The sequence below is a fragment of the Mirounga angustirostris genome, unplaced genomic scaffold (assembly GCF_029215605.1).
Source record: "Mirounga angustirostris isolate CCGP_5_RB_7025 unplaced genomic scaffold, mMirAng1.0.hap1 SCAF_17, whole genome shotgun sequence".
In the NCBI taxonomy this organism is placed as follows: domain Eukaryota; kingdom Metazoa; phylum Chordata; class Mammalia; order Carnivora; family Phocidae; genus Mirounga; species Mirounga angustirostris.
Window position 1 is genome coordinate 8,588,105 of NW_026991725.1, and position 70,947 is coordinate 8,659,051.

At 46.6% G+C, this 70,947-nt stretch overlaps 3 protein-coding genes across 4 annotated transcripts; 2 read left to right on the forward strand and 1 right to left on the reverse strand.

Annotated features, from left to right (window-relative positions):
* Nucleotides 1-3,778: 3,778 nt before the first annotated feature.
* LOC123853552 (C-C motif chemokine 8) lies at nt 3,779-5,818 on the forward strand. Its single transcript, XM_045888129.3, has 3 exons — nt 3,779-3,939; nt 4,722-4,839; nt 5,233-5,818. The coding sequence occupies exons 1-3, from the start codon at nt 3,864-3,866 to the stop codon at nt 5,336-5,338; spliced, it is 300 nt and encodes a 99-aa protein (XP_045744085.1). The 5' UTR covers nt 3,779-3,863; the 3' UTR covers nt 5,339-5,818.
* A 15,509-nt stretch (nt 5,819-21,327) lies between these two features.
* On the forward strand, nt 21,328-23,084 carry LOC123853551 (C-C motif chemokine 13-like). Its single transcript, XM_045888127.2, has 3 exons — nt 21,328-21,403; nt 21,947-22,061; nt 22,499-23,084. Exons 1-3 carry the CDS (start codon nt 21,328-21,330, stop codon nt 22,602-22,604), a joined length of 297 nt encoding a protein of 98 aa, XP_045744083.1. The 3' UTR covers nt 22,605-23,084.
* Nucleotides 23,085-24,462: 1,378 nt separating this feature from the next.
* Nucleotides 24,463-38,803, reverse strand: CCL1 (C-C motif chemokine ligand 1). Of its 2 annotated transcripts, none has more exons than XM_045888126.1 (3): nt 26,750-26,857; nt 25,454-25,565; nt 24,463-24,955 (listed from the first exon to the last, which is right to left on the reverse strand). In XM_045888126.1, the coding sequence occupies exons 1-3, from the start codon at nt 26,823-26,825 to the stop codon at nt 24,859-24,861; spliced, it is 285 nt and encodes a 94-aa protein (XP_045744082.1). In that variant the 5' UTR covers nt 26,826-26,857; the 3' UTR covers nt 24,463-24,858. The 2 variants fall into 2 exon arrangements, 1 of the variants encoding a protein (XP_045744082.1); XR_010408393.1 differs by lacking the exon at nt 26,750-26,857 and adding an exon at nt 38,383-38,803 and having other exon boundaries at nt 24,932-24,955.
* Between the last annotated feature and the right edge of the window lie 32,144 nt (nt 38,804-70,947).

A 70,947-nucleotide genomic window follows, 5' to 3' on the forward strand; every position in this document is an offset into this window, starting at 1 on the left:
TTCCACATAAGAAAAACAAAGAATAGGTGAGGAACTTAAACTATAAAGAACTTAGATTACTTGAGTCTTCTCTGACACAGATATTAGCTAGCGATCCTAGTATCCATATCCAGATTTTAACTACCATGCTACTCTGCCTCTCCTAAGACTGACGGTTGAGAACACTGCCCTGCCAGTTCCTGTCATCCTAGCCTCCCTGGTCTCTGACTGGATCCTTTGCATATAATCATAGACAAATTAAGTTACAGAAGAACTTAAGTATTATTTAACCCAGGAATAGAAATTGTGTTACATAGAAAGTATCACTTCCCATTGCTGTACGCATGGCAGACATCAGTAATCAATCATGACTTTATATTCAGTAACCCAAATTAAAGCCTTGCTGTTGGTTGGTTGGTTGGTTGGTTGGTTGGTTGGTTGGTTGGTTTTTCCAACAAACCTTACTGGTTATCCACCATAAATCTATCAAGCTAATACACTATTGAAAACTATTTCCCATCCCTGAACTTGTCAAAACCCCAGACTTTATAGATGAGGACAATGAATCTCAAAGTCAAAGTTTGTCCATGGTCACATTGAACAAGTCATTGGCTAGTTATTGGCTAAATCAGGATTAAACTCAGGATATGACACTTAATTCCCTTCATTTTATTAAACCTTTTTGATTCCCAAGAACTATGATTTTCACTACTCTTTCTGTCATCCGTGCATTGACACACTTTCCATATTAAGGCAGCTCAGAGGAGAAATCAATGAGGTCTTGAGGGTATTTTGTAAGGCAGTGACTTTATTTGCAAATGAAAAATATATGCAAACTTGACTGTTAGCCAACACAGCCCCAGAGGGTTCAGTGCTACATGGTATACCTGGCAGGGAGACTGTCCCCAAAGTGATAAAAAAGCTGCCATTCTGGAAGAACCAATGGAAAACTACAGACCAATTTCATGAACATAGATGCAAAAGCCCTCCACAAAGTACTAGCAAGTAGAATTCAATAACGTGTGAAAAGAATTATACAACACAACCAAGTGGGATTTATTCCAAGTACACAAGACTGCTTCAATATTTGAAAATCAATTTATATAATCCATATCATCAACAGACTAAGGGAGAAAAAGAGTCTTATGATGATATCAATATGATGATACCAATAGAAAGCATTTGACAAAATCCAACATCCATTCATGAAAAAACTTTCAGCAAACAAGGTAATAGAGAGGTACTTCCACAACTTGATAAAGAACATCTACAAAAGGCCTACAGCTAACATCACACTTAATGATGCTTAAACACTGAAATGATGTTCTTAATCATGAAAAAATGCTTTTCCTCTAAGACTTGGAACAAGGCAAGGATGTTCCCTTATTCAGCATCATACTAGAAGTCCTAGCTAATGTGATAAGACATGACAAGGGAATAAAAAGATATACAGATTGAGAAGAAAGAAATAAAACTGCCTTTGTTTGTAGAAAACATAATTGTCCATGTAGAAAAAGAATCACATACATACACATACACTCACACACACATACACACAACTCTCCTGCAACTAAAAAGCAATTATAGCAAGGTTTCAAGTTGCAAAGTTAATATTTAAAACTCAATTACTTCTCTATATGCCAACAATGAACAATTACAATTTGAAATTAATAATGCAATACTATTTATATAAGCACCAAAAAAATGAAGTACTTAGGATTGAATCTAAGAAAAATATGTTCAGTATCAACATGTGGAAGACCAAAACTCTAATGAAAGATTAAAGAACTAAATAAATAGAGAGATATACTTGGCCACACACTGGAAGAGAATCTTTGTGAAACACATATCCACTAAAGGGCTTGTGTCCAAAATACACAAAGAACCCTTAAAACTGGGGCACCTGGGTGGCTCAGTCATTAAGCGTCTGCCTTCGGCTCGGGTCATGGTCCCAAGGTTCTGGGATCGAGCCCCGCATTGGGCTCCTTGCTCGGAGGGAAGCCTGCTTCTCCCTCTCCTGGTCGCCCTGCTTGTATTCCCTCTCTCACTGTGTCTCTCTCTGTCAAATAAATAAAATCTTAAGAAAAAAAACCCTTAAAACTCAATAATGAGAAAACAAATAACCCGATTTTAAAATAGGTGAATGATCTCACTAGGGCATCTCCCCAAAGAAGATATGCAAATGAAAAATTAGCATATGAAAATATGTTCAACATCTTATGTCATTAAGGAATTGCAAATTAAAACACTAAGATACCAAGGCGCCTGGGTGGCTCAGTCGTTAAGCCTCTGCCTTCGTCTCAGTTCATGATCCCTGGGTCCTGGGACTGAGCCCCACATAGGGCTCCCTGCTCAGAGGGAAGCCTGCTTCTCCCTCTCCCACTCCCCCTGCTTGTGTTCCCTCTCTAACTGTCTCTCTCTCTGTGTCAAATAAATAAATAAAACCTTTAAAAAACAAAACAAAACAAAACACTAAGATACCGCTATCCACCCAGTAGAGTGGCTAAAATCCAAAATACTGAAAATAGCAAATGCTGCTGAAGATGTAGAACAATAGGAACTCTCGTTCACTGTGGATGGGAATGCACAAGGGTACAGGCACTTTGAAAGACACTTTGGCAGCCTCTTATAAAGTCTTACCATATGATCTAACAATCACACTCCCAAATGAGTTAAAAATTTATGTCAACACAAAAGGCTGCATAAAACCATTTATAGCAGCTTTATTCAGAATTGCCCCAAACTGGAAACAATCAAGATGTCCCTCAATAGATGAATGGATAAACAAACTGATATATACATACAATGGAATATTACTCAGCAGTAAAAAGAAATGAGCTACCAAACCATGAAAAGACACAAAGAACATTAAATGCATATTTCTAAGTGAAAGCAGCCAATTTGAAAGGGCTACATACTGTATGATTCCAACTACATGACATTCTGGAAGAGCAATCGTAGTAAAAAGATTTGAGGGGAGTAGCACAGGGGAGCTTCAGGGCAGTGTAATTTCTGCGTGATACTGTAACGGCAGACATGTGAGGGGAGGAGAGCACAAGAGGTCAGTGGTTTGCAAGCCTAGCTCCTTCGCTTCCCTCCCCTCCCCTGCCCACACTGTGTAAACAAAGGGAACTGAAGGCCTTTCTCAAACAGACCCATTCTACCTAAATCTGTGTGAAATATCAGGCTTCTCCATATGATGTCACCTGGAAAGAAACTTCAGCTTCTAAATAAAATATCTGGAAACCACCACCCTACAAGATCACTATGTGCTGTCCAGTTCTCACTCTCCATAACATAAGATTCCAGGGCATTAAGACTTGAAGATTCTCCTGGATTCCACCGTTCTTCCAGGGTTCCATCAGGCTACCTGTGTGGGGTTCTAAAAGAGCCTGACTAGTTTAGGATGCCAGAGACCTGAGTCTGATAGAAAGTATAGGCAAAGACTTAAGGCCCCATCCTAGGCCTCCTAGGCCCCAGAGAGGGCCAGGCCTTTGATTGTCTTCACTCCACTATGACCTCAGCTTCCGTTCTTCCTTTCCAAAAGATCATTTTCCATTTCACAGAAATCATAGACCTTATTAGTCCAGTGAGGTCACTTCCTACATTTTGCTAGGCATAACACATTCCCTTCCACCTCTGGTCCACATAGTCTAAACCAACAGTTGAAACTATTCAGCTTCCTTCTTCCAGTGTTTGGAAATCACCCCCAGGATCTGGTGCCTACTCAGCACATTCCAAGTCCAATTTCAGGGACCTGCCCATGCTCTCTGCTCTCTATAAAAGGCAGGCAGGGTGTCCAGAGGAACCAGAGGAGCAGAGAGGCTGAGACCAGCCCAGAAACTTCCAGCTCTGACAACCCAAGCTCCCCATTCCCCGCCGACATGAAGGTCTCTGCAACACTTCTGTGCTTGCTGCTCATAGCTGCCTCCTTCAGTGCCCAGGTGCTCTCCCAGCCAGGTAGGGCCCTTTCTTCCTAAGGATTACCACTGAAACTATTGTTACTATCATCCCAGCGTGAGTCATCCCATGCTTGCTGCATAGCCTACATTACAGAGATGGAGAAAGTGAAACCAACAAAGGCGATGAGAAGAGCTGTCATGGTAGTTAACCAGAGGCAGAACCAGATGCCTGGGTCGCTTAGGCCAGTCCCCATGGTCCTTCCTGACACCAGCTTGGGGAAGAGACACTGAGTGCAACCACTTACCTCAACGACCCTCACATTGTTTGGGGATGTGGGGACTGTTTCTCATTGTGGATGCGAAGGACATTTCAGGCAGTAGAGCAGAGGGGGAAAAAAACTATTGCTTAGGGTTTCAAATTTTGGATTACAGCCAGTGTACCAGTGGCCATGTAAGGAAGAAAAGGACCCAGAGTCTTCTCAGTATGTGACATGGGTTGGCTTTAGAGCCTGTGGGGACAGAAAGCTGGAAAGCGAGGTCTTAGAATTTATCTATTTGGTGTCAGAGGTTTTGGGTCAGTAGACCCTCCTAATGACACTACAAGATTCGTGTCATTTCTCCATTCCCAGTCAACAGTGAAGAGCCCCATAGTTCCACAGAGGAAATGGACTCCCAGTCACCATTTTATCTGTGGAATGTGGACTAAGGCACTGGACTTGGGAGTATTCGGTCCTAGTTGGAAATTGTGTGTTTGCTTTGTCTTTTCCTACCTTTACCTGTGCTTGCAAATGCATGCTTATGATGCTTTATAACTCTCATTCTTTGCAAAATGTTTTTCAGGTTCGGTTTCCATCCCAATTACCTGCTGCTTCAATATGGTCAAAAGGAAGGTCCCCATGCAGAAGCTGGAGAGCTACATGAGGGTCACCAACAGCCAGTGTCCCCAGGAAGCTGTGATGTAAGTGGACCCCCTACCAAAAGTTCTGAGTTCTATACAAGGGAAAGAGATCAGGATTCATGCTCAAAGGAGTCAGATAAATATACCATCTAATCTAAAGGGACCTTTACCCCATGGAGAAACTGAGCCCGCAGGAGAGATATTCATACTCCCTCCAGACTCCCCTTCTAGGAGCTTGGTCAGATCATCCAAGTTCCTTCAGCCAGCAGCCTGAGGGCCTCCCCTGGGACAGCACGAGCAGTTTCCTTTTGAGCCCTTCCTCCCATCTTTCCCCTCCCACCTATCCCCATCCAGCCTCCTTACCCAGTGAGCAAGAGGGTTGGCCCCCTCAGGTATAGGGGCCAACAGACACCCCAAGGGGTTCCATCAAACTGCCCTCTCTCCCCACAACAGCTTCAAGACCAAAGCATCCAGGGAGATCTGTGCTGACCCCAAGCAGAAGTGGGTCCAGGATAACATGAAGCACCTGGACCAAAAGTCCCAAACCCAGAAGCCTTGAAACTTCGCACCTGGACCAAGAGACAGAGCATGAGGAAAATCTTATTTATTTTCCCCCAACTCTCCCCAAGTGCAGAGTGATCTTATTTTATTACAATGTACAACAAGAGGCACTTTGTATGATAATTTAAGGCACATTTCTCAAATAATATTTAATTATATTTAAGTTATTAATGTTTTGACTTTATCTGCTATAAATCCTAGTGAATGTAAACATTCACAGTGTTTATAAACATGCACAGAATCCAGTGGCATGTTTTCCTTTCTGTGAGCTCAGTCAAGTTCATGGCAGGATGTCATTGTTCTCCCTCCAATGTGTCTATAGTATTGTGAGGTCCTTCCATGGATCATCAGAGTGAAACGTTTCTGTATTCTTATGAATCAGCGCTCCTGTATGTCAAATGTCTGCTGTGTAGTGTGGTTGAAATTAATGTTATTTAATGACTATGGAATTTTCAAAGAAAAAAATATATGTAACTATAAACTACTTGGTCTTATTTCTCATGGGGTCACATTTAGTTGGGAGGCAAAAAATGGCAGCAATGACTGGCAATTTGGGGTCTAGGGGCCATCCTCTAAGAAGTATTTTAGATGCAACTGAGGTTCAGGGTATTCCAGCCCTTTGGCTCCAGCCCCTAACATCACCTGCCCATTTTTTTCTTCTCACACCTCCCTCAGTCCAGTCTTCCTCTTGCCTCAAACTTTTCTCCATAACCCCAGTGTTATCCATCTCATTAATCCTCAAACCCAGAACCTAGATGTCTACAACCTAGAAACCCTTTTAAGGTTTTTTCTTGAAGCATCTTCAACAGGACTGGTCTTGAAGGATAGCATGCAATGGGAAATGAAAAGGTTCTTCAGAGCTGGTCCAGAAGGAGAAGCAAGAGCATGGGCAGAGGGAGGAATCCCATCTGGCTGGACTCTGGAAAAAATAAGATGCACTAAAAGTTTTGAAATAGGAGAGAAGGAAAGTGTTATGCAAGGTGCACGTGAGGAAGAATAAGCTGGTATCTAAGGACTGGATGGAGTGTGGGAGGGAGAACCTGAGGGCAGGCCGCTGTAATGGTGCAGGGGAGGTGAAGCAGGCTGGTGGTGGGCGTGATGTGGGGAGAATGGGCAAGATGGAGTGGTATGTCAAATGTTGGAGAGGGAAAGCATTTGACCTGGGACATAGACCTTCTCTTATAACCTCACAAAGCAACTATTTAGAGGGCTGGTGCCCTTGACACACAGAATGAAGTTATCTCCAGCTCCAATCCCCCAAATATGCAAGCATCTGTTTGAAGGCATGGGACTTCCTTTCCTTAATAGCCTCTTAGGGTCGAGAGTCCCTTGTACTGTATGAGCATAGCTGGCTTCATTTTCAGATATGAGGCCCACCATAGTAAGGCACAAAGACCAGACTCCTCATAGAAGGAAAGAGGACTATCTTCTTGATGACCCAGCTCTGCAGGGCCTGTCATTGGTGATCATGTGGAGAGATGCCACAATTTCAGTACACCTCAAAGCACGGCACTTAGGTTCTGGTCCCAGAACTGACCCTGATTCTGTGTCACTTAGGGCAAGTCAATGTCAATCTCTTTATCTGGCATTAAGGTGCCACATACGAAAGTGTAGGTTGTACTGTGTCACAGGCAGAAAGCGAGAGGACCTGGCAGATGACCTCACAAGCCCTCTCCAGTTCTAGGAGCCACGTCTCTTGGAAACTTGGCCGTGCCTGTTGGCTAGGGTAGAATGGGGAAGTAAAGCACCTAGATTACAATCATCGAGCCAACCAGGAGCCCAGCCTATTGGCAAACACCTGCAAGTCCGATATATCCCCTGTCTGAAGACAAGCTTTCCACTAAAGTTCAAGGTAGCATGCCTAAGTCCCAGGAGCAATAAGGCAGCTGGGCATCAGCTGGGTAAGAGGAGCACTTCAGGCCACAAAGTCTCCATCCAGTTCCAAACTCTCTTCCACAGCCTCAAGGACAAGCTGGCTAACGAGGTCTGGGGTCAGGGTTTCATCAAAGAGCTGCACCACGAATCCCCAATTCCAAAGGCATGAAGACTAAGCCTAAACTGACACCCAGACCACAAGCAAGATACAACCCATTTGTTTTCCCCGAGCTTTGCCCAGCTAGCTGCACTCCGGGATTGTGTCGCTATATTTAACTCACAAAGAACTTTGTGCACGACATTAGACATAATTATCTTAAGTGAGGTGTCATCTCATTTATGTTATTAATGCTTTACACAGCCTAACTCGAATATCAGTGCTTTGAAAATCTGCCTCCTTATATTGAGTGGTTCATATCTGTGAACTCATTTATTTCCTTGTCAACTAGGGATAAAGACTGGGAAAGTCACTTGATGGCATGCATCCTCTTGGGCACACCTCTGATTTCACCCTCGGCTCATAGCTTGCTGCAGGCTGTGATTCAGGTCACTCCCTCAACATCTGCTGCCGGTGTCCTCTTCACTTCTTGCTTTCCTCCCACAAGCTCCTCTTTAGGTTCCTTCTTAGGTCAAGAGTTGGCTCAGTCTACACAGTTGCCCAAGGCTCAGAAGTGTGTGGGAGAGGGAACACTCTGGGTGACAACCCTCCACCAACATAGGATGGAGGCAGATGTTCAAACACTTCTGCCACCCTTCTTTCCAGAGGTTGATTCTGGGAGCCATTCCATAGGCTTCTCAGGTAATCTCAGGAGAATCGATCCCCATTGCCCACTAAACTGACCTGAATTATGCATACTTGTGTTGGTTTCTCCTCCTTCTTCATCTCTGCTGCCTACTCAGTCCTGATCCCCTGGGATCATTTCCAAATGAACTATCTGCACACAGGACCTTCTCTCAGGCTCTGCTGTATTGAGTCATGGTTTCATATAGTCAATATTTGGTAATGGTTTCATATAGTTGTTCTCCTTCCCTTTGGTTAATGCTTGGATCTCAAAAGACAAGTTTACTGGGTCAGGGCCAGGACATGAGCTGGGCATTTGGTTGGTGTGTTCACCAGGGCTGGGGCTAGGACCTGATTCAGGGACTTGCCCAGTGTGTTCTTTGGGACCAGGGCTGGGGCAAGACCATGGACTCAACTAGCATATTTTGTAGGACTGGGTCCAAGAGGGTGGCCCCCAAGTCAGCGCCAACAAGATTGGGACTAAGCTAGCCACATAACTAGGAGAATGTTGACATAAGGATTTAGCAAATAAGTAAATGTATTGAAGATAATGTAAGTCAAGTCACTTACTATTGGAGAAGTTTCCATAGACAAAATATAGGAATGTCAGAAGGCTAAAAAAAAAAAACCCCAAACACATGTTGTGTTGACCTGAAATTGGAGGTATTGGTTCAAACTCAAGAATTTACAGGTAGGGGGTGGAACAAGATGGCGGAGGAGTAGGAGACCTGGATTTCGTCTGGTATCAGGAATTCAGCTGGATAGGGATCAAACCACTGTGAACACCTATGAACTCAACAGGAGATCGAAGAAAAGAATAGCAACAACTCTCTGAACAGAAAAGCGACCACTTTCTGGAAGGTAGGATGTGTGGAGAAGTGAATCCGAGGCAATATTTGGGAGGATAGATGGTGGGGAAGGGGCCTCCATCGGCCACTTCTGGCAAGTGATAGAGCCGTGGAGCACAAAATCAGAACTTTTAGAAGTCAGATCCACTGAAGGATGTCACTCCGGTGGCTAAGCGGGGGGTGGAACCCTCGTGGGACAGTGTGGTCTCAGCACCCTCGGGGTCACAGAAAGACCGGGGGTGCCTGAGTGCGGCAGAGCTCCCAGGTATCGGAGCAGGGAAGCCGGCTGCAGAGACAGAGCCCAGGCGCAGGCTCTCAGCTCGGGGTTGCCATAAACCATGATCCGCGGCACAGTCGGGCCCCTGCTCCTCCAGCAGGGACCCAACAAGCGGCAGCTCCGGGGAGACTCCCCTTCCGCCCCTGGGAGGAGCAGCGCGGGAGCACACCACAGGGATCTGCTGGGTTTGGAGACTCCGTACGGGGTCGGGTGCCAGAGATAGAAACACTTGGTCACAGGCTGTGTGAGCACGGAGTGCGGCCGGAGACCGGGGAGATGGGAGTGACTGACAGCTTTTCTCTGGGGGCTCACTGAGGACCAGGGCCCCAAGTTCTCGGCTCCTCCAGGGCGGAGATTGGGAGGCCGCCATCTTCACTCTCCGCCTCCAAAGCTGTACAGAAAGCTTGCAGGGAACAAAAGCTCCCGAGAGCAAACCCGACCAGATTACTTAGCCTGGACTCGCAAGGGCGGGGCAATTCTGCCTCGGCAAAGACATTTGGGAACCACGGCAACAGGCCCCTCCCCCAGAAGAGCAGCGAGTACAGCCAGCCAAGACCAAGTTTATCCATCAATGAGAATGGCAGAACTCCAGCGCTGGGGGAATACTGCACATAGAATCCATGGCTTTTTTACCATGATTCTTTAGTCTTTCAAAGTTAATTTTTTTTAACTGTCTTTTTTTTTTGAATTTTTCTTTTTCCCTTTTTAAACCAACATCTTATCAATCCCTTTTTTAAAAAACATTTTTATTTTTCATTTTTAGAGACATATTCTATCCCTTCATAGTAGTTACCCATATTTTTGGCATATATATATAAGTTGTTCTCTCTTTAAAATTTTGAGCTAGTTTCTTCTAACAGATCAAAATATACACTAAAGCTCTAGTGTATGGTTTTTTCCTACTCTCCTGACTGATCACAACCTCTCCCTTTTTTTTCTTTTTTTTTAAAATCTCTTCTTTCTTTTTTCAAACAACTTTGTATCAATTCCTTTTATAAAATTTTTTATAATTTTCATCTTTACAGTCATATTCCATCCCTTCATCATATCAACCCTTATTTTTGTACATATATAAGTTTTTCTTTCTTTAAAATTTTGGGAGGTACTTTCTTCTAACAGACCAAAAGACACCCAAAATCTAGTGTGTGGCACTGATGTATGTACCAGCCTGATCATATTTGATCATATTCTGTTTTTTTTGTTTGTTTTGTTCTGTTTTTGTTTGTTTTTATCTTTATCATTTTCTTTTTCTCTTTTTTCTTTTTCTTTTTTCTCTCTTTCCCCTTCATTTCCCCCTGCTTCAGGTCTTTTCTGATTTGATTAGAGTATATTTTCTGGGGACGTTGTTACCCTGTTAGCATTTTGTTCTCTCATTCATCTATTCTCCTCTGGACAAAATGACAAGACGGAAAAAATCACCTCAACAAAAAGAACAAGAGGTCATACAGACTGCCAGGGACCTACTCAATACAAATGTTAGTACGATGTCAGATCTAGAGTTCAGAATCATCACTTTAAAGATACTAGCTGGGCTTGAAAAAGCATGGAAGTTGTTAGAGAAACCCTTTCTGGAGAAATAAAAGAACTAAAATCTAACCAAGTCAAAATCAAAAAGGCTATTAATGAGGTGCAATAAAAAATGGGGATGCTAACTGCTAGGATAAATGAGGCAGAAGAGAGAATCAGTGATATAGAAGACCAAATGATGGAAAATAAAGAAGCTGAGAAAAAGAGAGATAAACAACTACTGGATCACGAGGGCAGAATTCGAGAGATAAGCGATACCATAAGATGAAACAACATTAGAATAATTGGGATCCCAGAAGAAGAAAGAGAGAGAGAGGCAGAAGGTATAATGGAGCAAATTATAGCAGAGAACTTTCCTAATTTGGGGAAGGAAACAGGCATCAAAATCCAGGAAGCACAGAGAACCCCTCTCAAAATCAATAAAAATAGGTCAACACCCTGACATCTAATAGTAAAACTTATGAGTCTCAGAGACAAAGAGAAAAACCTGAAAGCAGCTCGGGAGAAGAGATCTGTAACCTACAATGGTAGAAACATTAGATTGGCAACAGACCTATCCACAGAGACCTGGCAGGCCAGAAAGGACTGGCAGGATATATTCAGAGCACTAAATGAGAAAAATATGCAGCCAAGAATACTCTATCCAGCTAGGCTGTCATTGAAAATTGAAGGAGAGATAAAAAGCTTCCAGGACAAACAAAAACTAAAGGAATTTGCAAACATGAAACCAACCCTACAAGAAATCTTGAAAGGGGTCCTCTAAGCAAAGAGAGAGCCTAAAAGCAACATAGACCAGAAAGGAACACAGACAATATACAGTAACAGTCACCTTACAGGCAATACAATGGCACTAAATTCCTATCTTTCAATAGTTACCCTGAATGTAAATGGGCTCAATGCCCCAATCAAAAGACACAGGCTATCATATTGGATTAAAAAACAAGACCCATCAATATGCTGTCTACAAGAGACTCATTTTAGACCCAAAGACACCCCCAGATTGAAAGTGAGGGGGTGGAAAACCATTTACCATGCTAATGGACACCAAAAGAAAGCTGGGGTGGCAATCCTTATATCAGACAAATTAGATTTTAAACCAAAGACTGTAATAAGAGATGAGGAAGGACACTATATCCTACTTAAAGGGTCTATCCAACAAGAAGATCTAACAATTGTAAATATCTATGCCCCTAACAAGGGAGCAGCCAATTATATAAGGCAATTAATAACAAAAGCAAAGAAACACATCGACAACAATACAATAATAGTGGGGGACTTTAACACCTCCCTCACTGAAATGGACAGATCATCTAAGCAAAAGATCAACAAGGAAATAAAGACTTTAAATGACACACTGGACCAAATGGACTTCACAGACATATTCAGAACATTCCATCCCAAAGCAACAGAACACATTCTTCTCTAGTGCCCATGGAACATTCTCCAGAATCGATCACATCCTAGGTCATAAATCAGGTCTCAACCGGTACCAAAAGACTGGGATCATTCCCTGCCTATTTTCAGACCACAATGCTTTGAAACTAGAACTCAATCACAAGAGGAAAGTCAGAAAGAACTCAAATACATGGAGGCTAAAGAGCATCCTACTGAAGAATGAATGGGTCAACCAGGAAATTGAAGAAGAATTTAAAAAATACATGGAAACCAATAAAATGAAAACACAACTGTTCAAAATCTTTGGGATGCAGCAAAGGCAGTCCTAAGAGGAAAGTATATAGCAATACAAACCTTTCTCAAGAAACAAGAAAGGTCTCAAGTACACAACCTAACCCTACACCTAAAGGAGCTGGAGAAAGAACAGCAAATAGAGCCTAAACCCAGCAGAAGAGAAATAATAAAGATCAGAGCAGAAATCAATGAAATAGAAACTAAAAGAACAGTAGAACAGATCAATGAAACTAAGAGCTGGTTCTCTGAAAGAATTAACAAGATTGATAAACTCCTAACCAGACTTATCAAAAAGAAAAGAGAAATGACCCAAATCAACAAAAGCATGAACGAAAGAGGAGAGATCACAACCAACACCAAAGAAATACAAACAATTATAAGAACATATTATGAGCAACTCTATGCCAGCAAATTACATAACCTGGAAGAAATGGATGCATTCCTAGAGATGTATCAACTACCAAAACTGAACCACCAAGAAATAGAACACATGAACAGACCTATAACCACCAAGGAAATTGAAGCAGTCATCAAAAATCTCCCAACAAACAAAAGCCCAGGGCCAGATGGCTTCCCAGGGGAATTCTACCAAACATTTCAAGAAGAATTAATACCTATTCTTCTGAAACTGTTCCAAAAAATAGAAATGGAAGGAAAACTTCCAAACTCGTTTTATGAAGCCACCATTACCTTGATCCCAAAACCAGACAAAACCCCATCAAAAAGGAGAATTACAGACCAATATCCCTGATGAACATGGATGCAAAAATTCTCCCCAAAATACTAGCCAATAGGATCCAACAGTACATTAAAAGGATTATTCACCACGACCAAGTGGGATTTATCCCTGGGCTGTAAGGTTGGTTCAACATCCACAAATCAAACAACGTGATACAATACATTAACAAAGGAAAGAACAAGAATCATAGGATCCTCTCAATAGATGCAGAAAAAGCATTTGACAAAATACAGCATCCTTTCTTGATCAAAACTCTTCAGAGTATAGGCATAGAGGGTACATACCTCAATATCATAAAAGCCATCTATGAAAAGCCTACAGCAAATTTCATTCTCAATGGGGAAAAACTGAGAGCTTTCCTGCTAAGGTCAGGAACGTGGCAGGGATGTCCACTATCACCACTACTATTCAACAGAGTATTAGAAGTCCTAGCCACAGCAATCAGACAACAAAAAGAAAGAAAAGGCATCCAAATTGGCAAAGAAGAAGTCAAACTTTCACTCTTTGCAGATGATATGATACTTTCTGTGGAAAACCAAAAAATTTCCACCCCAAAACTGCTAGCACTCATAAAGGAATTCAGTCAAGTGGCAGGATATAAAATCAATGCACAGAAATCAGTGGCATTCCTATACACCAACAACAGGACAGAAGAAAGAGAAATTAAGGAGTCGATCCCATTTACAATTGCACCCAAAACTATAAGATACCTAGGAATAAATCTAACCAAAGAGGCAAAGGATCTGTACTCAGAAAACTATAAAATACTCATGAAAGAAATTGAGGAAGACACAAAGAAATGGAAAAACGTTCCATGCTCATGGATTGGAAGAACAAATATTGTGAAGATGTCAATGCTACCTAGAGCAATCTACACATTCAATGCAATCCCCATCAAGATACCATCCACTTTTTTCAAAGAAATGGAAGAAATAATCCTAAAATTTGTATGGAACCAGAAAACACCCTGCATAGCCAGAGGAATGTTGAAAAAGAAAAGCAAAGCTGGCGGCATCACAATTCCGGACTTCCAGCTCTATTACAAAGCTGTCATCATCAAGACAGTATGGTACTAGCACAAAAACAGGCACATCGATCAATGGAACAGAATAGAGAGCCCAGAAATGGACCCTCAATGCTATGGTCAACTCATCTTCGACAAAGCAGGAAAGAATGTCTAATGGAAAAAAGACAGTCTCTTCAACAAATGGTGTTGGGAAAATCAGACAGCCACATGCAGAAGAATGAAACTGGACCATTTCCTTACACCACACACAAAAATAGACTCATAATGGTTGAAAGTCCTAAATGTGAGACAGGAGTCTATCAAAATCCTAAAGGAGAACACAGGCAGCAACCTCTTCGACCTCAGCTGCAGCAACTTCTTCCTAGAAACATCACCAAAGGCAAGGGAAGCAAGGGCAAAAATGGACTATTGGGACTTCATCAAGATAAAAAGCTTTTGCACAGCAAAAGAAACCGTCAACAAAACCCAAAGACAACCGACAGAATGGAAGAAGATATTTGCGAATGACATATCAGATAAAGGGCTAGTATCCAAAATCTATAAAGAACTCATCAAACTCAACACCCAAAGAACAAAGAATCCAATCAAGAAATGGGCAGAAGACATGAACAGACATTTTTCCAAAGAAGACATCCAAATGGCCAACAGACACATGAAAAAGTGCTCAATATCGCTCGGCATCAGGGAAATCCAAATCAAAACCTCAATGAGATACCACCTCACACCAGTCAGAATGGCTAAAATTAACAAGTCAGGAAAGGACAGATGTTGGCGGGGATGCGGAGAAAGGGGAACCCTCCCACACTGTTGGTGGGAATGCAAGCTGGTGCAACCACTCTGGAAAACAGTATGGAGGTTCCTCAAAAAGTTGAAAATAGAGCTATCATACGATCCAGCAATTGCACTACTGGGTATTTATCCCAAAGATACAAATGTAGGGATCCGAAGGGGTACCTGCACCCCGATGTTTATAGCAGCAATGTCCACAATAGCCAAACTGTGGAAAGAGCCAAGATGTCCATCGACAGATGAATGGATAAAGAAGAAGTGGTATATATATACAATGGAATATTATGCAGCCATCAAAAGGAATGAGATCTTGCCATTTGCAACGACGTGGATGGAACTGGAGGGTATTATGCTAAGCGAAATAAGTCAAACAGAGAAAGACATATATCATATGACCTCACTGATATGAGGAATTCTTAATCTCAGGAAACAAACTGAGGGTTGCTGGAGTGGGTGGTGGGGTGGGAGGGATGGGGTGACTGGGTGATAGACACTGGGGAGGGTTTGTTCTCTGGTAAGCGCTGTGAATTGTGCAAGACTTGAATCTCAGATCTGTACCTCTGAAACAAATAATGCAATATATGTTAAGAAAAAAAAAGAAGATAGCAGGAAGGGAAGAATGAAGGCGGGGAAAGCGGAGAGGGAGACGAACCATGAGAGACGATGGACCCTGAAAAACAAACTGAGGGTTCTAGAGGGGAGGGGGTGGGAGGATGGGTTAGCCTGGTGATGGGTATTAAAGAGGGCACGTTCTGCATGGAGCACTGGGTGTTATGCACAAACAATGAATCATGGAACACTACATCTAAAACTAACGATGTAATGTATGGTGATTAACATAACAATGAAAAATTTAAAAAAAAGAATTTACAGGTAGATGATAGATAGATGATAGATGGATAGATAGATAGATAATAGATAGATAATAGATGATAGATAGATGATAGGTGGTTGGTAGAAATACACACATAGATCATAGGGTATGTATATGTTCAACCACCAAATCCTTGTTCAAATACTGCCAAATATTTTTCAAAACTATCACATCAATTTACACCCACACCCACCAGCAATGTATGAGGGCTAGAGTTTTTCCACATTTGGCATCGCAACACTTCTTTCTGTTAATTCTTTTTAAGTTAGCTATTCTGCTTATGAGTATAATTCCCCATAATCCACATAATTGTGGTTTAAATTTTCATTTTACTCATGACTAAGGAGGCTGAGCATCTATTCAATTGTTTGTTGGATATCTTCTATCATGAAGTTCTAGACCATGTCTTTTGTCCATTTTTAGATTGCTTAGATTTAGATTTTGTCCATTTGTAGTTTTTCTTTTTATCATGAATTAGTAGAAGTATTTTCTATATTCTGAATAAGAATTGTCAGGTGTGCAAATTGAAATACCTTCTCATAATCTGTGTGGTTTTCCTTTCCACTCCCTTAAAGATGCCTTTCCATGAAAACAGTCTCCTAATTTTAATATGGTCCATTTATCAGTATGTTCCTTTATGGTTTGTCCTTCGGTTTTCTATTTAAGAAAAAATTTTAAACCATCCATTTCAGAGCAAGCTTTTGTCCCCTGTGAAATCTGTGTAGGCTGGAAGCCTGCACAACCAGATACAATTTTTTTAAAGATTTTATTTATTTGTCAGAGAGAGAGTGAGTGAGCACAAGCAGGGGGAGCAGCAAGCAGAGAGAGAAGCAGGCTCCCTGCTGAGCAGGAAGCCCAACTTGGTACTCAATCCCAGGACCCCGGGATCATGACCTGAGCCAGCCACAGGCAGATGCTTAACAGACTGAGCCACCCAGGTATTCCCATGACCAGACACAATTTAAGCCAGGCCTCAAATGATTCCATGGGATACTATAAGCAAATACAGAGATAGGAGAGAAGGTGGTGTGAAGGGAGGAGTAAGGAAGCAGTCTTGCACTGTTTTGGGGAGTGGTGGAGGGACCTCCGTCCTCCAGGGCCACAAATGTGGTATTCTCTTCCTCTGTAGGCTTGCCATTCTCTGGAGAGAGCCAGCCTGGGGGGCAGAGGGGCAGAGAATGCCAGTTAGTGTTGGCTCACTCCCTGCTCATTAGCCACTCCTGCAGTCAGAGATCTGTCTGTAAAGTGGAAAGATTGTACTATCTGAATATTCCTTCGAGCTTTAAGAACAAAATGAGATGGACACGGAGAAGCGTAAGTCCAGGGTGTCCCAGCTCTGCTTCCCTGAACAGTTTTAGTTTTCAGCGGTGGTAGATCACAGCTTGCCAATAAGTTATTCCATGAGAATAGACTTCAGTGGGTAAACAAACCTCTGAAAACCACAACATTGCGTAGTGAAGCCAGTTCCAGTATGCGCTGATCTAAGAGGGCAGGGCGCTAAGACTCCCTGGGGCTACTAGAGGCAGCTTGTAGGATGCTTGCATGCCAAGACGCTGCAGCAACAAAGTGATTCTAAACTTACAGATTCTGCAGTTCTGGGAGACTTCTATTGTATAAAGATCATTGAGCTGAAAAAGAGCTAGCTGAACGTCTGCTCTAAACATAACTGAGTAACTGGCGTCTGATCTCCATAAGCTCCTACTCTGACCGGTGGGCCTGAGTGGATTTTCAGGTCTCCAGAGGATACCATCCATTTGGAACCATCATCAGATAATCCCAGAAGGTCTCAGGATTTCTTTCCCCAGTGCAGGGTCACCCTGGTTCTATGACAGCAGGCTCCTCTGGGGAAGGCTTAGCGAAGCCTATGAGTTTCCAGATTGAGCAAAAATATTGCCAAGGGCAAAGTTATGCTGAAAAAAATTACTCACTGTTTATTGAAACTCAAATTTAACCAACTATCCTGTATTTCACCTGGCAACCTGGCATTGCAGGGCCCTTCCTGGTCTTCCTGGTCTGGGGATTCCAAGTCTCTGAACTGGCTTAGTTCTGATAACTGGGTAAGAGGCCCTGGATCTCTCCTACAAGAACTTATATTAGCTTTCTGTCCATGAAACCTAAAATTTTCTGCCTAAAGTCAAGCTGCATCTTAGTAAGCCTCCCATCCATTTCATGTCTAGGGATCCCATAATCGCTGCCACAGATCCCTGGGGCTCCTTGGGGTAATCGTACCCACCTTGTCTCTGCTGCTCATTAAGCAGCACTGTCCAGCCTCACCTATCCTGGATCCCACTCCTCCCACCAAGATCCAAACCTAGATTACAGCATGGGTGCCCCAGCATGGACCCCAGACCGGGGACACGATGAGCATCAGCTGGTTACTCGTTGGAAATGGAGGTTATTGGCACCGTGCTGAGCACTTGGCGTGCATTATCTTCTTCAACTCTGACATCAGAATGAGGTAATAATTAACCATCAGTTTCCTCTTAGAGGCTCAGAGAGGTAAGCACTGTGCTCCACATCACATAACCAGTGAATGGTGGATCTAGACTTGAAGCCATGTCTGGCTGAGCCCAGATCCCAGGCTCCTAAACCCCTCTGAGATATCAGGTCCTGAAGCAGAGGGAAGGACAGACAGGAGTCCTTACAGCCAGGAGGGTTTGGATGTCCCTTTACCCACTCAATTTGGAGGGAAGTTCAGGGTGCATGTGTAGGAGTGGCTCCTAGTGGGGATAACCACAAAGCTCAGGCAGTCCAATTCATTGATATAAGCATACTTGCTGAAAATTCGGGATTCAGTGTGTTGGCACTTAATGCTCGGTTAGGTGGGCTGATTGGAGTCTAGGCTTAAAAAGAAGCCCGCAGGGGCGCCTGGGTGGCTCAGTCATTAAGCATCTGCCTTCATCTCAGGTCATGATCCCGGGGTCCTGGGATCAAGCCCTGCATCAGCTCCTTGCTCAGCGGAGAGTCTGCTTCTCCCTCTGCCTGCCACTCTCCCTGCTTGTGCTCTCTCCCTCTCTCCCTCTCTGAGACAAATAAATAAATAAATCTTAAAAAAAAAAAAGAAGAAGAAGAAGCCTGCAGTTAATGAAGCTGTAATGCTGGGACTTCCTGGGGATGGTAGGAAGGAGTCCAAAGGCCCAGGGGTGGATCTGTTGCAATGGATCTATATGCTCAAGCTGCTCAGCCATCCACTAACTGCACTCCCCGGGAAGGCCCACAGACAGGTCCTTTGTCAGGGTTCTCTGGTGACGTCGCTATAGATCAGAGATGGCCATGGGATATGCTGTAACTCCGTGGATCTCAAACTTGAGTGCACAGCAGAATCACCTGCGGGCTTGTTAGAACACAGTCAGCCACACAACTACCTGTGACGCTTTAAGTAATCATGATGCCAACAGATGCTTTTATGGTGCTTCTAAAATAGATGAGCAACCCAATCCCAGAATCCCATGTAGAAGGACAATTTCCAGGAGCAGCTTCTGGTCCTGGACCCAAACCTATGCCAGTCAGGGTCCTAGTAAAGAATAGATTACACTTAAATTTGAATGATCTGGGAACGGATTGATAAAGAGGTTGTTTAGCAAGATGTGGGCTGAGTGTGGAGAAACCAAAGGGGTGTTTTAGTACTCTGAGGCTAGTAACAATGTGGGGACTGCCCCTAGACCCAAGGACGAAAGGACGGGGGATACCCTCCCCACCTTGCCCCCCAGAGAGAAATGAAAGCCATTGGTTGGAAGCTGCATCCAGGCTGAGGCCCACAGCCCCTCACCTTACTCTTCTCTCTCTCCCACACCTCGAGGAGCTCCCTAGTGCCCAAGCCCAAGCTGAAGCCAGAAGACCTGCAGTCCAGCTGATCCAATCCACACAGGTTGGCTTCCTGGGCCAGAGAAGAGGATGGACAAGAATGGAATGTGTGTCCGGAGGGACAAGTTTCCTTTCTCATGTCACTCTTGACAAGTGTTTGTGTCAAAGTTACGTAAGACTCATAACATGAGTTGGAGTGCACACTTTTGATTTTCTCGGGAACAAATTGTGTAAGACTGAAATTATTCATTTTTGGAATGCTTGAAGGAACTAGCTATTAAAGCCTTTGGAGCCAGAGGATGTTTTGTGGGAGGATTTTCAATGACTGATTCCATTTTTTCAGTAGTTTTAGAATTACTCTTTTTTTTTTTTCATTTTTCTTTGGCAGTCTGGTAAGTTATATTTTTTAGGAAATCATCCATTTCATCTAAATTAAATTTATTGGCATAAGCGTCCAATTTTCCTTCTGGAGTCCATGGGCTCTGTGGCGACACCCTCTTCCTTTGTCCTGCTGTGACAATCTGTGCTTTTTGCTTTTTTCCGTGGTCAGTCTCGGGAGAGCATTAGAGGCTTGTCCAAGAACTGACTTTGGGCATCCATCCATCCTTTCTAGTGCATATGATTTTCTGTTTCACTAATCCTAGCTTTTTATTTCTGTGCTTTTACCCTCACCGGACTTGTTTTGCTAGAGGGGAAAGACCCACTAGACTAGAAAGCCGAGGGAAAACGATTCCAGGCAGGTGTAAAGCATAATAAGCAAAGTCTGGGAGCCGGGAGGGAGCATGGAATGGACCGCTCAGGCCAAGTGTCCTGCCAGGTGGTATCCTGCAGTCCAAAGCTGCCCCCCTCCCACCCGGCCCATGGGGACGCCCACCCCAAGCTCCAGCTCAGCTACATGCAGGGGGGAGGGGTGGCAGGCACAGAAGCAAAGAGCCCACTCTGCTCTACCCTGCAACTTCCTTCCTGGCAGGAGCTCTAGAAACTCCATGGTTCTTCCAGAAAACAAGGGCCTGGACAAATCATTGGGCTTCAAACCATAGCCCTCTGGGCCTGAGTGGCAGAAGGGGACACAAAGATGTGACAAGAGGAGCCCCTGCCTTTAGAAGCAGGCTTTGATTCGTCTCAGGTATGACCCTGCCACATAAAACTGCTCGGAGAAAGTCTTCCGCACCCAAGACAGTGGGAAAGGCCGTGGTGATTGTATATAGACAGACCAGCTTTCTCTTCTGGCACCGCCACTCACTTCCCACAAGGCTTTGGACCAGTGACCTCAGGTCCCCGTGCCTCAGCGTCTTCATCTGTGAATGGGCATGATGATAACGGGATATACCCGGTCAGGACCAAACACATCGCCCATGTAAAGCCCTCGTGCAGCGCTCTTTCTCTGGTTGTGGAGAAAGCAACCCACGGGACAGCTCCGCGGATCTCTCCCATGGCCAATGGTGGCACATCTGTGCTCTGGCTTCCTCTCTGTGGCCTGGGCAGCTGAAGGAAACCGTGCCTGCCCTGCAGCAGCCCGCAGCTTCCTGCTTGAAATTCCTGGAAAACTCGGGTAGCCAACCTCCAGCTCAGCACATTCAGGAGTGCCCTGCATCTTAACTTGACCATGACCCTTCCCAGGCAAACGTCCCTCTGGGAGCTCCCACCCTCTCTGCTTCCTCTAAAAGGCTGGCAGAGCCACTCGTGTTGCAGAGAAGCTGACGGGCCCAGACACCCCCAGCTCTCGCTCACGCCCAGTCTCCCCACTCCCCGCCGACATGAAGGTCTCCACAGTGCTTCTGTATCTGCTGCTTGCAGCCACCGCCTTCAGCCCCCAGGTGCTCGCCCAGCCGGGTAAGCCCTTCCCTCCCTCCTTCCCGTTCTCTCTCCTCCTTTTTGTTTTCTTCTCCTTCTAGAAAGCCTGAAGCTGAAGTGCCCCACTTCTGAGCCTATCCGAGCAGTGGGAGTCCTCAGAGCTTCACTTAAACGTCTAATTTTAAAGACAGGAAGCTGAAAGCCAAGTTGGGTGCAGGAGGGGTCCTACCCACCCACCTCCAGCCATTGCAGAGCCAGAGGAAAACCTAAGCCGCTTGCTCCAAACCCAGGGCCTCTTCTTTGACCCTGGTTGAGCTTCCCAAATACTGCATCTGGAGCACTGGAGCCAGGACCTGTCCCACTGGCCTGCCCCGGTCAGCAACGATGCAACCTCACTGTGCAGCTGAGATGTTCTAGTTCTCCCCCCGTCTCAGGACTCTGGGCCAGGAGTGCTGGACCTGAGGTGGATAAGATCCACATCGACCTCTTTCCTTTCCTTTCCCTACAGGCACTTCCTGCTGTATTCAAGCTGATAAAAACCCAGCGCCTCCTAGAAGGCTTTGTCTCTGACCTTATTTCTAGATGCACTCAGTGCCCTATTCACTTGCTGTTTCATATTTAACAATAAGAAGATCCCCTTGCGGAAGCTGGAGAGCTATCGAATCACCAGCAGCCACTGTCCCCGGGAAGCTGTCATGTAGGTAGAAAAACCCTGCTCACCCCCTACCTGACCACACCCCATTCCCACGTCCCCTGATCCAAAGTTCCATCCCAGAAGACAGGCATCAGACCACTTTGGGATCTTATACTTGGGGGATAAGATTTTACCAGACTATGATTGCATCATAAACAGGCCTGGAGAGGGCCGGGTCCTCCACCTGCTCCCTGAATGGGCGCTAGCTCACAGTCTCAACGTTGCTTTGGCCGAGGCCAGGCCAGCTTCTCCAGGGCCTCCGAGAAAAGTGACTGCTTCCAGAGTCCCCTTCTTTCCATACCCCAACTTCCTCCTGTCCCACCCTACAGAGGATACCTCCCCTGTAGTGAGTGGACTAGGCAGGTTTGAGAGTCCAGTGAGGCATCTCTTGGGTAAAACACTGATTTCCACCTAACTGTGCAGCCCTCTTTCATCCATAGCTTCAGTACGAAATTGGCCAAGGCTATCTGCGCTGACCCAAAGGAGAAGTGGGTCCAGGATTATGTGAAACACCTCGATCAAAAACCTCATACCCTGAGGACTTGAACTCTTCAAGCCACACTAAGACCAATCCAAGTATGAGAATCGAATGACTGTTTATTCTCCTCCAGCTTCCCCAGCTAGACCCTGGACTAATTTTACTGTAGTTTCAAATAGTGTGCTGTTTTGTGATGCAAAAAATGTACTATGTCTTAAGTAATATTTAATGTTATTTGAATTGTTGCTGGTTTGGGGCTTATTTTGAATACTGGGGATCTTTTTTTTAAAGCAAGGCCTTGAGCCAGTTGCTTCCTGTCATCAGCCGGGGTTCCATTCCTTTTAAGCTGCAGGCAGCGGGTCTGTCTCCTGCCTAACTCCCTGGCTGATGCATGTGCCTACAAATCATGGAGATGAAGGGCTACTGCAATCCGGGGAGGAGAGGGCCTTGTGAATGCAAGGTGCAGCTAAATATGTTATTACAGAAAGGAGAATGCCATTCGTAAGATTGTTGACTTTTTGCAGAAAGTACACCATGTTTAAAATCTCTCATCGTGGTGTTTTCTTGGGGGAGGGTAACTTCCAACCAGTAGGGGGCGCTCCAAGGTGGGGGCAGGTGGCTGACAGAGGGGGCTGGCTGTGGGAAGGACCTCGTGGTGGTTGGTGGCTGAGCTGGGCTTATCTGACTGTCGCAGAGGGCCCGACTCAGCAGCCTAGCACGTTCTAGAATAATGACTCCAACCCCTAGCATCAGCTTCTAACTGGTCTCTGCCCCCATGCCTCCCCACTCCAAGTGGTCCTTGGAATGATCCAGGGGAAAAACAAGATGACCCGGTCCTTGTTAGCATCGACCCTGGAGGATACCAGAGCTCAGTCATAGCAAAGATTCTTCTAGAGGAGGCTCAAGTTGGAAAGGACAGGGGAGGGCCTGGAGGAAATATCCCCTATGGTTGGAGTTTAAGTTCTGGAACAGAAAAGGTAGAGTGCTTTAGAAAGAAAGCTGGAGGTGTGGTTGTAGAGGACTTGGAATAGCAAGGTGCAGAGTTTGGAGTCAGTTCTGAGGGCAGGAGGGAGGGACCTTCGGAGGGTGGAGGGCAGTGGCAGGCCAGGCAAAGTGGCCTGTGGCCGTGGGCAGGATGGAGTTGGCAAGAGAGAGCTGAGTGCAGCTCACTGCTCCACAGTGGCCCCAGCAATAGGGAGGAGAAGGAAGCAGGGGGGTCGTGGGGGGCGGAAGGGAGGAGGCAGTTGAAGAAGAATGGACCAGACCTGTGACACGTGCAATGCTGGGGGAAGGAGGGACACCTCTCTCAGCACAGAGCACAACCCCAAAGCCACCGAGCCGGCCCTCAAAAGGGGGCTGATCCTGAGATTCTGGCAATCCACAAGTCACTTCCCTCTCTTGCTATACTCCCTGGGGGCCCACAGGGGCGGGGTCTCTGCTTCCCAGATGTTGGCGAAAGGTTCTCCTTCTCTCCCCAAGATTGCCTCCCTCCTGCACATGAGCTGGGCTGGCATCTCTGCAAGACCTAGGATCCGCTCATTCCTGGACAAGAGGAGGTCCTGCTAACTGGCTCTGCAGGATCTGCCCAGTAGACAGAGGGTCCCTTCCCTCCTGCTGTATCAGGCAGTCACTGGGCAGCTTGGGACACAGGAGAGAGTTCTCACCCCGAAAGCAGGAGCCCTGGGCTCTAACACCAGATCGGACCCTGACTCACTCTGTAACCTCAGGCCCATCTCTGTCTCTCGCCAACCATCAGGCACCTCATCTATAAAATGGGGCTAGCAACATCTTACAGATGGATGACCTCACAAGATCCCCTCTAGCTAGGGCAGCTGTGGCTTCTGGAACCCCAACTCTGGGTTCCCACTTTCTGCTTCACCATGCCTTCCCCTGCTGCCAGGGGAAACAGAGAATCTCTATCATGGTCCTGACTCAACGTTCATCCCAACCCCTAAAGACAAAGTCAGTCAGCTGAGAAGTGTAAGCCATTTATTGGCTCTTTTGGAAAAGAAGTCAGTTCTTTGGGCATCAGTTTCAACATGTCTCCCTGCTCCCCTCCACCTGCCCCTGGCCCCAGCTTCTTACTGCCAATCAAGCTTATACCCTGAAATACCTGTGGGATCCAAGAAGCCCAGAGAGGCAGGGATCGAAGATTCTAACATTTAAATATATAAAGTGCAACAACATAGCTTATCAGGACTGAGCAGACCCTCCGTGACCTGGCAAAGCTGGGCAGAAGGACTGGTGTGGGGTGGGGGGTTGGGGGGACAGGTGAAGCCACGCCATCTTCGGAGTCCAGGATGGAAAGAAATCTTCCCACATTTACTTTAGCGGGCATGGTTTCATAGTTTTTAAATGATGTTTAACCCATGAGGCTGTCTCCAAGACACATGTCTCTCTGCCGCCCCTCAGCTTGATTCTGTGGGCAAAGAACAAAGGAGGAGCTGAGTCACAGGATTTGCCCCCTGGGGTGCCACACACAAGTCCCATCCCCCGCTCTGGGGTGCCCCCAAGCTACTCGCTCTGGGCTTTTAAAATGAAGTCATTGCGGGAGACCTGTGGCATGCACACTGGGAGGAACACCCCAGCAGTAATTCCTAGAGCTTTTAAGCAATTACTGCTTCTGGGCATAAAATATTAGGATATAATACTTGGCACCTTGGGGTTGCGAGAAACACAAGTCACTGCAGGAGCGTAGGGGGGCATCCCTCCTGGCGCCCGCTAAGAAGCGCGGCGCTCCCCCTAGCGCCCATGCTGAGCTCTGCACCCAGATTTTGGAGGCCTCACTCCAGGTTTAGAAACCTGAATCTGGTGGAACAGCGCCATCTAGCGTCTGCCATTCTAATTCCAGGCAGGATGGTTTCCGCTCTCCGGAGGAGGGAGTCAGGAATTCCTGACCAGGGTAGGAACAACTCACATTAGACTCCTGCGGGAGCAGGTGGAGCTGGTGCGTTTATAACACTGGATTATCCGCTGGGGAATCTTTCTCTCCACAAAGACGAAACAACAGTTGGAGGATGACACATGCACTAGAAGAGAAGCACAAAAATGGTTTGCATCTGTTTCTTAACCTGGACTTCATTCCTCTCATCCAAGTGGTTTAAAAAAAACCAAAAACCCTTCTGGGGACAGGCCCAGGCTTGGGGACCACATCCAGCCCAGTGTCACTTAGTCACTTATATAGGCAGAGGGTCGGAACACTGGGGTTCAGATCCCAGCTCCCCACAAACCAGCTGTGTGGCTTTGATCAGGATGAGCCCTTGCCTGGGCCCCAGACTTCCTGTCTGTCAAATAGGACTTTTTGGACTGGTTTCTAAAGGTGCTTCCAGTTCTGACATCCCACCATGAGTGCACAATTCTGGCCCAATATTTGTGTTCAAGGGCTCTGGACCCCATACTCGGTGGGCCCAGTGAGTCTGGTGCGTGCAGGACAACCATGGGCCATGGTTTGGGGGCCAGATTAGGAATTGCTCAAGGAGTTCCAACTGATAGAATGACAAGGAAAGAGCTTCCAGGAATTAAGAGGCTTCCCACCCTCTCTCTAGAATGCCCTCTACCCAGGCCCGTAGCTCTGTCCGGGCTCCCACCCCCACTGTGCAGGTTTGCACACTCTCTCCCACACCCCATCCCCAAGAGACTCAAATTCCAATCCTGGTTCCTTGCTTCTAGTTTTATTGTTTGCACAACGTCTTTCATGTGCCTGGAGTTCTTAGCAGGTACCATGTGCCTGGAGAGAGAGGTCAGTCCTCTCTCAAGAGCCCTGAGGTCCAGCATTATCAATCCCATTTTACCAACAGGGAATGCACAGTTGGAGAGGTAAAGTGACTTGGCCAAGTCACTGACCCAACACTTGCCTAACAGTGCCCGGTCCTGACTTCAGGATCTCCCTGTTATCTGTTACTGGGTGCAAGCAAGACCCAGTCCCTCCTCTGCACCACAGGCCTCCCAATTTGGCTTAAAGAGCCTCAGAGCTCCCTGGATGAGGCAGGGTTTCCTTTTGCTGAAGCTAGCAGCTCAGATGTTGTGCTCACCCAGACACCTGGTCCCATCCCATCCAAGTTCTCCATTCACCCTTTTTACTAGGAACTCTTCCCAGAGGAGGAGAGACAGAGGCATTGAGTTCAAGGCGAGCCCTGCCCATAAGCCCAGAGTGCCTGCCTGGGTGTCTGCCCCCCACCCCCCAGAGGAGCAAAGTGACTCCAGCCACACTCACTGCTCCTGCCTTCCACGTCTTGAAGCCACATCCCAGCCAGCAGCATGCACGCCAGGGCCATGGTGACGAGCTTCATCCTGCACAGTGTGGCTCACACCTCTTGGCAGTGGTCTCGATGTGTCTGGTGAAGCTAAGAGCTCGTCCCTGGCCAATCCCGCAGTGCCCGGACCTTTTATTTGAAGACCTGAGTGGGGTTTCCCAGGCCCTGGTGCAGAGGTGGGGAAGTCACAGGGAGGAGAGATACTTACTCAAGCCCAGTGACCACATGGAACACTCCTTCCCCCACCCCCCACCTCTCCTGGGTGGTATGAGAGGGATGGGGAAACTTCCCCGAGTGCAGGAGCAGATAAGGATCTTGAGAAAATGAGTAGGAGTTGTCCCAGCTGAGTGGGAAGTGGAGAGAGGTGAGGGAGAGGAAGTTGTGTGGCTTCTCTGACCCCACGTGTTTCCATCCTGGGCTGGAGCTGCTGGCCCCGAACCCCGGGGAACAGGAGGACCAGGGCTGAGGCATACCTGGGTTGAATCCCAGGTCTGCAGATCAGCGGTTGCCCAAACTCCCATATCCCCAGTCACATATGCCCGGCAAGATGGAAAGAGTGACACATGTCCCAAAGAGATACCGCAATGAGTTCAGTGAGATTTGCTAGGTCAAGGCCCAGGCCAGATCATTGCTATTTCTATTTTTTTCAGTTACTCAATGCTTCTCAGCAGCTTGCTCTGCTCCGGGTCCTCAGTGGGCCCCAGGAAAGACAGCTACCATCAATAGGCAGTGCCTGACCTCAAGCCGCTGACTTTTTGATTCACAGATTCACAAGTAAAAGCCACACCGTGTAAGGTCAGCAGCAGATGTGCCATCTGGAGGGGCCAGGGGAGGACCAGGAGCTGCCCAGGAGCATCAGAGAGGCCTCCCTCAGGAATGCGCTCCAAGCAGAGCCTCCTGCAGAAGGGCTGAAGTGGGAAGGGGCAGGCCACCAGAAGGGGCTTGCGTATGGGCAGGGAGGCATGGAAGGAGCACGCTCCTTCGGAGATGCCAGGTGGAGCCGGATCGTGGGGTCAGGAGAGTGAGTTGGGTGGGGAAATGGCAGGAAAGGGGGTGCCTGTATAGCTCTGAAGCGGCCGAGTCCTGGAGACATTGTGAGCCGTGCTTGGTATGAAGAGCGTTTTAGTAGGTGCTCCAGAAAAGGTGGCTGGGCGGAACGCGTGTATGAAAATCGTGAGGCATGATGTAACCATAGAGAGCTGGCGAGGCTGATCTCTTTGATCACGCACTCTCTGGCTCGAGGGTCTGCATGGCTCCCATCGCCAACTGGATGACACCCAAGGTGTCACCTGGACATTCGTGGTTCTTCATGCTCTGTCTGTCTCCAAGTCTGAATATTTGCAGGGCCCTGAACATGCCACCGGCTTTCTTACTGCTAGGATGATGCTCCCACGGTGGCCTCCAGGCCCTGTCTTCCCTGTCCCCCTTCGTGGGCTTTCTACTCTCTTCAAATGCCGCTGTCCCCATATCGAGCCTTCTGCTGTCTCCAGCAGACGGGCACTCAGCCTCCTTTGAAGCCCCCCGTGCCTGGACCTCCCACCTGAAAGTCTTCTATCCCTGCCACCTGCCCACCCCAGCCCCAGTGTATTCTCCAAACTAACACCTGGGTGGGGTGAGGGGGGAGTCCCGACGTGTCAGAGTTGAACGGGCCCTCAAAGACCATCGGCAAGAGGGGCTTTTGAAGCTTCCTGGGAGAGCCTTTGAAAAAAGGTAAATGTCCTGGCCCCATTTCAGAATCAGAATCAAAACTTGTGTGCCTATACATGTTGAGGGGAAAAAAACTCCAGGAAATTCTGGCACCAGAAGAATCACGTGTCCAGTATGGTCTCTCCATATTACAGATGGGAAAAAAGGAGACTTGGAAAGAAGAAACGGACTTGCCCAAGGGCGTACTGAGAATTTGTCTCGGAGATGGGACGGTGGATGCTGAGGCCATCTGATCATGTGAGCTCCACACGTGGCCACCTCTGAGAACACACGCCCAGCAAGGACCACAGCTATGCGCTGCTCTGCCCCAGTTCCCATGCATCCCTCCGGCTGCTGTCTGCCTCCCATAAAGTACCGCCAGTCCTAGAAATCACTACCCGCTGTTTCTGCTCTGTGAGTCTCCTTGTCCTTGCAGACTGGCGCATTTGTATTCCTTTACCATCATTTCCGCAGGTCTCGGGGGGAGAAGGGAGATACAGGTGCTGACTGTGACCATGTAACCCTAGGGCTTTCAGACTCACTTGGGACACGGAGAGAAGCAACTGGTCACCCAGGAAATTCCTTGGTCTTCCCTTCCTCCCAGGCATGTTGCCTGGGCCACTCATGAAAGGGACGGGGTTGCCCCTCCAGAAACTTACTTTTCTTTCTCTCCCTCACTGTGGCCCCTTTGAGCCCAGGACAGGAAAAGAGGAACAGAAAGAGTTAGTCATTCCCCTCACACTGGGCAGGCCAGCTGGAGGCTCTGATGGCAGACACCTCGGGCTCCACAGGGGTAATACCCGCACCCCAACTGGACGTCCTCTGCTATAGGCCTGCACAAAAGCGAGCACCAAGTCTTAACTCAGTAAAACACGTTTGCACTTGCCCAAGATGGGGCACGGTGGCATGGGAGGGAATGATAGATGAGGAATCCTCAGCCCAAACACTGAACCAGTTATTCTAGCCCACTATAACCCTCTCCTTAGTGAGAGGTTTGAAAACTGGCAAGTGCTTGTAAGAAGGTTCTCTTTTACGAAGTAGTTGCCCACTGACTGAGGATGGTTAGAGACCAGACAGAGCTCAGCCGGTGTGGATCCATCTCAAGATCATTTCCTCCAGGGGTGCCCAAGAGTGGCCTTGAATGGACTGGAACCTGGCCCTGCCTGCTCGCTCTCCAGTTACACTTCAGCTTGATCTTTACCAACCCCCAGGACACAGAAGCCCATGGGGACGAGTCCTCTGCCCAGAAGCACAGCTGCAGAAATCCTATCCCAGCTTAGTCCATCTCAGGGGCCAAGTCTTTTAAGTTCCCTCACTTAGGGAGGAAGCATGTTATGGATTCTAAGATAACTGGGTCAGATCTCAGCCCTACCTCTTGTTAGCTGTGTGACCTTGGGCAAGGCACTTAACACTCCTGAGCTTTAGTTCCATCATTATGAAATCTGCTGCCAGCTCTATGGGTACAAACTCCCCCCATTATTTTGAAGACAAGCTCCCAACACCTTAACCCAGCTTTGTGCTATTTGAAGGATTGCATGAAATTTCTCACCTGGTCTTGGAACAGGGGAGGAAGAAAGGAAGGGAGGGAGAAGAAGAAGGAGAAAGGGAGGGAGGGGAGAGGAAAAGGAAAGAAACTTGAATCATTCAAAAATCACTGTGAGGCACCTGCTAAGCCCTAGTGCCTGGGGATACAGAGGGCACGAGGCAGACACTGGCCCTGCCCTCGTGGGGCGTACAGCTTGCTCGGGGAGGCAGGCATTGAGAATTAGGGCAGGTTGGAAGTGCTCCAAAGGAGACGCATTTTCTGAGGCTTCACCCCATGACCTGGGCGCGGCCACCACCTCCCCACCCAGAACTGCTTCCTGGTCCCTTTCCCTTCTACCTGGTGCTGCCTGACACCCAGGCAAGCTTTCTGGGGTTGCCACGTGAGCAGAGCCCACTCTCCAGCCCCCAGCCCTGCACTGGCCCTGGATCCTCCTGCAAGCAGGAGGCCAGCCCACAGCACGGCCCCCAGCACCCAAACACCTTGGAGTTCAAAGCCTTATCTGGTATTTTCTTTTTCTTTTTTTAAGATTTTATTTTTTTATTTATTTGACAGAGAGAGAGAGAGCGCACAAGCAGGGGGAGCGGCAGGCAGAGGGAGAAGCAGGCTCCCCACTGAGCAGGGAGCCCGATGCGGGGCTCGATCCCAGGACCCTGGGATCATGACCTGAGCCGAAGGCAGACGCTTAACCAACTGAGCCACCCAGGTGCCCCCTTATCTGATATTTTCCACACTTCTCTCCCTCTGCCTGGGTCTCTTCATCCCCTATTTCTCTCTAACATCCAGCACTTTCGTTCTTTTCGGGGGGCCTCTCTTATCTGGTTCTCAGGGACCACATAAAGGAGACATCAAACTTCTCTCAGAGCCACAGGCAAACCCGGGGTGCCCGAAGAATCACCGCAGGGACCGTCACCGGTTTTTCCATGTGCGTCCACAGCTGTTGAACTACGGAGCTGACACCAGCTAGCCCCACTGTGCCGGGGCAAGGTACAGACATCTCGGGGTGGCTTACGAAGTCCTGCCTGATGTGGCCCACAGAGCTCTAGCCACGGGACCCTGTCACCGTTCAGCACATGCCCTGGGACTTCACCGCCCTGCTGCCTGGGCTCCCTATTCCATCCCACAGTGGTCCCACCTGAGCTCCCAGGGCAAGCTGAGCTCACTCCTCCTGGCGGGCAGCTCACACTCCTCTCACTGCCTGGGGTCCCCACACCTGCCTGGTCTGGAAGCTCCCAGAGGGCAGGAGTCCCTCCACCGTGGTCTCCACATTTCATGCCCCAGTGCCCAAACCCAGGGTGGGTGTCCAGTGACTGTTTGCTGAAGGAGGAAGGAGGGGTCTTATCACTGTGGTTGTCCCCGTGCCACAGATGAGACATAGAAGCCCTGGGCCTTCCAGGAATCAGGCCGGTAGCACGTGACAGATGCGGATGGGAACCCTGGCCCAAATCCTGTGCTCATTGGTACGACCATGTGCTGGCTCTCCTGCCTGGCACCCGGGGATGGACATCAGGCTGTTTGCAGTTTCTGAGTGTGGTGATGGGCACCGATCCTGGGGCCAGCTCTCTGTTCCTTAGGCATTCATTCGTTCATTCATTCACTCTTTCACTCAGCAGACATCTTCCGAGGGCCTGCGCTGTCCGCTCCTATGCAGGCAGTCAGGTTTGAGAGGAGACCTGACTACAAGAGCCGGAGTCTAGAAAGAGGGAAAGTGACCCAAAAACCAGCAAGTGGCACAGATGAGCCAGGACTGTCACCATGTGCAGGCCAGAGGCTGTGCACGCCCAGTCCTGGTAGGGGGGTGGGGCGCAGGGTAGCATTCCGACTGGGGCAGGGAGGATGAAGGTAGCATTTGCTGGGCAGGGGTGGACAGGGTGGAGTGAGCTCTGGGGAGACGCCTGGCTTCCGGCCTCCCCAGCCCCACTCTGTGCACTGCTGGGATGACTGACTTCTCCTGGTTGCCCCACCTCGAGCCTCACATCTAAATCGGGGTAATAATGATACCTGTAATAGGCTTGCGTGAAAATAGATGTGACATACTTCTTAAGAACAAATGAACAGTTGCTTCACAGCACGTTGGTAGCCACTGTGTGGGCTGGTGTCTCCAGAGCGTGGGGGCAAGTGTGTAGGCTGCAGGAAATGGCTGGAAGGGAAGGTGGGAGGACCACCTGACAAGTTTCCCAAGATCCTGTTTATGAGACTCAGGCCTGGGGACTTGAGTCTATTGGCAGGAGAGCATCCCAAGCAATCTTTTGCTCAGTACAGGGGTGCAGCCAGATTCGTGGTTTGGCCAGAGGGTTTTTGTTAGAGGCTGAAGGACACAATGAGTGGGAAAAGGCAGGAGGACTGGAGGTTTGAACGAGTCCAGAAGGGGTGACGGTGAGGAGGTGGGGCTCCGTGTGAAAATCAGGATATGAGGTCTCTGGGCCCTGCTGCTCATTTTCTGTGGGACCTTGGGCAGGTCACTGCCTCTCTCTGGACCTCCATTTCCTCACCTAAAAAGTGAGAATGTGGGCCTAAATCAGGGACTCTTTCCCCAGAGATGAGATTCATAATGGATCATTTGGGAAGCTTTTATCAAAAGACACATGCTAGAACCCCTCTCTGGGGGGGTGGGGGAGGCTATTCTGAACCCAGGGCAGTTGGAGGATCCCCAGATAAGCCAGCCCCACCACTTCACTCCATCTGAAGCCCCTAGCCTGGAGGCCCACTGAGACCCTCGCTGGCTTGACATTTAATGACTCTGAGTCTCTAAGTCCGTGCAGACTCCTGCCCATGCCCCAAACAGCCTCCTCATCCATCCCCAGTGGAACTGGTCCTTGGATCAGACCTATTACACTGAGGTGGACTGCTGGGGGGTCACCCTTCCCCTTCTGCTGAGGATCAAGGACAGCAGAGCCACATAGGGCTGATGCTAGGCCCTGAGCCACACCACTCCCTCCTCCTGCCCTAGGAGCAACGGGCCGCATTTAAAATAATCCCTTTGGAACTTAGAAAGCACCCAGAAGTCAGAAGCTCAAAGGAGCCTGGAAGGCAAGACCTGGGCTTGGATTCCAAATGTGTTAATAGACTCGGTTTTGTTCTTCCTGAGCTGTTTGGCCCTGAATCAGAAATATCCACCTTGCAAAGTCCTGGTGAGTATTCAAGGAGTTGGCAGGGGCCAGATGCACACAACAGATAGCCGGCACCCAGCAGAACACCAGCCCTTTCATCCTTCTCCCTGTGGGCCCCAAACCCCACAGAGCAGGAAAACCCCCTAGGAAGAATTGGGGTGGGTCATCTCACATTATGGATGAGGATCTGGAGGTCCCTAAAGGAAGAGTGAGTTGTCACATGAGGACCCAGTGAAAGAGCCCTGAAGACAGCCCCACCTCTTAACTCCCAGGTCTGGCTCTTCCTCTGTGCTTTTCTGGCTTTGTGCTCATGTTCAAAGAGCTGTGCTGTGGCCAGAGAGAAAAGGTGGGCATGATCAGGGCCCCTACGATGCTGGAAAGCCTGGGGCACCTGGAGGCCAGGGCATGGTGCCAACTTTGCAGGGAGTGGTGGAAAAAATGCCCCAGCATTTCCACCCTGCAGAGCAAAGACACAGGCAGGAAGTGGCAGCAATATGACCCTACAATATGCCCACCAAAATCAACAGTACCACTTGTGATTCAGGTGACACACTGACAGACTGCTGGGATAGCCCCCTGGGGACCTCTCCCCTTCCCATGGTGGCAGGTGGACAGCCTGGGCCCCACCACAGCCCACAGCCCAATTCCCAGTGCATCCTGTTCCTGAAGCCCTGCGAGCCCAGGCCGGCCTAGGCAAAGATGCCCTCTTGTCTGTGTTCCTCCGGCCTGGCTCCAGGGCTCCGCTCTGAGCTGGCCCTCCCCCAGGGATGCTTCCATCACCAGGTCTGCCCGCCTGGGCTCCCGAGGACTCCAAACCAAATACAGACTGTGCACTGAGCTCAGACCCCTCATCCCTCAGAACGGGAGCCATGGCTTGGATATGCTAGCCAGCAGAGCTAGGACATCCAGGTCTCTGGCCTCCACCTCAATCCTCTACTGTTGTGGAAGGAGCACTGGACATGGGGTCCAGACCACTGCATTTTATCCAGGTTACCAATTAATAGCACCCAGTCAATTCTAATCATCTTCTTGAAGCTCTCAGTCATCATCGCTGAAACTGGGTTCATGGCGCCTCTGTCTTAGGAGGTTAATATGGACCCGTGTGCAAAGGCCCCCAGCACAGAGTCCGGCTCATCTATCGTGGTTTCTGAGAACCCTCTAGGTTTCCTCCCTCCCCACTTGCTTTGTCTCAGGCACCTTCACAGCTGCTCTGAAGAGGTGATTCTAAACTGGCCAAGTTCTGTTTCTCAACCACCGCTGGCTCGCTGAGCTTTGTCAGAGGCGGGTGAATTTCAGGAGCCAAGTTCAGTCAGGGCTGCTGTCTGCCAGAGCCTGCCCAAGTCCGCAGTCTCTGTGTGTCCCACCACCTGTGCCTGTGGCCAGGATAGGTCACATCATTTGCAGGGGCCAGTGCAAAATTAGGGATCCTTGTTCAAAAACTGAGCATGGCAAGATGGCCACCGCAGAGACCGCACGGGAAGTATGCCATGAGGCTGCCCTGCCCCCATCAGCCTTCTGGGCATGTTTCTGCTTCATGTTGATTGGGCATCTGTTGGTTTACTCCCTGGAATCTCCTCTAGCCCACTCTGGGTCTCCTCTACCCTGGTTTGGAAGGTGACTTTCCAAAATCACATCATTATGGTTTTATTGTTCCAAAGTTCTCAACATAAAGACATTTCCCAAATGAGCCAGAAGCATGCATTTCAGTTCCCACCAGCATGCTCCAAGTGACACATCACCTTCAAGTCATGCCCCCCAACTCCCCTGCAGCAGAGCCAAAGACCAGAGCTGCTGCCGGCCCACCAGATCTACCATGGCGGAGGAGGGAGTTCAGAGAAGGGGCAGATGGGAGAAATTGACAGTGTTCTTCTGCCGATCTGAGGTCCATGCTGCCCACCCTTTCCAGCCAGAGCTGAAAATCTCAACAAAGTCTTCTCCTACCCAGATAGGATGTGATTCGTTCAGATGGAACACGTTGGGTGCCCAGCATGTGTTAGGTGCTAGTGAAAGGAATCTGTCAGGACCTTCCTCTGCCCACTGTCAGCGGATGGGTCCTTTGAGATCCAGGGGTGATAAAGCAGGTAGATGGTGCTAAGCACCCCATGCCCTCTGGCCTATTCTCTTGCACACAATCTCACCAGCATCTTGAAAAGGAAGAAGAAATGAGTAGCCTGGCTTTTGTCCCAGCTCTGCCACTCTTGATCTCTGCCTACGTAAGTGTCTTTATTTAGAAGTTGTGGATCCTAATCTTCCCCCTGCTTAGCTGACCAGAGGTCATGAGCCTCACAGCAGACAATGGTGGGGTAGAATGGGTGTTTGGCAAAACAGAGGGCTACCAACCCTCCCATGCTTCTACTACTGCTGCGCCTTGCTTGCATCTCTCCCCAGCCAAACAGTGAAATGATTCACCCCTGGCTCAGGTTCCTCCCCGCCTACCTTTTCTCATACTGCACACTGGACTCTGACCCTATGACATCACCAAAACCGAAGTGGCCAAAGTCACCGGTAACCTGCTTGCTGCTAAGTCCAAGGCACCCTTGGCTTTGCCTTGCCTGACCTCCCGGTACCCTTGAACCTGTTGACCCTTCGGAAACTTCCTCTTGCCCTGGCTTCAGGAGGTTTTCCTCTGAACTTGGTTAGAGACTCCTTGCTCTCTCTTCATCCCTTAATCTTGATGTGCCCTAGTCCTCCAAGGAATGACAGAGTTCACAGCTATCTTTATTGTGTGCCAGGCACTACTCTAAGCATTCCACACGTGTTAGCTTGTTTAATGTTCGTCAAAGCCCTGGAAGTAGGGGGCAATACCCCATTTCACAGATAAGGAAACTGAGGCACAGAGGAACTGCCCAGGATTACTCAGCTAGTCATCACACAGGCAGTGTGGTTCCAATTCTGAACCAATACTTTGCAGCTCCTCTTGGCAGAGACTCACCCCTGGGTGCTATCCAAACAGCTTAGCTTACCCTGTAACATCCCTCCTGATCTGGCCATGACTACACCACCTATAGTCCTGTATATACACTCTATGTCTCCAGCCTGGATTCCACATGCTGGTCTTTGCACATGAGCCTCTCTCTAAGGGAGTAGCCTTTGCCTGTTTCACCCCCTGGTCAGTGTCCGCTCTTGTTCAAAAATACCTGCTCTGCGAGACCTTCTCCCTTCCTCCCAAGCCCTCCACTGCTCTGGATCCCAGGCACCACGTGTCCCTCCCTGTGCTTCCACATACTGCCTGATAACGTAACTCATCCGTTCCCAAGCCCGCCTTCTTGTCTAGGCTCTGAGCTCCTGACTCAACACAGTGCACACGGTACTGCTAACAAACATGGAGATGACCTAGTGAGCTGGCCCACACCTAAATGGAGCCAGAGACTTGAACCTTATGGAACCGAGCCCAAAACCTCAGTCTTATCACTCAGGCCCACAGTGCTCTCAGAGGCATACGAAAATGTGCACACGCGCACACTCACTCCCCAGCTCCAAGGCCCTCCCCACAGCCCTAGCTTTCTCAGGTCATGGTCCTGCTGCACGGACTTCCAGGCATCTAAAAATCCTGCCTTTTCCACAATGCTGCAACCCAACCCTGAGACACCTGAGTTTTGCATTCTTCCATATTCCGGTCATTTCATGGGGCCAAAGAGTGACAGCCTGACCACTGAGACATGTCTCATGTACACGGGACTGTCTCTAAGCAGGAAGCAGTGACTACCTGTCACAACAGTCTTTATACGTTCACAGCGATTTGTGGCTTGCTTGGTCCCTCACGCCATGTGCAACTTTGAGCCTCACAACAAGGTATGGAATTGTTATTATAAATCTATTTTATAGACAAGGAATTCAAGGCACATAGAGATTAATAACACACATATGCTTGCCTCCACCTGAATGCCCTCAGCAAAGTCGGGGGGAGGACCCTGGGTGGTCCATGTCAAAGCAGCTTCATGACAGGTGAACATGGGATGGGTCAAGGCACATAAGAAGATGAGTTTTCTCCAAAGAACTGCACACAGAGCATTCTTTGTGGTCCCCCACCTCTGTATGTCCTGGGGCTAGCCCCTACTAACATCTGACCTGTGTCTCGAAGCAAAGCAGGTAAGTGTGGTGTGGCTTTGCGAATTCAAGTACATCATCGGAAAGGCAAGCTGAATTTAAGACTTATTAAATAAATGTGGTTTCCTACTTTCAACCATACATAATTCCTTCTAACAGTATTATTGGGCTGGAGGTTCTTAGAAGATATGCTTTAACGGAGAGTTTATCAAGATTTGTAATTAGCAGAGCAATTGTGAACACTTTAAAGTAGCTGAAAGCAGATTAAGCCCACAAAAGAGAACCAACCACTCACAATCGCAATGTCCATTTACATGCCAGCAATTCCTGGGTGAATTATAAATTCATATACTCAAACAGCTACTGTAAATCTTACTCCTGATGCAGTCACTGACATCCCTCCCACCAAAAAACACTCATTAACCAAGTCAACAAATCTTTAAAGGATGCCTACTATGTGTCAGATGCTCTCCAATGTCCTGGGAACCAGGAGACACAACCAGGATACACAGGCACTTGCCCTTGTAGAGCTAACCCCCTGCGACAGAGACATCATCTTCAAGGCTCATTATATAAACAAGATAACTTCAAATAGGATAAGTCACTGAAGAAACACAACAAAGCCACATGACTAGAGGGGGACTACAGGATTGGCATTTGGGCTGAGACCTGAATGACAAGAAGAAATGAAGATGAAGAGGGGCGGAGCAAGATGGCGGAAAAGTAGGAGACCTGGATTTCGTCTCCTCTCAGGAATTCAGCTGGATAGGGATCAAACCACTGTGAACACCTACAAACTCAACAGGAGATCAAAGAAAAGAAGAGGAACAACTCTCTGAACAGAAAAGCGACCACTTTCTGGAAGGTAGGACGTGCAGAGAAGTGAATCTGAGGTGATATTTGGGATAGACGGCGGGGGAGGGGCCTCCGTCGGCCGCTTCTGGCAAGTGATAGAACCACGGAGCACAAAATCGGAACTTTTAAAAGTCTGCTCCGCCGAGGGACGTCACTCTGGTGGCTAAGCGGGGGGTGTAACCCTCCAGGACAGTGTGGTCTCAGGACCCTCGGGGTCACAGAAAGACCGGGGGTGCCTGAGTGCGGCAGAGCTCCCAGGTATCGGAGCAGGGAAGCCAGCTGCAGAGGCGGAGCCCAGGGCCCCTGCTACTCCAGCAGGGACCCAAAAAGCGGCTGATCCGGGGAGACTCACCTTCCTCCCCCGGGAGGAGCGGCACGGGAGTGCACCACAGGGATCTGCTGGGTTTGGAGACTCCACACCAAATCGGGTACCAGAGATAGAAACACGCAGTCACAGGCCGGGTGAGCACGGAGTGCGGCTGGAGACCGAGGAGACGGGAGTGACTGACGGCTTTTCTCTGGGGGCTCACTGAGGAGCGGGGCCCCGAGTTCTCGGCTCCTCCGGGGGGGAGATTGGGAGGCCGCCATTTTCACTCTCCGCCTCCAAAGCTGTACGGAAAGCTCGCAGGGAACAAAAGCCCCGGAGAGCAAACCCGAGCAGATTACTTAGCCGGGAGGGGGCAAGGGCGGGGCAATTCCGCCTCCGGCAGAGACATTTGGAAACCACGGCAACAGGCCCCTCCCCAGAAGATCAGCGAGAACAGCCGGCCAAGACCAAGTTTACTGATCAATGAGAACGGCAGAACTCCAGCGCTAGGGGACTACTGCATATAGAATTCATGGCTTTTTTACCATGATTCTTTAGTCTTTCAAAGTTAATTTTTTTAACTGTTTTTTTTTTCTTTTTCCCTTTTTCAACAAACATCTTATCAATCCCTTTTTTAAAAAACATTATTTTTTATTTTTAGAGGCATATTCTATCCCTTCATAGTAGTTACCCATATTTTTGGCACATATATATAAGTTGTTCTCTCTTTAAAATTCTGAGCTAGTTTCTTCTAACAGATCAAAATATACGCTAAATCTCTAGTGTATGGTTTTTTTCTACTCCCCTGCCTGATCACATTCTCTCCCTTTTTTTTTCTTTTCTTTTTTTTAACTCCTCTTCTTTCTTTTTTCAAACAACTTTGTATCAATTCCTTTTATAAAATTTTTTATAATTTCCATCTTTACAGTCATATTCCATCCCTTCATCATATCAACCCTTATTTTTGTACATATATAAGTTTTTCTTTCTTTAAAATTTTGGGAGGTACTTTCTTCTAACAGACCAAAATACACCCAAAATCTAGTGTGTGGCACTGATCTATGCACCAGCCTGATCATATTTGATCACATTCTGGTTTTGTTTTGTTTTGTTTTGTTCTGTTTTTGTTTGTTTTTATCTTTATCTTTTTCTTCTTCTTTTTTTTTTCTTTTTCTTTTTTCTCTCTTTCCCTTTCTTTTCTCACTGCTTCAGGTCTTTTCTGATTTGTTTAGAGTATATTTTCTGGGGACGTTGTTACCCTGCTAGCCTTTTGTTCTCTCATTAATCTATTCTCCTCTGGACAAAATGACAAGATGGAAAAAATCACCTCAACAAAAAGAACAAAAGGTAGTACCGACTGCCAGGGACCTACTCAATATGGACATTAGTACGATGTCAGATCTAGAGTTCAGAATAATCACTTTAAAGATACTAGCTGGGCTTGAAAAAAGCATGGAAGTTATTAGAGAAACCCTTTCTGGAGAAGTAAAAGAACTAAAATCTAACCAAGTAGAAATCAAAAAGGCTATTAATGAGTTGCAAACAAATATGGGGGCGCTAACTGCTAGGAAAAATGAGGCAGAAGAGAGAATCAGTAATATAGAAGATGAAATGATGGAAAATAAAGAAGCTGAGAAAAAGAGAGATAAACAACTACTGGATCACGAGGGCAGAATTCGAGAGATAAGCGATACCATAAGATGAAACAACATTAGAATAATTGGGATCCCAGAAGAAGAAGAAAGAGAGAGAGGGGCAGAAGGTATAATGGAGCAAATTATAGCAGAGAACTTCCCTAATTTGGGGAAAGAAACAGGCATCAAAATCCAGGAAGCACAGAGAACCCCTCTCAAAATCAATAAAAATAGGTCAACACCCCAACATCTAATAGTAAAACTTATGAGTCTCAGAGACAAAGAGAAAATCCTGAAAGCAGCTCGGGAGAAGAGATATGTAACCTACAGTGGTAGAAACATTAGATTGGCAACAGACCTATCCACAGAGACCTGGCAGGCTAGAAAGGACTGGCAGGATATATTCAGAGCACTAAATGAGAAAAATATGCAGCCAAGAATACTCTATCCAGCTAGGCTGTCATTGAAAATTGAAGGAGAGATAAAAAGCTTCCAGGACAAACAAAAACTAAAGGAATTTGCAAACATGAAACCAGCCCTACAAGAAATCTTGAAAGGGGTCCTCTAAGCAAAGAGAGAGCCTAAAAGCAACATAGACCAGAAAGGAACACAGACAATATACAGTAACAGTCACCTTACAGGCAATACAATGGCACTAAATTCCTATCTTTCAATAGTTACCCTGAATGTAAATGGGCTAAATGCCCCAGTCAGAAGACACAGGCTATCAGATTGGATTAAAAAACAAGACCCATCGGGATGCCTGGGTGGCTCAGTCGGTTAAGCGGCTGCCTTCGGCCCAGGTCATGATCCCAGGGTCCTGGGATCGAGTCCCACATCGGGCTCCTTGCTCAGCAGGGAACCTGCTTCTCCCTCTTTCTCCCTCTGCTCGTGCTCTCTCTGTCAAATAAATAAAATCTTTTTTTTAAAAAAAAAAAACAAGACCCATCGATATGCTGTCTGCAAGAGGCTCATTTTAGACGCAAAGACACCCCCAGATTGAAAGTGAGGGGGTGGAAAACCATTTACCATGCTAATGGACACCAAAAGAAAGCTGGGGTGGCAATCCTTATATCAGACAAATTAGATTTTAAACCAAAGACTGTAATAAGAGATGAGGAAGGACACTATATCCTACTTAAAGGGTCTATCCAACAAGAAGATCTAACAATTGTAAATATCTATGCCCCTAACATGGGAACAGCCAATTATATAAGGCAATTAATAACAAAAGCAAAGAAACACATCGACAACAATACAATAATAGTGGGGGACTTTAACACCCCCCTCACTAAAATGGACAGATCATCTAAGCAAAAGATCAACAAGGAAATAAAGACTTAAAATGACACACTGGACCAAATGGACTTCACAGACATATTCAGAACATTCCATCCCAAAGCAACAGAATACACATTCTTCTCTAGTGCCCATGGAACATTACCCAGAATAGATCACATCCTAGGTCATAAATCAGGTCTCAACCGGTACCAAAAGATTGGGATCATTCCCTGCCTATTTTCAGACCACAATGCTTTGAAATAGAACTCAATCACAAGAGGAAAGTCGGAAAGAACTCCAATACATGGAGGCTAAAGAGCATCCTACTGAAGAATGAATGGGTCAACCAGGAAATTAAAGAAGAATTAAAAAAAATTCATGGAAACCAATGAAAATGAAAACACAACTGTTCAAAATCTTTGGGATGCAGCAAAGGCAGTCCTAAGAGGAAAGTATATAGCAATACAAGCCTTTCTCAAGAAACAAGAAAGTCTCAAGTACACAACCTAACCCTACACCTAAAGGAGCTGGAGAAAGAACAGCAAATAAAGCCTAAACCCAGCAGGAGAAGAGAAATAATAAAGATCAGAGCAGAAATCAATAAACAGAAACTAAAAGAACAGTAGAACAGATCAACAAAACTAGGAGCTGGTTCTTTGAAAGAATTAACAAGATTGATAAACCCCTGGCCAGACTTATCAAAAAGAGAAGAGAAATGACCCAAATCAACAAAATCATGAATGAAAGAGGAGAGATCACAACCAACACCAAAGAAATACAAACAATTATAAGAACATATTATGAGCAACTCTATGGCAGCAAATTAGATAACCTGGAAGAAATGGATGCATTCCTAGAGATGTATCAACTACCAAAACTGAACCAGGAAGAAATAGAAAACCTGAACAGACCTATAACCACTAAGGAAATTGAAGCAGTCATCAGAAATCTCCCAACAAACAAAAGCCCAGGGCCAGATGGCTTCCCAGGGGAATTCTACCGAACATTTCAAGAAGAATTAATACCTATTCTTCTGAAACTGTTCCAAAAAATAGAAACGGAAGGAAAACTTCCAAACTCATTTTATGAGGCCAGCATTACCTTGATCCCCAAACCAGACAAAGACCCCATCAAAAAGGAGAATTACAGACCAATATCCCTGATGAACATGGATGCAAACATTCTCACCAAAATACTAGCCAATAGGATCCAACAGTACATTAAAAGGATTATTCACCACAACCAAGTGGGATTTATCCCTGGGCTGCAAGGTTGGTTCAAGATCCGCAAATCAATCAACGTGATACAATACATTAACAAAAGAAAGAACAAGAATCATAGGATCCTCTCAATAGATGCAGAAAAAGCATTTGACAAAGTACAGCATCCTTTCTTGATCAAAACTCTTCAGAGTATAGGCAAGGGGGTACATACCTCAATATCATAAAAGCCATCTATGAAAAACCTACAGCGAATATTATTCTCAATGGGGAAAAACTGAGAGCTTTCCCCCTAAGGTCAGGAACGCAGAGGGATGTCCACTATCACCACTGCTATTCAACATAGTATTGGAAGTCCTAGCCACAGCAATCAGACAACAAAAAGAAATAAAAGGCATCCAAATTGGCAAAGAAGACGTCAAACTCTCACTCTTTGCAGATGATATGATACTTTATGTGGAAAACCCAAAAGACTCCACCCCAAAACTGCTAGAACTCATACAGGAATTCAGTCAAGTGGCAGGATATAAAATCAATGCACAGAAGTCAGTGGCATTCCTATACACCAACAACAAGACAGAAGAATGAGAAATTAAGGAGTCAATCCCATTTACAACTGCACCCAAAACGTTAAGATACCTAGGAATAAATGTAACCAAAGAGGCAAAGGATCTGTACTCAGAAAACTATAAAATACTCATGAAAGAAATTGAGGAAGACACAAAGAAATGGAAAAACGTTCCATGCTCATGGATTGGAAGAACAAATATTGTGAAGATGTCAATGCTACCTAGAGCAATCTACACATTCAATGCAATCCCCATCAAAATACCATCCACTTTTTCCAAAGAAATGGAACAAATAATCCTAAAATTTGTATAGAACCAGAAAAGACCCCGCATAACCAGAGGAATGTTGAAAAAGAAAAGCAAAGCTGGCGGCATCACAATTCCAGACTTTCAGCTCTATTACAAAGCTGTCATCATCAAGACAGTATGGTACTGGCACAAAAACAGGCACATCGATCAATGAAACAGAATAGAAAGCCCAGAAATGGACCCTCAACTCTATGGTCAACTCATCTTCGACAAAGCAGGAAAGAATGTCCAGTGGAAAAAAGACAGTCTCTTTGACAAATGGTGTTGGGAAAATCAGACAGCCACATGCAGAAGAATGAAACTGGACCATTTCCTTACACCACACACAAAAATAGACTCAAAATGCTTGAAAGACCTCAATATGAGACAGGAGTCCATCAAAATCCTAAAGGAGAACACAGGCAGCAACCTCTTGGACCTCAGCCTCAGCAACTTCTTCCTAGAAACATCGCCAAAGGCAAGGGAAGCAAGGGCAAAAATGAACTATTGGGATTTCATCAAGATAAAAAGCTTTTGCACAGCAAAGGAAACAGTCAACAAAACCCAAAGACAACCGACAGAATGGAAGAAGATATTTGCAAATGACATATCAGATAAAGGGCTAGTATCCAAAATCTATAAAGAACTCATCAAACTCAACATCCAAAGAACAAAGAATCCAATCAAGAAATGGGCAGAAGACATGAACAGACATTTTTCCAAAGAAGACATCCAAATGGCCAACAGACACATGAAAAAGTGTTCAATATCGCTCGGCATCAGGGAAATTCAAATCAAAACCTCAATGAGAGGGACACCTGGGTGGATCAGTCGTTAAGTGTCTGCCTTCGGCTCAGGTCGTGATCCCAGGGTCCTGGGATCGAGTCCCACATCAGGCTCCTTGCTCAGTGAGGAGCCTCCTTCTCCCTCTCCCTCTGCTGCTCCCCCTGCTTGTGCTCTCTCCCTCTCTGACAAATAAATAAAAATCTTAAAAAAAAAAAAAAAAAAAAAACCTCAATGAGATACCACCTCACACCAGTCAGAATGGCTAAAATTAACAAGTCAGGAAACGACAGATGTTGGCGGGGATTTGGAGAAAGGGTAACCCTCCTACATTGTTGGTGGGAATGTAAGCTGGTGCAGCCACTCTGGAAAACAGTATGGAGGTTCCTCAAAAAGTTGAAAATAGAGCTACCCTATGATCCAGCAATTGCACTACTGGGTATTTACCCCAAAGATACAAATGTAGGGATCCGAAAGGGTACGTGCACCCCGATGTTTATAGCAGCAATGTCCACAATAGCCAAACTGTGGAAAGAGCCAAGATGTCCATCGACAGATGAATGGATAAAGAAGAGGTGGTATATATATACAATGGAATATTATGCAGCCATCAAAAGGAATGAGATCTTGCCATTTGCAACAACGTGGATGGAACTGGAGGGTATTATGCTGAGCAAAATAAGTCAAACAGAGAAAGACATGTATCATATGACCTCACTGATACGAGGAATTCTTAATCTCAGGAAACAAACTGAGGGTTGCTGGAGTGGGGGGTGGGGTGGGAGGGATGGGGTGGCTGGGTGATAGACACTGGGGAGGATATGTGCTCTGGTAAGCGCTGTGAATTGTGCAAGACTTTTGAATCTCAGATCTGTACCTCTGAAACAAATAATGCAATATATGTTAAGAAAAAAAAAAGAAGAAGGTAGCAGGATGGGAAGAATGAAGGGAGGGAAGTCGGAGGGGTAGACGAACCATGAGAGACAATGGACTCTGAAAAACAAACTGAGGGTTCTAGAGGGGAGGGGGGTGGGAGGATGGGTTAGCCTGGTGATGGGTATTGAGGAGGGCACGTTCTGCATGGAGCACTGGGTGTTTTGCACAAACAATGAATCATGGAACACTACATCTAAAACTAATGATGTAATATATGGGGATTAACATAACAATAAAAAAATTTTTAAAAAAAGGAATGAAGATGGAGGGGTGGAATGTTCTAGGCAGGGAGTGAAGTGGGCCAAGGCCCGATGTGGTGTTTTAGCTTACACACACTGGCCTCTGAATAAGACCCGAGACAAAGATCGAAGTGACAGTAATTTATTTGGGAAGTGCAGGAGGGATGAGTAAGGGAGTGGGGTACAAAACAAGAATGGGGGAAACACTAAATAAAGGATATCAGGACAGCACCCCCATGGGTGACTGGAACTCAACCTCCAAGGGGACACTGCGGGAGACAGTGCAAAGCAAGATCCTGGGTCATCCCACCCAGGAACAAGGGAGTGGGTATTTGTACTCCAACACCTGCCGGCCACTGGTGAGGGCTGCTCCCTGATACTTCTGTCCAGTCCGGCTTGTGGGCAGAGCAGGATTCCATGGCTGAAGTCAGCTGGTGGGCACTGGGATGGAATGCCTAGCTGAGGGATGTGAGCAGGGATTGGTCACCTCTGTTATGTGCAGAGACCAGCCTGGACTGTTCCAGAAAGAAAGTCAGTGAGGGTGGCATGTAAAACTTGTGGGGGGACACTGGTAGGAAATGAGGTCAGAGGAAGGCAGGGAGCAGCACATATGAAGCCTGGTAGGCTGTGATGAGTCTGAATCATATTCAAAGTATGTTGGGACGGCAGCTGAGAAATTTAGTCAGGGAGAAGAACAGACTTAAAAAAAAAAATAATAAGATTTTTATGTGGAAAACAGATTTTTTGGAGAGTAAGAGAGAATGTAGGATGACCAGTCAGGAGGCAATGGCAGAAGTCTGGGCAAGAAGTGCTGATGGCTTCCAAGGATGGAGGGTGGTGCTAAGTGAATGGACCCATGTGTGTCTCAGTGGATGGACCCAGGTGTGTCTCAGGGGATGGAACCAGGTGTGTCACAGGGGATGGACCCAGGTGTGTCACAGGGGATGGACCCAGGAGTGTGTAGCAGAGTGGGACTAATGGAGAGCTTACTATAGGGAGAGTCAAGAAGGAGGGAGCCTTGGCCAAGGTGTGTGAGATAGGAGGATTACAGGATGAGCAGGCTGGGCTGAGCCACTCAGGAATTGGGTGACTTGGGTCACTCACTCCCCCATTCTGGCCTCCGTTTTCTCATCTGGAAAATAAAGGAGTAGAACAAGCCAACTTCTAAGGATGCTTTTAACTCTAATAGTCTATGATTTTAAGAAAGCAATTAGAACAATCTTTTTTAAAGTTTCACTTCTTTTTTTCCCCCCTCTGGGATACAAATTCTTCAAATGGTTTCATTTTTTTCATGTTTAGATCCTGATTAATAGACTTATGAGCCCTCTATGCTCTTCCTTGACCAAGCTTCTCACCCAACCCCAGAAGTAACCATTGTTCTGGTTTTTTAATTATATCATTCTCCTGATTTTCTTTATTCGTTTTACAACTTAAGTATCTTTAAACACTATGTATATATATTTATGTATATATATATATATATATTTTTACTTTTCCAGTTTTGCACTTTATATAAATGGAATCACACAGTGTGTTCTCTTTTATGATTTGCTTTCCTTTTTCTCAACAAGATGTTTTTGAGACTCATGCATATTATATATATAGCAGTTCACTAATTTTCTCTGCAGCTTTAGTACTCTACTTATGATGGCACAATTCGTGCATTCTACTGTTGATGGACTTTTGTCTGTTTCCAGTTTTCATTCTTTTTTTAAATTTTATTTTAATTCCAGTTACATACAGTTAACATACAGTGTTATATTAGTTTCGGGTGTACAGTATAGTGATTCAACACTTCCATACATCACTCAGCACTCATCGCAGTAAGTGTACTCTTAATCCCCCTCACCTATCTCTCCCATCCCCCCACCCACACCTCCCCTCTGGTCACCATTAGTTTGTTCTCTGTAGTCAAGAGTCTGTTTTTAACACATGTTTTTAATAACCCCATAAACCCACGTGAATCACCACACAAAACAAAAGCTAGCACCTTGTCAATAGCCTTCTTACCATGTCTTCCTTCTCCTACTCTGCGTGAGTCCTCCAACCCAGAGTAGGTGGGTTCCAACTTCCCTCACCTTCCCTTTTCTATAGTTTTAATCTAGATGGATTTCTTTTTTTTTTTAAGATTTTTTATATTTTTTTAGGTTTTATTTATTTATTTGACAGAGAGAGAGAACACAAGCATGGGAAGTGGCAGGCAGAGGCAGAGGGAAAAGCAGGCTCCCTGCTGAGCAAGGAGCCCAATGCAAGGCTCAATCCCAGGACCTGGGATCATGACCTGAGCTGAAGGCAGATGCTTAACCGACTGAGCCACCCAGGCATCCCTTAATCTAGATGGATTTCTAAGATGCATATAGTTTTTTGTTTTTTGCATATAGTTTTACTTAGGTTAATTGTACTTTACTACAAAAGTAGTAAAGTATACTGCTTATAATAGTTGGGACTTACTCTTTGCTATGTCGTATTTTGTTTGCTGGGATACATTCCTGTTATTGAGTGCCACAGCAGTTCCTTTGTTTTAACTGCTGTATGATATTGCATTGGTTAGGTATAGTCCTATTTATTCATCCACTTCCTCTTGATGGGCATTTGAGTTTTTCCAGATTTTTGCCACCGTAAACAGTGCAGCTCTGAACATTTTTGTATATGCAAGACTTCCATTAAGCATATATAAAAAAGGAGAATTGTTGGTCTAGAATATTTACTGTTACGAGATTGTTCCAATCATTTTCCAAAGCAGCTGCATGAAAATACCAGCAGAGTAGATGGTATAGATCCATTTTCTCTCCAGCACCTGGTACCATCCAAGTTCTCAATTTTTGCTAACCAATTATTTTTAACTGACATTGTTTTCTGTCTGGATTTGCATATCCTTGACCAACAGTGAGGTTAAACATTTATTTGTCTATCAGCCATAAGTAAACACTTCTGTGAAATGCCTGTTCCTGTTTTTTGATATTTTTCTTCTGAGTATTTGTGTTTTTCATATCGATACCATCAGCCTGCTTCCTGCCTGTAGAATGCTGGGGCTCAAGGTCATTTTATTGTTCTGAAAAGTCAGTGCTATTTAGTCTAGGCCAGCAGCATTTTTGGCAAGCCAACTCTCTCAAAAACTTTTTGGAGTGTCAGTAGCCAAACTTTGAACCATTCCTTTCTTTTTCTCTCTAGCTGTAATGTCAACTACTTTGACACTGTCAAGCTTTATAAGATCCAGTTTCTTTTCTGTAAGTCATGCCCTTGGTTTGGTCTTGACCTCAAGGCTGAGTGTTCATAATGATGCCTTTGTTTTCACTGTTGCTCCCAAAGCTGCGTCCGATTTTGAGAATGTCTTACAACTGAAGAGGTTGGAAATGAGAGATGATTGCATCTTCCAACTCTGGAAGCCCCAGAATTTCTAGACTTTCTATGTTCCCTTTCAGCTCTGCTTCTTGCAAAGAAGCCAGTTCTTCTCTTTCAGGAAACTTATAAGAAGAGGCCACTAATAGCAACTAACTCACGCAAACAACATTCTGTCTCAAAACCTCTTCCAAAGCTGTACATTTAGTCTGTATGTTTCCTGCCTCCCAAATTATCGCATGTGATGTTTTACCAAATATTTTGCTACCAACTGACATAGCTTACCATTCTTCCAGTTCCCTATAATAATTTCTTTGCTGCTTGCTGCTCAGCCCTGAAGTCAAAACCACACATTTTGTCCTTCAGTGAGTGTGGTACCCCACTTCTAGGTACTAGTTTCTGTAATGGTCAGCTTTTGCTGCAGTAACAAACAATCCCAAAATATCAGTGGCTTATAACAAGAAGCATTTCTTTTTTGCTCTCAAGTCCACAGGTCAACTGAATCTCTGCTCTGAGCTATAGGTCAGGTCCGATCCTTGCCCTCTGCCTTCCCACACCTGGGCCCACACTGAAGAAACAGCTCCTGCTTAGGACATGTCATGCTCCTGGCAGGGTCCAGGAAAAAGTGGACTGGCAGAAACTTGCAATGCTTTTAAAGCTTCTGCTAAGATATGGCATGTGTCCTACCAGCTCACGTTCTATTGGCTCAAAGAAGTTACATGGTCGAGCCCAAACAAAGCCAATGATGTAGGGAGTATATTCCAAATCATTTTAAACAAGAATGGAGTCTCCCACAGGATAGAAAGGAGCTCTTGACACATTCTTGTACCAATTGTTCGTTAGTATGTATATTACAACATATTCTCCAATCTGTGGCTTACTTTCGAGCTGTCTTTTTGAGAGAAGAAACTTGGGGCACCTGGGTGGTGCAAACAGCAGACTCTTGCTTTCGGCTCAGGTTGTGATCTTAGGGTAGTGATATCAAGCCCGGTGCCGGGCTCTGTGCTGAGCACAGAGTCTGCTTAAGAGTCCCTCTCCTTCTGCCCCTCCCCCCAGCTCTCTGGCAAATAAATAAATCTTTAAAAAAAAAAAAAGAAAAAACTCATAGTTTTAATACAGAAAAATTTATCCATCTTTTCTTTTATAGTCAACATTTTTGTGTCTTATTTAAGAAATCTTTCCCTTCCCCAAAGTTTAAAAAATATTTTTTATTCAGTTTTCTATTAAGAATTTTTTAGGGGCACCTGGGTGGCTCAGCTGGTTAAGCATCTGTTTTTGGCTCAGGTCATGATCTCAGGGTCCTGGGATTGAGTCCCACATGGAGCTCCCTGCTCAGTGGGGAGCCTGCTTCTCCCTCTGAGCCCTCTGCCTCTCCCCCTGCTTATGTGCTTTCTCTCTCATTGTCAAAAAATAAATGAAATCTTTTTTTAAAAAAAAAGAATTTTTTAAACTTTTTTCAAACATTTAAGCATCTGGACTTGATCTCTGTATATAGTATAATGTAAGGATCCGGTTTAATCTTTCTTCCATATGGATCGCCATTTTTCCAGGCCTAATTTTGAACAGTCTCTCCTTTCCCCCTTGACGGAACAAACAAACTACATCACATTTGATGGCTTCATACATAGGTGGTTCTGTTTCTAGGCTGTCTTATTTCATTTCTTTGGCCAACTGGTCAACGCTACATTGACTTGTAACTCATAATAAGTCATGGTCTCTGGAAAAGTGACGTCTCCCCCTCTCTGTCTCTTTGCTTGTTGTTTGCTTTTTACTTTTCAGCCAGAAATGTGCTGGCTGTTTTTACCCCTTTACTCTTCCATATATATTTTTGAGCCAAACCACCAAATTCTAGGAAAAATTCCACCAAGCACCAGGCTCTGCTCTTCCACGTGCGAGCTCACTGAACTCTCACCGTTACCCAAGGAAGGTCAGTGTTCTTTCCCCCCAGGCTACAGATGAGGAAACAGAGTGGCACAGTGATGCTGGCCCACGGCTACACGCAGCAGCTCCGATTTCAAACCCAGGCCCGTCTGACTCCGGAGTCCCGGTGGTCCCCACATCACAGAGTTTGGGGTAGATGTGCTCAGCTAGGACATGATGAATCAAACCTGCCCTCTGGTTCCCACAAGAAAGGGGAGGTTGCCAAGGCCTCAGCAAACACCTGGCATTTCCTCTTGCTCGTCTGCACACTCCCAGCACCGGGCTTGCCCAGGGAGCCCGTGGGGGCGGGGCGGGGAACCGCACGCTAAGCCTGAGGCCACAAAGCCTGGTACCTCTACGGAGTCTCTAGCAATGCATGCTCTTTGCTGAGCACTCCTGGTGACAGTAAGAGCCATGCAGGTAGGCTGCACCTCAGCTGGCTCAAAAAGAAAGGGCAGGGGCTTGACACCTGCAGGGCGTTCCTATTTGAAGAAGGCAGGCAGGCAGGCAGGCGGTCCCCACAATAGAGGAGTGCGTGTGTTGGGGGATGGGAGGTGTGGGTATGTGTGGGGGTGTGTGTGCTGGTATATGTATCAGAGCAAATTTGACCAGTATCTGGATTGGCCCTTTCATACCCATTCTGTCCTTTAGTCCTTGAAAGAGGAGATAATCTCATGACTCTATCTCAGATCCAATGAAACAAAGGGCGCTCAATGATCTGCCAGACACACATGTTCTCCGTCCCCTTAGTTAGCAGGAGTGATAATTAAAGTAAGGTTACTTTGAGCGACGAGATAATAGCTGTAAGCAGTTATAGCTGGTTCTCCATACAGGGGCCACAGCGTTGGCAGCACCCGGGAACGTGGTAGACATGCAGATTCTTGGGCCCCGCCCCAGACCTACTGAAAATTCTGCCACTCTGGGGGTGAGGCCCGATGACCTCTGTAGGAACATTTTCCCAAGTGGTGCTGGTGCTTCTAAACTTTGAGAAGCACGGGTAAGGAGAATCCCCCACGGCACGCAACAGGGTATATTCTCAGTGGAATGCTCACAACTGTGGCGGAAAGTTACAGAGCCAGTTCACGGAGCGTCAAGGACTTGGTCTCTGGCCCTACCGATTCTAGACCACTCTTTCCACCAAGCGTAGAGATCTGCATATCTGGGAAGATCAGTGTAAGGTCAGACCCGGGTGTTAAATAGAGATTAAATACTCAAGTGTAGGACTTGGAAGAATAACCACGGATAGTCCGTAGCTTGTTATTTAAGACAAAGTCAAATGTACACGTGGCGTTCTTCCACATGCACATGTCTGAATATACGGTTCCTCATGCATACGAGCTGCTAAGCCTCCATTATCCACAAATGGGTTAAATCTCTGCTGCACTTATCAGGCGGGCTTAGGTTGGGTTTATCTTTTATACTACAGATAGCTTCTAGAATTGAAATCATTTTATAACAACATGAAAATAGACACAAAAAACAAATCAATAAGGTCCTATCGCCCTCAAAGAACTGTTCCTTTTTCACTCTGCATTGCTTAGCTCTTCCTAGACAAACACCCAATTCCGTGCTATTCTTTTTCACTGGCTTTATCAGGACTATTTTCTGTGATGCCCCCTGGTCTCCATAATTGCCATTGTGACGACTGAAAAATATTCCCTCAAACTGAAAGGACATGATTTAATTACAGACATCTGTCTGGCTCCCACTCTCACCCAAATAACACTATTTTTGACTACTTTTCTATGAGTCACATTTTCACCTTGTGATGTTTTTCTTTAGATTAACTTCCTAGAAGTGGAATTATAGGAAAAGGAGGTATGAATCTGACTACTGGAACATACAGGAAAAATGTTTCCAAAAGAAATATAACAGTTTACTCTGTTAGCAGCAATGCATCAATACATCCGTTTTACGAAAAATCTGTTCTCAGCATTGGGTGTATTATTCCAGTCCCCACAACCCCCTTTCTTCACCCATTTAGTGAGAATGCACTTGTATCCTATTATCGATGTAATTTTTCTTTTTATAAATCTCAGTTCTCTTTTTTCCAGGGACAGAACTGGTCAAACTGGCTTCAAAGTGTATACATGTGTGTGCGTGCATGTCATGTGCTTACGTGTGTCTAGATACATATATATGTGTCTGAGTATATGATCACCTCTCTGTGGGTACCCGCTTCCATGTTTATGCCTCAAAGAAGACATGTGCTATGGAGTATCCGTATCTGAGGGTCTTTTGCTGACACCATGTTTCTGAGCATGCATTCTTTTGGAATATGTTTATGTGGATCTGAGAATACCTTGCACTGTGGGACCGTGGATGCAAATAATAATAAGTATCCATGGGCAAAAGATAGTCCAAAGGTCCTCATGGGGTGGAGAGGAGTTGGAAATCACCGGGACAGATCCAGACTTTTTAGAAACCACAAAACTTCTCTCCTTTCTACACTTCTATCCATAACTCTTAAAGAGAACCCCAAACTGTAAAGATGGGTGGGAGATACAGGCTTCCAGTATGGAGTGAATCAGTCATGGGGATGAAAGGCACAGCATAGGGAACAGAGTCATGGTGCCATAAGAGTGCTGCATGGTGACAGATGGGAGCTACACTTGTGGTGGGCTCAGCAAAACCTATAGATGTGGAGTTACTGTGTTGCACACCTGAAATTAATGTAACAATGTGTGGCAGCTAGATTCAATTAAAAAGGGGAACCCCAAACTATGAAACTGATGGGGGTAGAGGTGGAGGAGGGGCAGGCTGCCCTCCCTGGACTCCGACGAGGGGCCTCCAGAGCACTTCCACACACCCTGGAGCTCCCCAGGTGAAACCGTGCATCTGGATGGCCCCCCAGGGGACCCATCCACCCTGCCATCCTCAAAGGTTAAGTCACAGTTTCCAAGCAGCTTTACAGAATCAGCTACATTAATTGAGAGCTTCCTACATGCCAACTTGTGTGCTCAGCTCCTTGCTACCTTACCTCATTTTATCTCCATGTGTTCCCCAGAAGGAAGATTCTGACAGTACTATTAAGAACACTATTCCAGGGGCGCCCAGGTGACTCTGCTGGTTAAGTGTCCGACTCTTGGTTTCATCTCAGGTCATGATCTCAGGGTCATGTGATCGAGCCCCATATTGGGCTCCACAGTCAGCATGGAGTCTGCTTGAGATTCTCTCGCTCCTCTCCCCCAGCCCCTTACCCCCTTCTAGAATAAATAAATCTTGAAAAAACAAAAAAAAAGAACAGCTTTCCACAGTCGAGGAATGTGAGGCCCCATACAAGACTATTGGCATTATAAATAACGTGTCCAAGTTCATTCATCTTGTATGTTATGGAGCCAAGAAGCAAACCTAGATTGTCTGGGTCCAGAATTCTGTGTTCTTAACCCTTCTCTGGAAAGCCTCCCTTTTGGAATTAAATGGCATCTTTTGGTTTTTAACTTCCCAATTCCCCATCAATAGACCCATTTTTTTGGTTGTTTTTTGTTTTTTGATTTTGATTTTTTGTTTGTTTTTCTTTGCTTTGTCTTTAAGTAGAAGTATGAGAGTGGCCCCAAATTATCCTCAATCTTTTCCCTAAAACCCTCTGTGATTAGGACAAAAGAACACAGCCCAGAGATACTGCCTAACCTGAGTATCCAGCCATGGACATCGACAACACCCATGGCCCTGGTGAAGGCGGTTCCTGCACCTGTCTGTTTGATGATGGGGCAAGGTGGACATGCAGGCAAGGAGTCGCATCTGATACATTTTGGTGTTTTACAACACCACCTTATTTAAGAGCCATAACACTCCAGTGAAAATGCATATGATAAGTTTTAATTCACAGATGGCAAAATTGAGGCTCAGAGAAAATTTGCTGGAGATCCCCCAGGTCGGATATGGCAGATCCTGGATTTGAACCTCGCAGCCTCGGACCTGCCATCATGCTGCACTAGATTTGGTGGCCTTTGGGGACAGCAGGCCCTTAACCTTCTTCCGAGCCTTCCTCAAAGCTATCAGAGTCCCTTCTTTGCCTGTTGCCATCATAACCCTTGTCGCCCAGCCCTGCCAATGCTGTGGCCAAGTCGGGCTCTCCTGCTAGCCGGGGGTTCTTGATGGCAAAGTGCAGGTGCACAGATATCCTTCAGTGAAGGTTTGCTAGGGAACAAGCAGTGCAGTCCAAGTCATTGACCTCCAAGTCACTGGGAAACCCTCCCCAGCACCTCTGGACTCCAGGCTTTGATGCCCTCAGTTCTGAGAGCCCCTCAGGTCCCTGAAAATTCACACTTCCTCCTTCCCACACATGGTGGCCCTCTTCACTCTCTGGGAAATCCCAGGGCTACTTTTGGGCTCAAAGTGTATGCAAAGGAGCCAAATTTTCCCTGGAAGTTGAATGAGCAAGTGGGTATTCAAACGCCGCCAGCTTTAAGGACTCTTGTCTGTTCTTCCCTCTGCTTCAGGACCAAATATTACATGAGGCAGTGTGTTTAGGAGCCTGAGAATCTAGAGTCAGCCGGATGTGGGTTCGAGTCATACCTCTACCACTTACTGGTTCTGTGATTTGGGGGCAAATTCCCTAGCTTGCCTGATTCTCTAAGAGGAAGCAATTACTAAATAAATGATCATGACTGCACAGTGATATTGTGAGAGTAAGATAGCACACGGAAAGTACTTAGCATAGTGCCTGGCTCCAAGGAGGTGCTTGGAGAAAGTGGGGGCCTGGAGTTCACCCCGCCCTCCCTCAGAGGCCCTGGACAGCTGACAAAGGAAGAGGGAGGTGGTCAGAGTGGACAGGAAGAAGCTCACCTCAGTGGGGTGTGGGGACAGGAAGGAGACCGAGAGAAGCCCATTACTGCGTCAGTGGGAGCTGGGAAGGGGACCATGACTCAGACAGATGTGCCCACTCAGAGACTCTGCCCAAATATTAACCATAGGAAGTAGATAAGAGTTCAGGCAGAAGGGCTTTTCCATGGTGGAAACATATGGGCAGTGTGCTAGAGAGGGAGGCGGGGAGAGGAACGCCAGGGTGGGCAGGCAGGGGAAGGAGACTAAATTCAGGCTGGAAAACAGGGAGCAAGGCACGAGTCACAGCTTTTCCCATAGCCACATGGAGTAAAGTCAAGGAAGCTCGAGAAGTCCCAGGAAGGAGGCTGCTTCCACTCCGGCGAAACATCACTTTCCTTTAAGTCAAGATGCTTCCCCAGAGTCTGAGGCCAGAAGGCCCTTGCTGAAGCCCAGAAAGAGAAGAAAGGAAGGCAGTTAACTGAGCCCCTACTCTGCACCCAGGACCAGACTATAACAAGCTTTATCTCTGGATGCCTCTCTTGCCTCAACACAACCCAACCACAACTTCCACACCTAGGAGCCCCTGGTGGGACACCCCCCCCCATCAACTGGACAGAGGCAGAGAGGAGGTTCAAACCCATGCCTACAGCACTCTCAGATCCATGCTTTTCTTTCGCAGGTAGCCCCATTCTTAAACCCTGGGGCTGTCTGAACCACAGTCAAGTTCATCCTTGTGCCAACTATGAGATGTGTAGCCATAGACAAGTCCCTTATCTCTATGGACCCCAGCCTCCCTGGCTATAAGGCAATGACAGCATCTACTTCTCTGAGTAGATTGAGGGACAATTGAGGGAGCTGGAGCAGAGTCCGTGTTCAACTTACGTCAACTCTGGTGCTCGTATTCCTAAGAAAAGCAACTCATCAGGAGAGTGGAGGAAAGCATGGCTGACCCTCTCCCATGTAGGCTGCGGTGGAAAGAGCACTGGGCTTGGGGTCTACAGACCTGAGTCTGGAGCTGAGCTCTACAGCTTACCAGGGTTTTGACCTTCAATGAGTCGCAAGACCTCTCTGAACTTCAAGTGTCCTCATCTCTAGAATAAGGATGATCATGCTACCAACTGCACAGGGTAATGGTGGGACATTGTGCATATGACAGAATGTGGTGCAAATCAGAGTGGAGCAGAGACCAGGAGGCAGGCACTGGAATTTCCCTGTGGTGGAGGGCACGGATCTGCGGGCAGTGTGAGGGAGAGGGGAAAGGGGCGTGGAGGAAGGTTCAGATGCCTGGGAAGATCCAAATCCCTCCTACAAAACCAAGGTGGGCATTTCCCCAGCCACAGAGGGAGATTCTGATATGCATGGAGCAAAGATGAATGGGAAACTTATGGGGCTGGGGTCTTTATCTTTTTCTGTCACCTTCTGCCCAAGATGGCCACCGAGGAGCTGACTGCCCACAGAGACCTTCCTGCTGTGCAGCCTAGGGGAAGTCACTCACCCACTCTGTTTCTTCTCTTTTTGGAGTCCACCCTAGGAGAAAGTAATGGTCACAAAGCACCTGGGTGGGAGGGGTGGCATGAGGAGGATAAAATACTCCAAAGGAAAGAGATAAAAGGCCTGAGCAAAGCCCTGCCCAGTGCCCTATCAGGGCTGTCTCCCTGCCTTTGGTGTGGTTAGGGGGTGGGGGCAGGAGGACTTCACAGGAAGGTGTGACTGAGGAGGACCAACCCACAGAGACTGAAATTAGCAACAAGGTCAGATAGGGAAACGCTTTGTGGGTGAGGCTCTGCCTCTACCAAACGGCACAGAGGGAGGCAGGGCTGCTCGGGGTGGGGGGGTGGGGGGGTACAGCTCTAGGCTCCCACCAGGTCCCCCCAGCTCCCACCAGGTCAAAGGGGAAGCAGCAGGGGCTGGGGGGAGGGGAGCAGGAACATCTGGGGAGATTCCAGCTGTGTCTTTTTCCAGCCTATGGCTCTAGCCCAAACCTAACCTTCCCGAGACTTCATTTTCTCGTCTCTGAAATGGGGTGATAATACCTACCTCCTGAGCACTTAGCAGACGAAAATACAGCTATAAGAATAGTACCTACTGGTATATGCCGGGATGCAGGCTCTCTCACTAATCGCAACAACAGCCCTGCCATGCAGATGCTTTTATCCCCATTTCCAGAGGAAACAGCTCAGAGAGGTTAAGGGAGGTGCTTGAGTCACACAGCTGGTAAACAGCAGGCTGGATATCAGGCCCCAGGTCTGTGGGCCTCTATTCACACCTTAGAGTCTAGCATGTGGTGATTCATTCTCCCCTCCCAAGTCCCTCCCTTGGTCTCTGCTCCATCCCCAGACTCTGCCCCACTGCTGGGCTCACTCCTTGGCCTCAGCCTGGAACCCAGGATGCCTGGCGCAGACCCCTGTCCCAGAGGTCTACTTACTCTTGCCCCCACCTGCTTCTGGCTGTGGCCCCTCAGCCCAGTCCTGTACACACCCCCACTGGTGACAGATATCAGCGAGGTAAGCTGACAGGAAGAAGTTGATGACCCAAAAGGAACTTCATGGCCGTGATCTTGAGCCCAGGTCCCCTTAAATGTAGCACCTTCTGTCTGCTGGTATGTTGAAGTGTGTGATCACGGTATGAAAATGAACTCAAAAAGGATAGGACTGAAGGTGCTGAATCCAAAGGTACATGAAGAAAGTTTGTTCTAGGGACCACTCATGCTTTCTCCCCGCCAAAACAAGCAGCCACCGGTCTCTGCCTCCCCCGACAGGATGTGGCAAGGACACTCTGGGGTGTAGGAGCGGGGGAGGGAATGGGCTTTCCCCAAGCCCCCTGCATACCACAGGCTACAGTAAGAGCTGACATGAGCACCTTCATCGAGACAGGCAGCCTGAAGAGCCAGCATAGTAGTCCCCCAGGAAAAAAGAAAGAACTAAGGCTCAAAGAAATTTGTCAAAGTGCCAAAGGCCACCAGCTGATGAGGGCCAGAGTGGCCTGTCTACCTTCAACACCCACACTCTTTCCTTTACACCAGGACCCCAGTGAGTCCACTTTGTTCCCAGGGGAGGCCACTGCTGTCAGACTAGCCACACAAGGGTAGGCAGAACCCCACATGGTGACTTTCTTCATTGTCAGAACTTTCTCAACCCCTGTCTTCATCCTGTCTTGAGCCACAAGATCATCTATTCAACAAATGTGTCATGAACACTCATTACACAGAGGGCCCTATTCTAGAAGCTAGACAAGGGTGTACATGAGGAAGACCAAGAGCCTGACCTCCGAGAGCCTCGCAGAGAAGACACCCACAAGGCTGACTAGGGAGGCCCCCGTGAAATGGTGTGGGGAGTTACGGGGGCAGAGATGGGAAGGGAAAGGAAGGGGCTCCAGGTCACGTGTCCGATCCAGAGCTAGGATCATCGCAGTTGGAAGGGGTCTGAGAGATTTTCTGACCAAACTTCTCATTTTTCAGATGAGAAAAGCAGGAGCCCAGGAAAGGGGGTTCTTTGCATCAAGCCACATACCTTACCCAGGTTCTCTGACTCGTCAGGCTCGTCCGTGGCACGATCACAGTTCCAATGGATGCTGCTGACCAAGCTGACAGGTGATCCAGCAAAGGGAGCCCACGTAGCCCAGCACAATCCAGTCATGAGCATAAGAACCCAGCTCGCTCAACTGCTAGCCTTTTGCATCAGTTAAGACTCCACTCAGCTGTGCAAAGAAACTGGCACATTCCCGGCATCAGCACAGTAGTTTTTAATCTCACCGGTAAAAGTCTGGAGGCATGAGGTCCAGGGTGCTAAGTGAGTTCCACTCCACAAAGTTGTCAGGGACCCAGGCTGCTTCCAGCGCCCCCTCTACCATCCCGAAGGTATGGTCTTCATCCTACAACCCAAACTGAGGGCACCTGCCTTCCAGGCAGCAGGGCAGGATGAGGGAGAAGAGGAGCAACGAGTTCATATCCCACCTTTTCAGAAGGGTTGCTGCAAGCTATCATGGACACATCCCTCTTTAGCCTGGGAGTCCGAGCCTAGTCAAGTGGGATGCTGGAAAATGTGATTTTTGTGCGTAGCCATGAACCCAGTTAGAAAGTTCTGTTATGATGGAAGAAGGAAAGAGTGGATACCTTCCTTTGGCTTTCATTCCTAAATTCAGTCTCTGGGCCCTGCATCTTCTTCCCCAGATCCTAGACACCCCTGGTGGGCCCTTCCCTCGGTACCCTGCTTATCAACAGTTTGGGGTGTGACCACCCTCCCACCCCCAGTCCCACTCCTACCCCTTCCCAGAGAGGCCACAGGAAGGTGGGTAGGGCCCATGCTGGACTGGGAGACCAGGCATCTGAGTTCTCATTCTGACTTAGCTAGCTCCTCACTCACTCTATGACCTACACCTAATTACACCCTCTCTCCTGGCCAGGAGACAAAGTGTATTTCAGATCCACAGGAGGAGAAAATGAAAATTACGGGGAAAACATCCCCAAATGTACCCTGTGCATAGGCCCAAAGATGTATGTATCATTGTTTGAACACTCAAGAAAGCTTTAGTAATTGCAGGTATTGGAAACACCGAAATATCCATTAACTGGGAACTGGGTAAGCATGTACTACCTCCATGCAATAGAATGTTCTGCAGCTGTTCAGAAGAATGAGACCACTTTATGTGCACTGATCCATGCTTATACAGAACAACATCCCAAATATATCAAGGACGAAGGGTAAGTGACGGACAGCATACATAGCACGAAACTGCTGGTGTGAAATCATGGGCACTCAGATCTGTTCATTCACTTGTCCGTTTGTGAAACTCCTCTGGAAGGTCGTGTAGGAAACTGTCTCTAAAGAGAGGAACTAGGGACTGGGGGGACAAAGAGACACTTTTTGCTGCGAGTTTTTTGTATTTTATACCCAGAAGCACCTGCAGTAAGAGATAAAAAAAAAAAAGGAAAAGGAAGCATTTAGTGATATTCTGGGATCATTCTTTCATCTTGGGCCCAGAGAGTTTTCTTCTCCAGACCCTGACAGTCCCTTTAGAAAAGGTGAGACACCTGGTAGACAGCCTGAGGTAGACAGCTGACCGTTCCTCATACGGAGTGGGGAGGACTGGTCAGGAAGCCCACATTGCGAGGGGCAGAGAGGCCCCAGACTGTCTGTGCTCCCTTAAGTTGCTGACCTGGTTGATTGGCTCATATAACCCAGGGCAAGAACTGATTTGGGGGGGACACTGGATCAGGGGCTTCCCCCACTGTCAGAATGCGATCCAGCCCATCTCTTCATGTATGTTCTTGATTCTTTCCTCCAAGCAGACAGGACACCACAACGATGTGCCCACCATCGGCCAAAAGCCCAGCTACCTGGAAGAAAAGGATCACTTTCTCCCACACCCTGTTGGACAACACCCAGGCATTGTGGGCTGGCGAGAGTCACTGGCCTAACAGGAGTCACATGCCCACTTCTGCACCAATCAGTGTGCTCAGAGGAGTAGATTCCCCCCAGTCAGTCCCAGCTCAACTGTCACCTCCTCTGAGAAGCCTTCCCAGATCCTCCTGATTAAACTCTTATTGCACTGAGGATCTGTCCCTTGCACCACTCATCTGAGCTCCACTTGTGCATGTATTTGTGCAATTATTTGACTGGTATTTGTCTCCTTCACTAAATGGAAGCTCCATGAGAGTAAGTACCAGTGAGGTATCTATGGCACTTGGCACACAGTCTGATACATAGTGGCAGGGAGTAGAAATAGTGGGTTCAGAGCATAATGACAAATATAATGGTGTAGCTGCTTTCAGGCCTGGCTGCATTTCCTTGTTGACTTGAGAAAATAAGACAGTTCTCTGAAACTTTGTTGACAACATCCCCCCTCCAACAGATAGCTTGATCCTGGTACCTAGTCACTTATCCAACAAAAATGGATTGAACGCCCTTACATCCTGATACTGTTCTGGGTGTTGTGATACATGGAGAGAAACCTCCTTTCTGGTGGGGGAGACTGACGAGAGACAAAATGAATACGAGAAAGTTGGGAGGATGGCTGCACTTCTGAAATGGGTGGTCAGGAAAGGCTTCATGAAAAAGTGACATTTAAGCAAAGCCTGGAAGGAGATGAGGGAGGGAACTGTATGGCTATCAGGGGGGAAGCATTCTGGGCAGAAAAAACTGACAGTGCAAAGGCCCTGGGGCAGAAGCACATCTAGAGGAACAACAAGGAGCCAGTGTGCCTGCAGTGGGTGAGAGTGAGAAGTCCGGGGTTAAGTCCAGGAAGGAAACAGCAACCAGATCTCTACAGAGACTGGGAGGCCATTGTAAGAACTCTGGCTTTCATTCTGAATAAGTTGAAGTTTCTGAGCAAGGGATTGACATGATCTAAATGTATTTTCACAGGAGTCCCCGGTGTTCTTTAGGGGCCAAAGACAGAAGCAAGGGTATTAGGTAGGAAGTTACCGCATAAGCCAGACAAGTTAGAGTCAAAAAGTTTTACAAATGGAATGGATGTTGGTTGTCCGAGAAATGGAGGATTCAAGAATAACTCCAAGGATTTTTAGCTAAAGAACTCAAAAAAAAAAAAAAAAAAAGGAATTGCCATTAACTAAAATAAGCAAGAATGCAGGAGGAACAGGTTTGGTGAGGGACAGGGTGGTAGCAGGGGATTATCAGGACTTTGGTTTGGGTCAAGCCATGCTTGTAATACCTCTTTGGCATCCAAGAGAAAAGATCAAGCCCAGTATACAGGTAGATGGAGGTATCTGAAGTTCACAGGCAATCACATTTGGGAATCATTGGGTTTAATCCTATAAAAATGCAGATATTCAGCCATTTTGACTTACAAAATGGTGATTTTTTATGGTTCAGCCTAGAGATGGTTGTCAAAACCATAGCAGGAAGGGAAGAATGAAGGGGGGGAAATCAGAGGGGGAGATGAACCATGAGAGACTATGGACTCTAAGAAACAAACTGAGGGTTCTAGAGGGGAGGGGGGAAGAAGGATGAGTTAGCCTGGTGATGGGTATTAAAGAGGGCATGTACTGCATGGAGCACTGGGTGTTATATGCAAACAACGAATCATGGAACACTACATCAAAAACTAATGATGTAATGTATGGTGATTAACATAACATAATAATTTAAAAAATGTAAAAAAAAAAAACCAAAAATGTATCATTGGGTCAGATCACCAAGGATTGGATGTAGTTAAAGAAAGGACAAAGTCCATTGATCAAGCCCTGGCATTCTCTGTTGTGAAAGTGCCAGGAAGGTGAGGAAAGCCAGGAGAGAACACTAAGAAGGAATGGGGACAGCAGGGGTGAGGGTGGGGTGTGTGCAGGCGCAACAAGAAAACCAGGGGAATATGGTGCCCTGGAAACCAAGGGAAGAAAGTATTTTGGGAAGGAAGGGGTGACCAGTCAAGCCAAATGCCTTTGAGAGTTCAAAGAGAATGAGAACTGAGAATTGACCATTAGGCTTGGCTTTGGTCCCTGGGGACACTGACAAGAGTTATCAGGATGGATTCAAGAGAGAATGGAAGAAAAGAATTGGAGACAACTGTTGCCAGAGTTTATTTACCTTTTTCTTAATACCCTAAAGGGCAGCCATATCTGAAGATAGGCAAAGGACTGAGAATAGAATCTTTGTAATCATACTGCATAGCATAAGATTCAGAAAATTGATTTCCACTTCCTCCTCACCAGAAATTAGTGAATCCCTTAGCTAAGAAAATTATTTCTATGTGTACAGCCCACACAGATCCTTCTTCACTTCACCCGGGACCCACTGAAACTTGACCCAAGCTGGTCTAATCCCACACGAGTCTGGGCTGAGGAGGTCACTTGCATGTGTCAACATGTTTAATATTAATTACAAAAATTTATCAGTCTCAGTGTGCAGTTGTTCAAAGTTCCAATTTTAAGAATTCTTACCCCTTCTATTTATATTTACATATCAAGAGGGTTGCTCTCCGGTAAGCTTGCAAAACATCTATTATCTGGAAAGATGGCTCTGTCTGGCCCTACAGCTCCCTCTGGGAACTTATTAATGACACCAAGGCATGAACCCAGGCCTTTAGACATCAAGCGCCATGCTCTTTCCACTATGAAGCCCTGGCTTTTGAGCCATTCTTTAAGATCTTTAGGGGGTCTGCATGTGCAATGTAATTGATATGTTCTCCTATAGTTTACTCTGTGCTCCAACCCTGCCTCTCCCCAGAGCCTTCAGATAAATCATGACAGCTAGAAGGTCAAACTGGAATTTTTACAACTGTAAGAAATGATAATTATTTAGACCATCTCATCTTGTAAGAACCAAGGACTAAATCACCTCAGACAGATGTGATCCACAAGAATCTGTTAGATCTCAAGATCTGCTGCCCCCCACACTGACCATTTGGGCTGATGAAGTTCTTCCTGTCAGCGGGTGGACCGCCCAGCCTGGTAAAGAACACGCCATCAGTATCAGGGCTGTTTGTTGGCTTCAGTTTTTTTAAAGGTCATTGTTTAAAAGGTAGCACCCTATGGGGGAAGAATGCACGAGTATTCTGTTGAATTTTTTAAACCTGTGACATTTAGGAATTAAATGATATTTGAAGGCTCTCTCTTTCTACTTCTGTCTGCATCTTGGCCCCTTTCTCTCTCTCTCTCTCTCTCTCTCTCTCTCTCTCTCTGCCTCCCCCAGATACTTTGTAGGGGAAAAAGAGTATTTAAATAATATATGACTGTTTTATTATATAAGATATTAAGCTTTTAAATTATACAATAACACTGAGATTTTTTTTAAAAATTGCCTTTGTGGCTGTCCTTCAAGGACTTGCTGTGCTGTGGTCCAGGTGGAGGGACAGTTCTAACTCACAGCTCAGTTACAGAGATTCAGTGGTTTGCCTCCCCTAAGACTGGCCAGGGATTTCCCTCTGGGTTTGAGCTCTGTTCTACTCCTTGGGTGGAGACTTTCTCCCCTACTCCCATCCCCAGTGGCAAGCTAGGACCAAGGAAGATGGGAAGACCGCTTTCCCCAGTTGCTGAGATTTTTGATAGCAACTGCATGGCAGTTAAGACACACAGTAGCTTCCAAAATGAACCCAAGGCGGGCTGGGAATCTCTGTTTTTTATTGAAAGACCAACGACCCCTAGCAAAGATGTTGCTGTTATGGTGAGACTCTAAGGTTCTGAGTGGGGTCTCTGCCTTACCTAGAACATCACACTAATTCTGCTGCGCCAGGCTTTGGGACACTTTGCGCCCAGCCCATTACACTTTGCAAAGCCACCTGAATGTTCTGCGGGGCCCAATCACATACCTGGCTGGTGCTCCCCAGAGGTCATCAGCAGGGACTATAGCAAAGTCAACCTTACCTGGATAACATGAAGTTACCCACCATTGACCATTCATCCACCCCACAGCACACACCAATATCATCCCCTTCACAGTCATAAATTATAGCCACTAGGAAACTAAGCAGGCTAACTTGTTGAATAGAATTGCTTAGTATTAAACACCTGGGTGCCCATAGTGCATCTGCCAACAGGAACAACTTTGCATTGGTCTCTGTCATCGTCACCACCATCAACAGTACTCCCTGAGCACTTACTCTACACCAGGCATGCAGAGCTCAGGACTTATGTGCAATTATCTCAATGCAGCTTCATGACCAACACAAGTGCTAGTTATCTTTATAGTTATCCTCATTTTACAGAGAAGGACACTGAGTCTCACAAAGTAAGTTAATCAAGGTCATCTACCCAGAAGCATTGAGCCCATGTTCCTTGGCCCCCAATGTCCATTTTTATAATTACTATGTTTTACTTCCTTAAAAGTCAGGAATATCAGCAAATTCCTCAATCTTACCCAGGAGGTTGGTAGTGCCCCCTTCTTGGGCTAGCACAGTATTCTCATGTTCCTTCTGGTCTTAGCAGAACGCAGACAAGTTTTGACAATTCTCTCCCTGGGTGAAGTAGCATGAAAAGAGCTCAGACAAGGGTATATTTCCTAGCTCCTCTGTTACTGGCAAAGGGCTCTTAGTGCCTCCTTGTCTGCCACAGTCATACCTGTGAAATAAACATAATAACTAGGTGTCTCTGGTTTGGGTCATAAGTGACAGAAACAGAAGCCAATTCAATTCTTTTTTCAGCACAGTGGTTGGCAAATAGTTGTTCCATAAATATGTGTTAAATGAATGAGTGGGTATCTTGGGTACAGAGGAAAGGTGTCAGGGGCAAACTGGGGCATTTCAGAGCATCAGAGAGAAACCTGGACATCGAAGTCTCAGGAAGACCAAGAGTCTTGGGCAGCTCTGGTGACCCCAGAAGGGGGAGTTCCTGGCAGAGAGAGGGCAAAGACTGGGATTTTAACCTAGACCTGAGCTCTTGGGCACCCAGGTTCAAGTCACTTCCTGGTTGTGTGAACTTGGCCACATCAGTTAACCTCTCTGACTTCAACTCCCTCTTCTGCAGAACAGAGATAAAAATTGTAACTAACTCATCAGGTTGTTGTGGGGACGCAATCAGCTTAGAAGAGCCCCTGACACTAACATGGTACTCGGTCCAGGTCGGTGGCTTTTTTCCTTACTTTCAGCTGTACACGCCTTTGAACATTCTGTCCTTTTGGTAAAATGTATGAAATCTCCTCTTTTCTTGTTTAAGGAACAGCCAGTTGAGCTTGTTACTTCTGCTTCTCAAACAGGAAAAGTCTACCTATGTGGTCTAGAACGGAAGAAACAGCCTGAGTTCTGAAATCAAACCCTAATCCTTTAGCAGGGGGCTCAAAATTAGAGAATGAGCCCTTGCTTAGGAAAAGAGATCTCTCTATGTGCCCAGCAGGATGCAGGCATTATCAGAAGAAGGGGCTTATCCCCAGCTCTTATCCACCAAAGATCACAGGCAAAGACTGAAATGTTCAGCACTGAGGAGTGTTTTCTTAACTAGTTGAATGTCAATGTGATGGAATATTATGAAATCCTCAGATCTTCTCTATACAAAGGCATTAAAAGTGTCTCTCACTCTCTCTTGCTCTCACTCTCTTTCTCTCACACACACACACAAGCACTTGTGAAATGGTTACAATGTAAAAAGCATAAAACAGTGACTAGACAATGATGTCACCATGGGAAACTTTGTGAGTATGTGTAGGGAAAGAGAGAAAGATATAGTGACATGTGTTCATGTCTAGGGAATATGGATAATTTTTAGAAAGCTTTTTTGGAAGTTCTTTTTCTGAAATGTAAAATATTGAAGAATAGAACTACGTTGTACATTTATTAAAAAAAAACCCACACCAATGTAAATCTCATTCCTTTTCCTTTGCAGAAAATTAATCTAAAACATATACATATATATAGATAGTCTTACATAGATTTATCATACCCATATAAAAATATAAAAAGTCACCTACATACACATCCATAGAAACTTACAGAAGGTCATGTGGCTTATGAGCATCACTGAAATGGGAAGCTCTTGCTAATCAAGAACCCCTAAGTGATTGACAGAAGGAAAGGCTCTACCACATGCCAAATACTTTGCACCAGTTTCCTGTGGAATCCCCATCGTATCCCTACAGAGCAGGTATCATATTTACACATGGGAAAATGAGGCTTAGAGAGGTAAAGTGACTTCACCTGCCCACATCACACAGCCCACGGATGTGTCTTCCTCCTCACCACACCAGGATAGGCATCCCCCGCAGCACAATGGATACCCGCTCAGTGGGTTTGCAGATCTCTTTCATCAGCCTCAACTCTTCATAACCATCTCTTTGCAAAGCAGCCTACTCCTTCCCCGTGTCAGAACTCTGGCTCCCTCCCTGCCCCAGCCCGAGAGCCCCAGAAGTGCAAGCACCTTGCCTTTCTTGTCTTTGGCACTGGACTTGGCAAGAGGAAAAGATGGGCAAAAAGACAAGAATTTCCAAGTCTTCCCTGACTTCTCCCCCATGACGCAGAAACCCTGAGTTGGCGCGAAGTTCCCTGCCACACAATGGCAGTCAGCCATCTGTGGCTTTGAGTGGTGGAAATGTCATTCTAGCCACAGACTCTGTCATCGGTGATCGATAACTGATGATTGATGTGAGCGGAAATTTTGAAGGACGGAACAAGATACCAGAGAAAGTCTCAGAAATAAACAGGGCAAGATAAGGGTCTGTTTCTCAGGAGTGGGAGGCTTTAGCCTGGAAGTGATGCTGGGCTGCCTGGTCCATGCATGACCAGGGCCTGGCCCCCAACATTGTCAAATTAAGCACTGAATAAGTATTTGTTACATGGATGGATGAATTACGATTATTTCCTGAATCCGTGCAAACTTGGCTTTGACAAAATCAGTATGTCCCAAACTTAATTTTCATCTCCTCCGCCCTCTGCGAACCATCTCCCCATCTTTATCCCTTCTTATAAATGAAGGAAGTTGGGTCCATTGGTCACCCACTCAGAACCTAGCTGTCACCTTTGATTCTTTCCTCTCCCTCACCAGCCCCATCTCAACAGCCACTGAATCCTGACACTTCTCTCTCTTAAGTGCCATTAAACCCCTCTGTCTCTTCTCCACCTTGGAGGCCACCATTTTGGTTAAGAGGCAGCACAGTACCTGAGATCATAGGCTCAGGAGCCAGACTGCCTTGTCCGCCATATGCCAGCTTTGTGCCCTTTGATAAATTACTCAACCTCTGGAGCCCTCGGCCACCTGTAAAATGGAGGAAATAATAGTATCAACCTAAGAGGATAACTATGAGAATGCAGTGGGGTGAGCAGGTCATTGTCCACCTGACTTAATACAAGATCCTACTGATTAATCTTCCTGTTTCATGTCCTGACCCCTTTTTCGCCGAGTAGGCAGAAGACCTAATTTGAAATGTAAGTTGTCTGTCACTCATGGTATCTAGGAGGAAGAGCCTGCTTTTTGGAACCATACTGTCCTAGATTCAGATTCATGTGTGCCCATGAAAGCCAGCTACTTACATTCTCTCACCCTCAGTTTCCTTATCCCAAAATGCCATTAGATATTGGTGTACTTTGAGGATTAAATGGGATAACATGAGTGGGGCCTTTGGCCCAGGACCTGGCCTCTACTGGGCACTCAGCCAATCTTAGCTCTTCTTCCTCCCTTGTCAGAGGCAAGGGGAAAGGGCAGGGAAATTTAGGATGAAAGTGACATCAATCCCAGGGAGGAGGGGACCCAATCAGTGGAGAAAGTGAAGGTGGCCACTGATGAGTCATGTCCGCAGCCCTTCTAGGGAGCCCATCCTGTTTCATTGGGACACCATGAAGGACCTGGCCCCTCTGTAGAGCAGAGGTTCCCAGAGCCAGCCATGCATCAGAAGCCCTAGCAGAGCGGGGAAAACTACAGCTTCTACTGTCCCATAACATACTATTCCTGACATCCCCATGGGTCTGCCTGGAAATCAGCATTTTATTGTGCATCCTGGATGATCCCAGGGGTTAGCTGGGTTTGTATTACCTGCTCAGAATGTTTGGCTTTGGTTAGTAGGTGTTCCAGAAACCTCCCTACTGAAGCTACTCCCTGGCCATCTTCTTAGTTGAATCTCAGACATGGACAATATGGTTTCCAATGGACAGATTTACATTAATTTCAAGACAAAAATTAAAGTCTAGAAGTTTTAAAAAGCCACAGGGAGAAGGTAACCAAGAATCCTAGCTTTGTGCCTCTGACCTCTTGGCTCTCAGTACATGATTAAGGGACTAGGACAGAGATGGTCAGGGCTGGCCTGGGGCTGGGATGGTTTGGGAGTGACTTTGACCAGCGGGGAGCCCTTTCTCTGGCCTGGGACAAGATCTTTTGTCAGCTGTCTGATGTCCTCTTCTATCTTGGTACCCAGTTAAATGGCATCTGGGGAGACAATTTGGTGCCTGAATTCTAATAGCTAAGCTATGAAAAAATTGTTTTGGGGGAATGGTTCCAGAGACCCCACAGCTACTATTCTTCAGATCACATGGAACCTGACATAGCTACCATAGGTCAGTATTAAGGAAACCCTCCCAGATACAGAAAGGTACTAGCACTTTCCAGGTGCTGACCAGGCATCAGGCACTGTGCTAGGCTGTGTTTGTGTGTGCATGTGTATGTTGGTATACACACATCTACATATATATACACATAAACATGCATGAATATGTATTTTGCATAAATCTATGCATATGTATGTGTATATACATATTCATATTTGTAAATGTATTTATGTGAGAGAAGCCAAGACCCAGAAAGATTAATTAACCTACCAAGGTCACAAAGCTGGATTTGACTCCAAATGCTCATGACTCTGAAGCTCATGTTCTGTCCACACTGTTTCCTCTCCTAAAAACAAATTGTAATTAGACACATGACAGGTCTAGCTCCCTGGGATATGTCTTCTAAATTCTATGTATTGTGTGTCCTCCCATCTTCAGGGGTGGGGAGGGAGGAGGCAGCTTGCTCGGGGCACGCCATGTAGCTCCAGTATGTCAGGCCGAAAGACCAGAGAGCCAGTTCTCAAATGAACGGCCTGATGAGCCACCCACCTCCCTCCTAACCTTTCTCTGTCTTCCCCGTGTTATAGGGTCAAATCATCTGTAATAAAACATTCACACTCCACTGTGTGGGCTTAGGAGGAAGTGTTTTGGAATGAAGAGTCTGGAGCCCAAATTTCCTTTCTGTTTCCATCGTGACTTCCAATGTTACAAACAGCCTCCTTGCAAACTCTAAATAATGCATGGATCTCCAATGATTATTGAACAGAAGGGTTTTTTTCTACAACATCCTGTGTTCTATTACCAGTCTCTGACATTTTAATGTTCTTAGTCACCATTGGTTTAGCAACTCTGGGCTACTGTGCACCTTGCAAGGTAGTTTATGCACTAACCCCATGCTCACAACCCCGGCAGGTGAGTGCATTTCCCGCAGCACAGATGGGGAGCCCACATTCTTGTGTGGGTGCCCCTGGACTGTAAGTTCCATGTAGGGCAGTTAGTGGCTCAGTGGCTCAGAAGTATACTGGAGGCACTCAGTATTTATTGGGTAAACAGAAGGTGAAGGGATGGGTGAGCGTGGGGAGGTTACACTGTAAACATTGAAAGCAGAGTCTGAAGGGGGGTAGTCTGTGACTCTGAAGTCCCTATTCCCCCACTATATTTTGCTGTCTTGCCTTTATATTTTGCTTCCTATGATCCTTTTTCTTCAATCACACTTTTCAAAATTCGTGCATGCCATTTATTGGACTGGTTCTATGTATTTAGCTGGGAGGAGATTCGCATTTTCAAAGTTCATGTGCTTGTTTTTAAGTCAAGGCTTTTCCTTGTGTATAATCTCCCCAGGCCTTCACTTTTCACTTTTCATCATCATATTCAGAATTTCACACTTCTCCAAGGAGCAACTGGGTGGTTGGCGCCAAGGGGGTCAAGAGTACTGATCATATGGGTGATGAGATGTGGGTGACGCTGCTGGCGGAACCCTGGGCTGCCCCTCTGAGGGCCTCCGGGCCTCCATGTCCTCCATTGGCATGGACAGAGGCCCAGTCTTGTCTGCCACCATCCTCCCACACACCCCCAACTTGGGGATGGATGATGACTCAGCTGTACCAGTCAGGATAGGCCAGGGTATGCTGTGGTCCCAGGCAACCCAAATCTCAGTGCTTAAAAAGAACAATGGTCGATTGTTTATTGATGCTACATGTCCAGCAGGGGCTTCCAAGGG

Coding starts and splice junctions, on each gene's coding strand:
- LOC123853552 (XM_045888129.3), top strand. CDS start 3,864: ATGAAGGTCTCTGCAACACTTCTGTGCTTGCTGCTCATAGCTGCCTCC. Junction 3,940..4,721: donor CCAGGTGCTCTCCCAGCCAG/GTAGGGCCCTTT, acceptor AATGTTTTTCAG/GTTCGGTTTCCATCCCAATT. Junction 4,840..5,232: donor TGTCCCCAGGAAGCTGTGAT/GTAAGTGGACCC, acceptor TCCCCACAACAG/CTTCAAGACCAAAGCATCCA.
- LOC123853551 (XM_045888127.2), top strand. CDS start 21,328: ATGAAGGTCTCCACAGTGCTTCTGTATCTGCTGCTTGCAGCCACCGCC. Junction 21,404..21,946: donor CCAGGTGCTCGCCCAGCCGG/GTAAGCCCTTCC, acceptor CCTTATTTCTAG/ATGCACTCAGTGCCCTATTC. Junction 22,062..22,498: donor TGTCCCCGGGAAGCTGTCAT/GTAGGTAGAAAA, acceptor TTTCATCCATAG/CTTCAGTACGAAATTGGCCA.
- CCL1 (XM_045888126.1), bottom strand. CDS start 26,825: ATGAAGCTCGTCACCATGGCCCTGGCGTGCATGCTGCTGGCTGGGATG. Junction 25,566..26,749: donor AGACGTGGAAGGCAGGAGCA/GTGAGTGTGGCT, acceptor CTTCTCTTCTAG/TGCATGTGTCATCCTCCAAC. Junction 24,956..25,453: donor TGCTCCCGCAGGAGTCTAAT/GTGAGTTGTTCC, acceptor CTTTGCCCACAG/AATCAAGCTGAGGGGCGGCA.